Consider the following 72,089-nt stretch of genomic DNA (forward strand, 5'->3'; position numbering starts at 1 on the left):
GAAAGAAAAAATGATTGAGAAAACTGAACTGTCAACCCAGAAGTTCACAGGTTTTGAGAATTCGATTTATGAAAAAGGAGAATCTTCAAAGAGTGCTTCCAAAAGAATAGACAATGCCACAAATCAGAAATGGGTTGTAAAAGGTTCAGGTAAAAAGTCTGGTGATGATTCTGATTCCATAAAATCAGAGGAGCCACGTGTTGAGAAAAAGGTTGAAAAGAAAGTTCCGAAAGTAAACGATGTGAATTTTCCGCCACTGAATGCTAAAAATTACAAATCTAAAATCGGAAAAGTTGAAATTTCAAATCAATTTTATTCTGACAAGAAGAAAATTGATGTTGAAAAAACTTTTAACGGAAATGTAAAACGCATTTTTGGAAAAATGGTCAGTGGTAAGGCCCAAAGCATTAAGGATTTTTATGCTTTCAAAGGATGGGTTTACAAGTCGGTTGAAAGGAATGATGAAAACGATGAGGTTACACCCAAGGAAGGTCAGGCTTGGGTGGATATATTTTTTCAAGAATAAAAACCTGACTTGCCGGAGATCCCAAGATGGTATTGTGGATCATGAATCGGCATCTTTCTAAATTTGTTTGTGAAGTTTTTTTCAGGACTTGCCGGAACTCCCAGGTTTGTAAGCGAGGAGTAGGAATCGGCACCTTGAGAATTCAACCAAAAGATGGTAATTGGTTGAAAAACAGGTTTGAAATGTTTTATTGCAAAATCTACAAGTGGTTGTATGTTTGTGTTTGTTGTTGATCGTACAAGTGGTTAAATCAAGGTCATTAAATTGAACTTGACTTAACAATCATTCATGAAATTGGTAAACAATATGATGATTTTGCCCCAAATTTTATAAAAGATAAAAACAACTAAACTAATTTTCCGGAAAAACCATTCTGATTAAAACAAACTTAAGTGTTTTGAAATCATTATGGGAAAATAGTTTGTTGTGAGGGGGAGTTCTGATTGTTTAAGCCAAACGGATGGAGAATTGAGGTATTTCGATATCAGTTGTCATGTTCTGTACAGTTTATTTTCAATTTTCTTTAAGATGTATTTGAATTTTAGGGGGAGTAAGAATTTTTAGAAAATCCAAAAACATCAGAAAATTTGAAAAAGCCAAAACATGATAAACAGAAAAATGAGTTTTTGTTGCATAAAAGAGGAAATGATAGTACATCAGTGGACTATCACAGCACGCTAAAGATTTGTAAAGCCAAAATGTGATAAACAATCTTACTGTGGATGTGTCAGTAGATTTTCGCACATTTAGTAAATTGAAACGAGATATAAACCTAAATCAAACTTACTTAATTAGTGGGTAACTATTCTTGAATATATGGGTAACCCCTGAAATCTTGATTGAAGGTCCCGTGTTCTGAGATACTAGGTCTTTATGCTCAGTGGTATCTGGGGTATTATTCCGGGACTTCTGCTGTATGGAAATACTGACCTAGTCCTCGAATAATACTTTCTGCTAAAAGCTTTTAAACATAAGCTCGCCCTCAGCAATCTGATTAAACAATAAAATTGATAATCTTTGCTGTTGTAATAAAAGATCCTCTAAAGGGGACCCACCAAAAGTCGAGTCGTCATCTCTCTGCTGAACGGAAGTTCTGACCTGAGCTCTCACGGTTTCGCTGTAACACCCCGTGTTTTCCCAAAAGTCAAAGTCAAAGTCAAGAGTTGACTGTTATTGGAATTAAAGATCAATAAAGATTAATTTCATTTTAGTTTCATTTTGATTTTCATATTATTTGGAGTAAGTGTTGTATAATCAAACTAATCGGCCGATAATCGAACTGTGAATCAACGACCGACTGTGAATGATAGGAAGTAACAATGCAATAAAGCTAGTCAATCAATAATCAAGCTAATCAAATCAATCATCGAACTCAAGTGTGGATAATTTTAATGCTTTTATACGTGTGTGTGTGCCTTACGTGTTACTTGTGCATGCTTACTTCATGTTACAGTGTGTGGTGAATCAATCAAAATCAATCAAGAATCGAAGGATAATCAAACTCAATCGAAACCGACTTTGAAAATAGGTTGTAAGGATGCTTGTATGTTAGATATAGTAGTTGGGACTGAAAGTAATTTGAATAGAAACTCTATCCTACTCTACTCCTCCACTATCGAACTCGAAATATCAAAAATCGTCGCGAAACACTCAAAACCAGGCAAGCCGATCGAACAGGGCAACCTGATCGAACAGGCTAGCCGATCGAACAGGCTGTTCGATCGGGCAGCTGCTCGATCAGGGATGCTGTTCGATCAGCTAACCCCTTTCCACTTTTGGAAGCCTATAAATAGGGCTGTCCTTGTCAAGCTTTCCACTTTTGGAAAAGCTCTGACCGACCAGCCTTCTATTCTCGCCATTTCTCAGATTTCTCTCAAACCGGTAAGTATTTTACTCTAATCCTTGTACGTTTTTGTTCAATAATCGATTCTCCATCTTTCTATCTTTCAAAATCTGAATTCCAACCGTGAAATCACCAAGATCTAGGTGTTCTTGGGTGATGTCATCATGGTGTTCTTCAAGAACACTAAGTTTTGACATCATTCCACCATGAATAGCTTAGATCTAACCGATTTCCACATAAATAACCTAAAATCTACCAAAGATCTTAACATTTCACGGTGGAAAAGGATTGGAAGATGGGTTTCCATCTATCTTTCAACTCTTTTACACCCAAAAACGGTAAAAACGAGACTTGAACCGATTTATAAATCAATCTAAACAAACACATGGTTCAAGATTCGGGATCTACCGAGAGATATACCGATTTCGGGTTAAACGTTAAATGTAACATCCGCCAATTTTAGAGCTGTAGGTTGTAACGCCCCTCCCGTATATACGGGTATTGTTAGGTTTAATCTATTAACTCTATTACCACCCTTTCGAGGGTTAGGCTATGTTAATTGCGTAACTATGGTTTGGACATGTGGATTTCATCGTTACGAGTATGACAGTTAATTGAATATCAGTTGTTCACATGGATTAGATTTGATAAACTATTAACTCTACTATGCTATATCAAACCTGTATACTCGCCAGCAATTATTTGTTGATTGTATTTTAAATGCATACTGCAGGTTGAGGATCCAAGAAAAACAAGAAAAGACTAGGATGGCTTAGAAACCCATCAACTATTTAAATTTCCAAATCTATGTTATGTATTTGAACTTTTCTATATATTGTATGAAACTTATGATTATCAATGAAATAAACTTTAATTATTGTCACAATTAGTGTTATGATGTCTTTGAACAGTTTGTACGTCTCATCTCGATGTTTCCGCCATCGGTTGGGGTGTGACAGATTGGTATCAGAGCCATAACTATAGGGAATTAGGATTGCCTTGCTTTACCTAGTCTATAGTTTAAGAGCTTTCTCATTTACTTGCTGTTAAAGACATTATCCCTTTTCTCTCTTCTTTGCTTCTCTCTATTCTTTTGGACTTCTAATATACAAGCCTTTCCTAAGGCTAACACAATACACACTTGGAAGCTTTGAAGACACTCTTACAACACAATCGAAATGATTCATCAAGATAGGGGTGATTCCCACACTTGGTGATGATTTTCACTCAGCTATACTCTGGTTTTTGCACGAAACCTACCCTCAAGTTAGGAGTGATATCCAAACCTTGTTGGGAGTTTTCCATTTCATAATCTAGTGGACCCTCATCTTTGGATGAGTACCAACCACGTTAGGGTACGACGTCATCAAGTTAGAGGTGAAACTCGCATCTTGTTAACTAGTCCCATTCCTCGATTTTCAATCTCGCCAAAGTTTCGATTTTCTCAATCGATTAAGGACGTGTAGTAACTGGAAGGACAAACACCGTTAGTCGCTCCTCGATGAGAGTGTTTGTCTATTAGGCCAAAGCACGCTTCCTTAATTCGAAAAGGACTTCGATTCACTTTGGAATAGTCTATGTTACGTTCCGTGACACTCCATATTTATTGAAAAAAAAATCTCTTTTTATGCTATCTCAATTATCATGTGATTTATATTTGAGCGTTATCTTCAATTCAAATTTGGGAACACGAAGCACGTTATTATCGCAATCCAAAACAATTAATAACTACTCTCTTTCGTGAACAAACTAAATTTATATTGCTTTCATTATTCTATGTGAAACATCATTCTATGTGTAATACTATGTTAAACTATGTGAAACTATTTGGTGATTCATGTGAGAAACTATGTGCTATGTGATGCATACATGAAATCAATTTTCCTAAACAAAAACATTATGATTAAAAGTCTCATCCATTTCTTGTTTTGAATTTCTAGATGTCATCATCTCGTCAGTACTCTCACTCTCCCAGAAAATCCAAGTTCCTTTTTATCAGATGTACACTTTATTATCTTCGATCTTTTATGATGAAACTCTTCCTTGTCAATTTTGAATCATTTTTAGGATTTCACTTTTGCGCATACATCATACGATTATACATCATTAGCATGCATAATTTCACTTAATTTTAATTACACTTTCGTAACAACGAGTGAAGACATATCATCGAGATAGGAGTGATTTCCTTACCTTGACGACTAACTTCGCTTCTTTTCTCATCTTACAACGACCTCACCAACGGATTTGGGGTGATTCCCTTACCTAGGTGATCGTTACCAATACTTTCTTTAATAGATTATATTGCGTAAACACGATCATGTTTATACCTAAATCATTTATCATGTATTTCAAAATGCTTCATTTATTTAGACGTATCTCCTATTCTATAATCTATTTTCACATCGCTCGCATACACAAAAATTTTCAATGTTACCAAAAACACGTATTCCTCGATTTCAAAAATTTCACAAAATACTACTGTCACCCTAATCAGTTTAATAAATCTATTGCCCACAAAATTTCGTATTCCACGTAATTACTAAAACGCACTCATCTCGCATCATTATACTAAAGAATTCTAAATTTCCAATTGAGAATCAAACCAACTTTTCATACAGAATATTACAAATATTATCCGATCAGTTATCAAAACTCTTTTCAAGATCAACAAAAACATTTTATTAAGGACACCTTTCACGATCACCAGGTTCATATACCAAAATTCCTTTTCCTAAGGTTAAACCTTTTCACTAGAATCTGTAAACTTCGAAGTTAGTAATACAAAAAAAAAAAAAAAAAAAAACTTCTTAAAACGATGCAAACTTTTTAATTCGAAGAACTTTTCAAAACCTCGCTTGATACGTTAATTAAATTCAAAACACGTGGGCAAGGAAACTTTATAAGGACGACAAATTTTCAGCTATGAAATTTTTTTTTTTTTTTTTTTTTTTTAAACCATAATAGCACTTCCATTCTTTTACAAAGTATCCTTTCGCGTAATCAAAAGATGTTTTCCTTTATACTCTCAATTTTTACATAAAATTGTGTATATGATTATAACGCTATGTTTATACTTGTATCTACATTCAGACACATTCTCACGTCTGTTATGATCCTCGTATTTATATACTCATAACTACCACGACACGTTTCGTGTCTATACTTTGACTCATATTTACACACGTACTCCCCACAATACGTTCGTATGCTTACACTTGTACTCATATTTATACTCATAGTCGCAACAACATACTTGTACTTGTACTTATACGATCACGTTTACACTCATATATATATATATATATATATATACTCATACATTCCATTCGTACTTAAACATTCATGTTTTACACTTAATTTTCACATTTACAACCATACTCATGCATCTTATGTTTATACTCATATTTATACTCGTAATCACACTCGTACTTGTGTTCATACTCTCATTTATACGATTTATGTTATACTCGTACTTTTGTTGTACTCTCATTTATACGAATTTTGTCCATACTCACGTCATTCGTTTGTGCTCAAATTGTGCTCACATTTATGCTCATTTTAATACACGTTATGCTTATACTATGCTCATGCTTTTTACTCAAAATTTATACATTCGCACATGTACACGGGCGAAACCCGAAGGATTCGTTTACCTTAGTCTTATACTATTTGGAACGCGAACATGCTTACATGTTACATTTTTATACGCACACAATCTTATTTTCAAAATTTATATATACCTTGATTCATACGCAAATTAGTACAAGCTATGCGGATCATGCGACGATTGGTATAATCGCGGGTGCACACGGGATTATAGTAATAAGCGCATGAGAACCATAGAGTGTACTACTGTGTATGGTAAGACATGGAACGTAACATGACACGAATAACGAAACGGACGTAACATGGTCAAAACATGGTGGATACACCGCTGGTACATCCTATATATAAGTGTTTTCACCACGTTACCAAACTTTCGTGAAACGTGCCATGAGAAATTCAGTGTTTTGCACACCTTTTTGGACCTAATGCAAACTTTAAACAACTTACAAACGCATTATGTCCGATTATCCAAGACGAAACTCCATTCTTACTACGCAACTTTTGTATATCCAATACTTATGCCATTCTTATACTTGCATCCACTTAGAGTCAATCGTTCACTTCCATACTTCCACTATTCTCTATTATTCCATGTCTTTGATATGACTCCCATTCACAATCAAGTTTCATCTATTCTCTCCGTGGAATCCTTGGATGCCATCTTTTCAACAGTCTTCCTCTTAGATTTCGAGGACGAAATCTCCTAAAGTAGGGGAGACTGTAACATTTCGTATTTTCAAACTTTCCATTTTTGGAAAGTCTACTTGTACTTTCTACTTTTGTAAGTTGTACCTTTGTTGTACTTGATTCAAATTCCAAAATTGTACTCGAGACTTGAAATCATAATGAAATTGCATGATTTTATCCATATTTTGTGTTTGAATACTATGAATCATTGAAACTATGAAACTATGTTAAACACGTTGAAACTATGTTAAACACGTTGAAACTATGTTAAACACGTGAAAACAGAGGAATTCCATCTTAATTTCGACTCTTTAATTCATCGTTGCCAAGAGATTACCCTAAACCGTACAAAAATTGGGAATTTATACGCTAATTCGGTAAAAATATTGAAATTTGGGTTAAATTTGATTATTATATTATTTTATTATTATTTTAGATGATCAAAAATAATAATTTAAATTAAATAAATAATTATTTTCTAAATTTTTATTGATTTTTAAGCAATTCCGTTAGCAAATCTAACCCCATTGGTGAAAACCGGTTAAATAAGACTAACCAGGTTAAGTTTACTAAAGGGCAGCACTAACTGAGTCAGAAAACTCAGTTAGTGGCTAACCCAGTTAGTTAAAACTAACTGTATCAAAAAAGGGGATTTAAATCCCAAGGTATGCGTGACCCAGGACTCGAACTCGAGTTCCCCCATACACTAACACACATGCGTGACCAACTGATCTACAGCACAACTTGTGAGATGGTTGGACCTGAATTCTATATAAACACGCATTAATTGCGTGATTTAATTCAAATCAAAGAAACCGCCATGTCTGTTCATCATCTACAACCTTTCAGTTTATTTCCGGCTTGTGACCTTCCATTATCTCGTAACCGATCACCCACTCGTCTATAAAACCCGAGCCTCACCCATCTCGTTTTTCCTTTTCACCCGAACTCCGAGACAAAACCGAACCCGACTCGAAGCTATTCGCCGGAAACCAACTTCGTCGCCGGAGCAACCTCTCTTCGCCGGAACTCGCTGCCATCCTCGTCGCTGCCGCACCACCACCGTCCGGTAAACATCTCCCGATTCGTTTTCCCTTTTCGTTTTTCCGGCGATTATATGTAACTGTTATATCTATATTATTATTATTATATTATTATTATTATGGTAATATTATTATTATTATTAGTAATATTATTATTATTATTATTATTATTATTAGCTTTATTATTATTCCTGTTTTTAGAAATAATATCTGAAATATTATTCCTGTTTTATATATAATCAGAATATTTTTTTTTAAGTAAATCAGATTCATTTATGTAATATTTTTATTAAACAGATTATTTTATTATTTCAGTTTTATAAAATCAGATTTATTAAAAATCAGTTTTTGTTTATTTATTTATTTCAGAATTTATTTCTGAAATTTAATAAAATCAGATTTTGTTTATTTATTTATTTCAGAATTTATTTCTGAAATTTAATAAAATAAGATTTTATTCATTTATTTATTTCAGGATTTATTTCTGAAATTTAATAAAATCAGACTTTATTTATTTATTTATTTCGGAATTTATTTCTGAAATTTAATAAAATCAGATTTTATTTATTTATTTATTTTCAGAATCTATAAATCAGAATTATTTATGTATTTCAGAATTATTATCATAAAAATCAGATATATTGTTTTTATTAATTCAGAATATTTATTTTAAATGTTGTTTAAATTATAAATTAATTCTGAATTACTATTTAATTATTATTTGATCATATTTATTAATTTCAGGATTTATATTCTTTAAATCAGAACTATTGTTTATTTAATAAAAATCTAGAAATTTTATTTATTTTATTTTCAGATTTATTTATTTGTTTTATAAACTAGAAACTTTATAAATAAGTTATTTGTTTATAAGATTATTAACTAATGTTGTGGTAATTATTTTAGATTGTCAAAATAATTATTTATCTATTTAAATTCCTATTTATTTTATTGTTCCAACACTTTAGGAATTTTGTATTATTTATGTCTTATTATCTAAATTATTCTATAAATTCCCAAATAATTAATCAAATCCTCAAATTAATAGGGTAATTCTCTTGTGCACGATCTTCTTGGAAAATCCCTGATTCTATTATCTTTTTCCAAAATACGCAACGCAACCTAAGGTGAGTATACTTGACCCATTTTCTTTTCACACGTTTGGGTGTAGTATGCATTTCCTTATCAAAAACACAATGATAAACACTTTCATTGCACAATCTATCCATTTAAACATGAACATTTTTTTATGCAATGCACAAAATAATACATTATATATGAATACTTTGATACATCTTGATGCTTGTTAATACTCATATTCCCAAAAAAAAAAAAAAAAAAAAAATGGAAACTTATCATCAAGATAGGGGTGATTCCCAAACCTTGATGATTAGCTCCACTCACTTTCTAACTTCACCAACGAGCTAGAGGTGATTCTCTTACCTCGGAGGTAGTTACCAACTTTTATTCGTTCTCAATGAAATTTTATGATTGAACGTTCCTTTTCAAAAATTTTAGAATTTATTTCACGTGCATGCTAATACGATATACTGGATTCGTGTCACTTGGGTTAAACTTTATGTGATAAACTTGTCATTAACTTCGTAAGAAGCCACACCTTAACATACTCGATGGGTTGACCTGTGTATTCACATGCCAGGGATACGTTAATCTTGTTAACTAAGTATGGCATGTGGATTGTTCTAAATTTTTATGAAATACGTTAATCTTAGATTTCGAGGACGAAATCTCCTAAAGTAGGGGAGACTGTAACATCCGCCAATTTTAGAGCTGTAGGTTGTAACGCCCCTCCCGTATATACGGGTATTGTTAGGTTTAATCTATTAACTCTATTACCACCCTTTCGAGGGTTAGGCTATGTTAATTGCGTAACTATGGTTTGGACATGTGGATTTCATCGTTACGAGTATGACAGTTAATTGAATATCAGTTGTTCACATGGATTAGATTTGATAAACTATTAACTCTACTATGCTATATCAAACCTGTATACTCGCCAGCAATTATTTGTTGATTGTATTTTAAATGCATACTGCAGGTTGAGGATCCAAGAAAAACAAGAAAAGACTAGGATGGCTTAGAAACCCATCAACTATTTAAATTTCCAAATCTATGTTATGTATTTGAACTTTTCTATATATTGTATGAAACTTATGATTATCAATGAAATAAACTTTAATTATTGTCACAATTAGTGTTATGATGTCTTTGAACAGTTTGTACGTCTCATCTCGATGTTTCCGCCATCGGTTGGGGTGTGACATTAAACTTAGGTTCCAAACCGTCTCTGACCGAGTTTGGGTGATTCCTGCTCGAGTCAGTGGGCTAAGTGGGGACTTCAGTTTTGTGGTTCAACTCGTAGTCAAACTATCTCCAAATCACACCAAGTAACGGGAATAACCAAGTGTTAAGAGATAGGCTAACCAGGTCAGAATGCTGGCCGAACGGTTAGGCTGTCCGATCGGACAGCCCAACCGATCGAGCAACACCAGCCGATCGACCGGGCTAACCGATCGACTAGCACTTAGACCCACCAACTCACAAAAGTGTAGTATTGACGAGGTGCTGTTCGATCGACTACGCCACTCGATTGAACATTACTGCTCGAATCATGAGATACTATACTTCAACACTTAACCTTTTCGAAACATTGGAATGTCACCCGATCGAGCATGCCACCCGATCGAGTGACACTTTGCCAAACCTCAGCTGCTAACCGATCGGTTGGACCAACCGATCGAACGGACTGTTCGATCGGCCAACTTGAAAGGTAATACAAACCATCATACACAAACACATCCTTCACATCAAAGGAAGAAACAATCCACTTGAAAGAACCAGCCGATCGAGCCAGCCGGCCGATCGAACGGGACGTTCGAACGGACTTTAACCCAATCGAACAGCCCACTCGATCGAACAGCCGTCCGATCGAATGGTCTATCCGATCCAGTTTCCACTGTTTACTTTTCCGCATTACTCATGGTATTGTTATCGAACTATTCAGGCTAACCTATTCTCAGTGCTCCTTTCAATCCACAACCAACCACTGTGAGTATACTCGATCCCTTTTTGCTTTCAGCACTTTTGGGTGTTACATACGTAATCTATCAAATTCACAAACGACACAACTATTTGAACGCTAACCTACTTGCATGTATTACTTGACTAAATGATTGCTGTTTATTATGTTTACACGTGGAGTGCTATCTGCCTGCTTTAGCAACGTAGTACTATAGTTTGGACTCAGCACCCGTTCACACGGGGGTTGCTAAGGACAATTACTTGCATGGATTACGGTGGTAATCATGTATTGCGAACTGTCTCGGACAGTCAACTCGAAGTCGTTGGTATCGATGGTCCCATGTTGATAATTTACATGCATCGTTTGCCCTTGTGTACGTGCTTGGTTATGCGTAAACTTTTCGAACTTTTTATGCTATATCAAACTTGTGTACTCACCTTTACATTATATGTATTGACTTTTATTTTAACGTATGTGACAGGTGTTTAAGCTACTAGCGTGCTAGGGAAGCGAGGCAATAATAAGCTTCTAGGAGCCTGTGACCTTAGGACAGTGTCCACATACCTGCTCCAGGGCCATAATTCTCTGTAGATCTTGTACTGGCACCTGTAGTCAGTAAGATCTACAGTTAGCCGTCTAGAAGTCTTAAAACAATATTTAAATTCGGTTGTAATAATTAAGAATCTGAGTTGTCGGAACAGTTCCCATATTGTTTAGTTGATTTCTATGATAACTTGTTATTATTTGGGACACGGTATGGGACGTGTTATATAACTGAATTGTATGATAGTTGTTGTGGAAACTTCTGAACAATCTGTTTCGCTCAGTGCCGCGCCCCGATGATTCCGCCATCGGTTGGGGTGTGACAGATTGGTATCAGAGCCATAACTATAGGGAATTAGGTTAGACACGATCTAGTCCGGATCGCTGTCTTAGAGACCTAGACTATAGCTAGGAACCAAGAGACCAAGTTTATGTGCTTATTTTATGTTGTTTCCTTCTATTCTATCATTACATCCGAACTCCGAGCCAAATTTTGTAGTTTGGACGGGATTAGGAGTGAAACCCGCGAATTCCTGCCTAAATTACAAATTTTGCCGATTACTTTGTGCAAATTTCTATCAACAAACGGGGGAGAATTATACCAAATTAGGGCTGAAACCCGTAATTTGATGAAAACTTTCCTCTAAATTTTCTTAAAACAAGGAAGAAATTTCTGAGCTAGGGGTGAAACCCTAACCTTGGCAGTTATTCCGACTTTATTTTATCTCGCCAAGGCAATTGACGGACTCCAACGACCTGAACTCACGAGTATGGCCTAGAATGCGCATGCATAACGCCCAAGAATCGAGGCAGAAACATGTCCCCTAGAGTCGAAAGTGACGACAAGTCAACTGTGAATAGTTAAATTGCCATGGTTAGTCAAAGTCTAGTAGCCGCAGACAATCCATTTTCCGATTTTGAGTGTTGCTTTGTTGATTTTATATGATTTACCTGTTTACGTGTTTTAAGATTCGTTGATTGCTCCATTTGTTATCAATCTGCGTGACTTTTGTTGCTATCCTATCTCGATTCAAACCCCTGTTGATGTGATCTAAACGAAACCAGTGTGCTATGCTACGCTATGCGACTAAGTTAGACGATACAATGTGATGCTATCCGATATGCAAAGCGAACGACACTCGACTTGTGGCTATAGGTTTCTGCTTTCTGACAGCCTCTATGATAAAATTGCGTACGTGTTTAGGAAATTAAGTGCTCTATTTGCTTAATTGCTTATGTGCTCTAATTGCTTCTGTGCTTATGTGCCTCTATGATTATGTGCTTATGTGTTTATATGTGTTACGTGACGTGAGATGCGACGTGATTCTAAGCTTTAGTAAACTAAGACGTGCGAGATTCGAATTCGTTGTGTTGAGCCCTATGGCGATGTCTATTGCAGACCATGTCGTCATCATCAAGAACTCGCCAAAACCTTTCCCGTCAGGAAAAGAGAGACCGACGTCTCGCCAAACTCATCTCAAGGTCTGTAGCGAAAGCTGTCAGCGAGGTGTACGAAAACACCAGCAAGTCGTCGGAAGAATCCCGAACCCTCACTGAATCCAGCAAAGCTCCGTTCAGTTTCAAGCAATTTAAGGCATGTGGACCGAAGGAGTTCACCGGTGAAGAGGGCCCTACAGGCTTATTTCACTGGTTTGACTCTGTGGAAGTTACCCTTCGTCAAAGCGGATGCCCGGATCATCTTCGAACTCTCAATGCTACCGGTGTCTTCCAGTCGCGGGCATTGGACTGGTGGACAGCCGAAAGGAATAAGCGCGGGAACGACGCTGCCTACGAGCTGACGTGGGAGGAACTGAAGGCTATCATGCTGGACGAGTTCTGTCCTCCCCACGAACGCCAAAAGTTGGAGGATGAGTTCTGGACCATCAAGCAGAAGGAGGGCGACAACGCTGGTCTCACCGCCCGTTTCAAACAACTGAGCATTATCTGTCCAGACCAGGTCAAGACTCCCGAGATGACCATCAAGAAATACATCCGTGCTCTTCCGGATTGTGTTGCAGATTTTGTGTTCGCCGCCAAACCCGCATCAATCGAGGAAACCTACCTACTCGCTGCCGAGATTAACGACAAGCGAGTTAAGGCTGGTGTCTGGGATAAGCCATCCAAGTCGTTGCATCAAGTTACTACCGCATCAACCGACAACCCTACTGCTCAAGCCTCCAAGTCCTCGAGAAGAAGAAAGAAGAACAAGGGTTGCGCCGCCGCAACCAATGCTGCTCCTCTTCAGTCAGTACCGCCACAACAGCAGCAACCACAGCGCACTGCGCCAGTGATCAATGCGCCGCCGGCTAAGCGTGCGTACACCGGCCCCCACCCACTCTGTGCTACATGTTCTTATCATCACCCGGTGGGTGTGGCCTGCCGTTACTGTGCCCACTGCAACGTTTACGGACATTTCACTGCGAATTGCCGCTATGGTCCTCGTCAAACGCAAGCTCAAGCCGCTGTTAACCAAGCCCTGCTACCTGCTCCTCAAGCTCCTCAAGCTCCTCAAGCTGCACAGGCCCCGGCAAACAATATTCGGACCTGCTTTGTATGTGGTGACCCTAACCACTTCGCAAACCGGTGCCCGAACAGAGTGGTGAAACAAGAAGCCCAACAACCCCAACAACAACAACAGCAGCCTCAACAACAAGCCGCTCACGCCAGAACTTTCAACATCAACGCACGCCAGGCTCAAGCTGACAACAACGTGGTCAATGGTACGTTCCTCGTGAATGGTATATATGCATCATGTTTGTTTGATACTGGAGCCGATAACTGCTTTGTGTCATTTGAATTTGAGAAGCTTCTTAGACGTAAGCGCTCTTATCTTTCGTCACCCTTCGAAGTAGAAGTCGCTACCGGGAGAACCATTGCTGTCAATTCTGTGCTCCGTGATTGTACTCTCGAGCTCAACAATCATATATTCCCGATTAATCTCATTCCAATGCAGCTCGGAAGTTTCGATGTCATAGTAGGCATGGACTTTCTTCGTGAAAACCATGCTGAAGTTGTGTGTTCCGATAAGATGATTCGTTTTGTGCTAGCTAGTGGTGATACTCTATGTGTTTATGGTGAAACTACTGCAAAAGATCTCAAGCTCATGTCATGTCTTCAAGCTCGCAAATATCTCCGCAAGGAATATCGAGCCTTCTTGGCCAACATTGTTGTAGCAGAGACGGACAAGAAAAGGAAAGTTGAAGTCAAGGATGTTCCCGTTGTCCGAGAATTTCCTCAGGTGTTCCCTGATGATCTTCCTGGATTACCTCCAAGTCGTGATATCGACTTTCGAATCGACCTTATTCCAGGAGCCAACCCAGTGGCCAAAGCTCCGTATCGACTCGCTCCATCTGAGATGCGAGAACTCTCAAACCAACTCCAAGAGTTACTTGAAAAAGGCTTCATTCGCCCGAGCACTTCTCCATGGGGCGCACCAGTCCTTTTCGTCAAAAAGAAGGACGGGTCGTTCCGAATGTGCATCGATTACCGGGAATTGAACAAGCTGACCATCAAGAACCGATACCCCTTACCAAGAATCGATGATCTGTTTGACCAATTACAAGGTGCTCAGTGTTTCTCCAAGATTGATCTACGTTCAGGCTACCATCAGTTGCGGATTCAAGAGGAAGACATACCCAAAACCGCTTTTCGAACCCGATACGGCCACTACGAATTTGTTGTCATGCCTTTTGGTTTGACCAACGCACCCGCGGTCTTTATGGATCTGATGAATCGCGTGTGTAAACCGTTCTTAGACCGTTTCGTCATTGTATTTATCGACGATGTCCTGATCTATTCCAGATCGAGGGCCGAACATGCGCAGCATTTGCGATTGGTTCTCGAGTTGCTTCAGGGAAACCAACTCTACGCCAAGTTCTCCAAGTGTGAGTTCTGGTTGGAGGAAGTTCAATTTCTGGGTCACATTGTGAATAGTCGGGGTATACACGTTGATCCTGCAAAGATTGAGGCAGTCAAGGGATGGGTTACGCCAAAGAATCCGTCAGAAGTTCGCTCTTTTCTCGGATTAGCCGGTTACTACCGGCGATTCATCGAAGGGTTCTCAAAGATTGTTGTACCGCTTACCTCCCTTACTCATAAAGACAAGCCTTTTGTGTGGGGAACCGCGCAGGAGACTGCTTTCCAAACCCTCAAACACATGCTGTGCCATGCACCAGTTCTTACGCTGCCGGACGGAAGCGATGACTTCATTGTCTATTGTGATGCTTCAAACCTTGGACTTGGCTGTGTTCTCATGCAACGAGACAAGGTTATAGCTTACGCATCTCGACAGCTCAAAATCCACGAGAAGAACTATACCACCCATGACCTTGAGCTAGGCGCAGTTGTCTTTGCCTTAAAGATTTGGCGACACTACCTGTATGGTACAAGGTGTACGATCTTCACCGATCACAAGAGCCTACAACATATCTTTAACCAGAGAGAACTCAATATGCGTCAACGCCGATGGGTAGAACTTCTCAACGATTATGACTGTGAGATCCGTTATCACCCAGGCAAGGCGAATGTAGTTGCAGACGCCCTCAGCAGAAAGAATTACGTGATAGGTGTTCGAAACATCCAGGCTCAGTATAACCTCGAAGCTCTCATCCGCGAAGCGCAACACGCTTGCTTTAACGGGCGTACGTTGAAGAAAGAACGAATCTATCACGATGGAACTCAGCTCGTGAGCAAAGCCAACGGGATATTCTATTATCTGGACCGAATCTGGGTTCCGAGGAGGACAGATTTGCGAAAGATCATCATGAACGAAGCCCACAAATCCCGATATTCCATTCATCCCGGTGCGGACAAAATGTACCAGGACCTTCGCTACAAGTACTGGTGGCCTGGGATGAAAAGGGATATTGCTCTATATGTTGGTAGCTGTTTAACTTGTGCAAGAGTCAAGGCTGAACACCAAAGACCTTCAGGCTTACTCGAACAACCGCCGATACCCGTATGGAAGTGGGAAAGCATAGCTATGGATTTCATAACTAAGCTTCCGACCACGCCATCAGGTCACGACAGTATTTGGGTTATAGTCGACCGTCTAACCAAATCAGCCCACTTTCTGCCAATACGAGAAGACTATAAGGTGGCCAAGTTAGCCCAAATCTACACCGACGAGATCATTAAGAATCATGGTACGCCTCGAGACATCATTTCTGATCGCGATGCTCGGTTTACATCGAGATTGTGGGAAACTTTTCAAGCAGCTCTTGGTACGACGCTGAATTTGAGTACCGCATTCCACCCGCAAACCGACGGGCAGACTGAAAGAACGATTCGTACTATTGAAGACATGCTCCGTGCGTGTGTTATCGATTTTGGTGGTAGTTGGAGCAAACACCTACCGTTGGTCGAATTTTCGTACAATAATAGCTATCACTCCAGCATCGAAATGGCACCTTTCGAAGCCTTGTATGGGAGGAGATGTCGCTCGCCTATTGTATGGCACGAGGTCGGTCATTCACAATTGACTGGGCCCGAGATTCCGCAAGAAACGACTGACAAGATCCACCAGATAAGGGAAAACTTGGTGAAGGCCCGGGACAGACAAAAGATGTACGCCGATAAACGACGCAAGCCCCGCGAATTTGCAGTTGGCGACTACGTACTCCTAAAGGTATCACCTTGGAAGGGAGTAGTCCGATTCGGCAAAAGAGGGAAACTTGCGCCTCGATTTGTTGGACCTTTTAAGATTCTGGAAAGGATCGGTAAAGTTGCCTACAAACTCGAATTACCGGAGGAACTCAGCAATGTCCACCCGACTTTCCATATTTCAAACCTTCGAAAATGCGTAGCCGACCACGACGCAATAATACCACTCGACGATCTTCAGGTCAATGAGACGCTACACTTCGTGGAAAAGCCTGTCGAAATCATGGACCGACAGACCAAGCAACTCAGACGCTCTCGCATTCCTATTGTAAAAGTACGATGGGAAGGCAAACGAGGCGCGGAGTTCACTTGGGAACTCGAAAGTGACATGAAGGCCAAGTACCCGCAGTTGTTCAGATAGATCTGAAGCATCAAATTGGTAAAATCACACGGCGATGTACGGTTCTCGGCCTAATTTCGGGACGAAATTCCCTAAAGGAGGGGAGACTGTAACACCCCGTGTTTTCCCAAAAGTCAAAGTCAAAGTCAAGAGTTGACTGTTATTGGAATTAAAGATCAATAAAGATTAATTTCATTTTAGTTTCATTTTGATTTTCATATTATTTGGAGTAAGTGTTGTATAATCAAACTAATCGGCCGATAATCGAACTGTGAATCAACGACCGACTGTGAATGATAGGAAGTAACAATGCAATAAAGCTAGTCAATCAATAATCAAGCTAATCAAATCAATCATCGAACTCAAGTGTGGATAATTTTAATGCTTTTATACGTGTGTGTGTGCCTTACGTGTTACTTGTGCATGCTTACTTCATGTTACAGTGTGTGGTGAATCAATCAAAATCAATCAAGAATCGAAGGATAATCAAACTCAATCGAAACCGACTTTGAAAATAGGTTGTAAGGATGCTTGTATGTTAGATATAGTAGTTGGGACTGAAAGTAATTTGAATAGAAACTCTATCCTACTCTACTCCTCCACTATCGAACTCGAAATATCAAAAATCGTCGCGAAACACTCAAAACCAGGCAAGCCGATCGAACAGGGCAACCTGATCGAACAGGCTAGCCGATCGAACAGGCTGTTCGATCGGGCAGCTGCTCGATCAGGGATGCTGTTCGATCAGCTAACCCCTTTCCACTTTTGGAAGCCTATAAATAGGGATGTCCTTGTCAAGCTTTCCACTTTTGGAAAAGCTCTGACTGACCAGCCTTCTATTCTCGCCATTTCTCAGATTTCTCTCAAACCGGTAAGTATTTTACTCTAATCCTTGTACGTTTTTGTTCAATAATCGATTCTCCATCTTTCTATCTTTCAAAATCTGAATTCCAACCGTGAAATCACCAAGATCTAGGTGTTCTTGGGTGATGTCATCATGGTGTTCTTCAAGAACACTAAGTTTTGACATCATTCCACCATGAATAGCTTAGATCTAACCGATTTCCACATAAATAACCTAAAATCTACCAAAGATCTTAACATTTCACGGTGGAAAAGGATTGGAAGATGGGTTTCCATCTATCTTTCAACTCTTTTACACCCAAAAACGGTAAAAACGAGACTTGAACCGATTTATAAATCAATCTAAACAAACACATGGTTCAAGATTCGGGATCTACCGAGAGATATACCGATTTCGGGTTAAACGTTAAACTTAGGTTCCAAACCGTCTCTGACCGAGTTTGGGTGATTCCTGCTCGAGTCAGTGGGCTAAGTGGGGACTTCAGTTTTGTGGTTCAACTCGTAGTCAAACTATCTCCAAATCACACCAAGTAACGGGAATAACCAAGTGTTAAGAGATAGGCTAACCAGGTCAGAATGCTGGCCGAACGGTTAGGCTGTCCGATCGGACAGCCCAACCGATCGAGCAACACCAGCCGATCGACCGGGCTAACCGATCGACTAGCACTTAGACCCACCAACTCACAAAAGTGTAGTATTGACGAGGTGCTGTTCGATCGACTACGCCACTCGATTGAACATTACTGCTCGAATCATGAGATACTATACTTCAACACTTAACCTTTTCGAAACATTGGAATGTCACCCGATCGAGCATGCCACCCGATCGAGTGACACTTTGCCAAACCTCAGCTGCTAACCGATCGGTTGGACCAACCGATCGAACGGACTGTTCGATCGGCCAACTTGAAAGGTAATACAAACCATCATACACAAACACATCCTTCACATCAAAGGAAGAAACAATCCACTTGAAAGAACCAGCCGATCGAGCCAGCCGGCCGATCGAACGGGACGTTCGAACGGACTTTAACCCAATCGAACAGCCCACTCGATCGAACAGCCGTCCGATCGAATGGTCTATCCGATCCAGTTTCCACTGTTTACTTTTCCGCATTACTCATGGTATTGTTATCGAACTATTCAGGCTAACCTATTCTCAGTGCTCCTTTCAATCCACAACCAACCACTGTGAGTATACTCGATCCCTTTTTGCTTTCAGCACTTTTGGGTGTTACATACGTAATCTATCAAATTCACAAACGACACAACTATTTGAACGCTAACCTACTTGCATGTATTACTTGACTAAATGATTGCTGTTTATTATGTTTACACGTGGAGTGCTATCTGCCTGCTTTAGCAACGTAGTACTATAGTTTGGACTCAGCACCCGTTCACACGGGGGTTGCTAAGGACAATTACTTGCATGGATTACGGTGGTAATCATGTATTGCGAACTGTCTCGGACAGTCAACTCGAAGTCGTTGGTATCGATGGTCCCATGTTGATAATTTACATGCATCGTTTGCCCTTGTGTACGTGCTTGGTTATGCGTAAACTTTTCGAACTTTTTATGCTATATCAAACTTGTGTACTCACCTTTACATTATATGTATTGACTTTTATTTTAACGTATGTGACAGGTGTTTAAGCTACTAGCGTGCTAGGGAAGCGAGGCAATAATAAGCTTCTAGGAGCCTGTGACCTTAGGACAGTGTCCACATACCTGCTCCAGGGCCATAATTCTCTGTAGATCTTGTACTGGCACCTGTAGTCAGTAAGATCTACAGTTAGCCGTCTAGAAGTCTTAAAACAATATTTAAATTCGGTTGTAATAATTAAGAATCTGAGTTGTCGGAACAGTTCCCATATTGTTTAGTTGATTTCTATGATAACTTGTTATTATTTGGGACACGGTATGGGACGTGTTATATAACTGAATTGTATGATAGTTGTTGTGGAAACTTCTGAACAATCTGTTTCGCTCAGTGCCGCGCCCCGATGATTCCGCCATCGGTTGGGGTGTGACATTCGCATCTACCCCTTTACAGATATCAGCTGTGGTATACTCACCTGTAAGACTGAATATTTGGGATCTGGATACGGGAGTATATTCAAGTGGAGTGATACACAATTAAGTTTAAGTTTCTAAAACATTAATATCGTATCTCGAATCAATTGAAATCTGTGTGAAAATTTAAGTGGACAAACATACTGACAATCTAGGTAAATTGTTTAGAACTTAAAATGTAATCAAGCTTAACGGTGTTGATGATATGTTTCATAACTGATATGATCCTCTTGCACAAACTCACAAAAAATATTGTATGTAAATATTTCATTTCTGCATTTTATTATATTCAGAAAATTCAAAAAGATTTTTGGTGTGTTTTAGCATAAATTTTGAAAAATCAAAAAGATTTTCGACAACTGGTGTTGAAATGCTGATTTTCGAAATTCAAAGTGCTAAACTTGAAGAACTGGTTTGGAGAGTGTTTGTGTGTAGATGGTAAAATTGTTTTGATTAAAACCGATAATAAATTCTTGAATGCAAAATCATTATTGCTTTGGTTCAACTTAGTTTCTAAATTGTAGAAAAGTTTTAATCTTTGTAGAAACTTATGGTTAGGTAGAGATTGTGCAGGACTTAAGCCAGATATTGATCCTGAGAGAGAATGAAGCCAGGTATCGGTTTGAAACCTGATGGGAGCCTGTTAACAATCTTAGAACTAGTGAAAGTTTGAATTCCAGACTACGATCCCAGCTGTGTGAGAGGGGGAGTCTGAAGACACCGTGTCAACATTCAAGAGAGAAGAGTTTGTTGATGATGAAGATAGAGAACGAGGATTCTTGAATCGACAGATATTTCAGAGGCAGATTGTCGACTGTCGACTGATGAAGACTGTAGATTGACTTGTGCGAAGATTCTATGAAGACTCCGTCAACATCCGAGGGGGAGTCTGTTGGTGCACTTACGTCTGCTGACTACGTCTTCCATCGAGTCTTGAAGTTGAATAGATCGGACATGGCACGGAAACCTAGAAATACATGTTTGTATAGGGTTCGCTTATCAGTCACTAGGTTTGGTCCGCTTTTGTGTCATGTTTAGATTAGGGTCGCTTATGTGTACGCTGTTAGGACCGCTTTTCTGTCACGATGTAGGATCGCTTATACATACATGTACGTATAAGCGAACCAGCCTGTCTATATATAGGTCCGTAGGAGCGATCCATAAACACATAGTTGAAGGTGTTTGTTCCGGTATGCTACCGAAGTGCTGTCAAATCTTGTAATCGCGTTCAAAATCAATACAACAGCAAGTTTAAAGTGTATACAGCTTCAATAGCACCGAATTATTAGTTTCCGCCTCTTAATTCGGAAACGAACTTCTCTGAACGACTCAAACAGGGCCGAGAACGATCCTACAACTACTGTTTTGACTCCTACATTCCCTAGCAAAGTGACCAAGCCTATTACACTTATAGCTCTTAATCTTTGATTTATCCAACCTAACTTTTAAGTTCCTATGCAACCCTGGAAACTTCCTACAAGTCCTTTTGTAAAACTTGCTTGTTCTCACACTCAACAAGGCAAGTTGAAGTAGAATGTCCATTTCTTCAAGATCTGTGGGGTCAAAATGTTGAAGGTTATTTAATTTAAAGGATAAGTTGGCAGAGATTTGGTTTTCCCCATTTGTTGTGAAACCATAATTGGGTGAGTAAGAATCAGAGTTGAATGCTCCACCAGATGTTTTGTCAATGAATAATCATAACTCTGATCCTTACTACCACCAGATGATTCTTCCTAACCAAAAAGTGTTGTACTAATAAAAGAGTAGTCATCAGCCACTTTTCTTAACCATTGTAACTTCTTTTTCTAGTTGAGCTCTCTCTCATAAGTAAGGAGCCTACCATGAAGTTGAGTCAATCTCATCTCCTTGAAACCAACAGAGTTTCTAGTAACAAAGGCTATAGTGTCCCATTTTTCTGGTAATGATCTAAGGAACCTACTATTCAAGGTTGAATTAGCATATTCTACATTAACCAGTTTTAGCTCACTAATTAGACAACTATACCTCTCAAACTGTTGGGTTAATGACTCTCCCTTAACATGACAAAACGTTTCATACTGTTGGTTTAACACTTCTCTGTTGTTCTCAATGACATCTTCTGTACCACCGAATTTCTCTTTTAGTGCATCCCATAACTCTTTTGCACTGTTATAGTGTAATAGGCCAACATAGATATCATTGGGTAGTGATGTAGCAACTATACTGAATGCTTTAGCATCTAACTCAATTTTCTGAAAATCTGGCTCAGAGTAATTCTTTGGTTTCTTAGGTACTTGGACCTTGGGATCTTCTACACTCGGTACCATTGGAACATGTGGTCCGAAGATAATTTCTAGCAACCGATGTTTTGTTGTGCAAGGACATGACCCATCCTACGTTGCCAGATATTGTACTCAGATCTGACAAGCATAGGTGGTTTGTACATGGTGCCAGTGTTCTGAGGATTTTGTGTGTTTTGAGACATTTTGGTTGTTTTATAAAGCTTCGTTTAAATAACTTTGAACGTGATTAAACTTTTTACTCTGTTTTTCAACTTACTATGAACAAACGACATCAATGAATTAAGTTGATCTTTTATATCAAATTGATTATTAAATCAAATTTAATTGACCTATGCTCTGATACCAATTGTTAGGATCTGAGTTTCGATTGTTTGTGTTTGTTTAAGATGAAACAATGGAAGATGATAAAAAGATGAAATAATTTGCAGCAGAATGAAAGTAAACTTTATAACACAAACAATGAGAGATTTGCTTTCATCATGAACACTTTCAATTGAATGATCGATTTACATATTCATGAATATAATTATACCCCTCAGCCTTAGATCACTCAGTTTGTTTGTACAAAATGCAAGTGTGTAAATTCAGATATCTGGCCACGTGATAAAAATTCAGCTCAAAATTGCAAGAAGATAAAAATTCAAGTGTGTAAATGCAGTTTACTTGTGATGAGCATTGTATTTCCTGCTTAAAAGGTAAACAACATAAAAGTTCATATAAGTCCATTGAAGAGTCCAAAACAACCCAGTGCTTACAATTGTTGCATATGGACTTGTTTGGCCCTGTAAAAATCATGAGTTTGAGAAAGAAAAGATACTATCTGGTTATTGTTGATGATTTTTCAAGGTTTACATGTACTTACTTTTTACATTCTAAGGATGAGACTGCATGTATCTTACAAGACTTTGTGAAACAGGTTGAAAAGCAATTTGATATGCCAGTAAAAGTCTTTAGGAGTGATAATGGAACAGAGTTTAGAAACAAGGGTTTGGATGAGTTCTGTGTGTCAAAAGGGATTGTAAGGCAGTACATCATCCCATGAACACCAGAACAAAATGTAGTGGTTGAAAGGAAAAACAGAACTTTGATTGAAGCTGCCAGAACAATGCTTGCAGACTCAGGTTTACCCTTAACCTTTTGGGCAGAGGCTGTAAATACTGCTTGCTATGTGAAGAACAAAGTTTTAATCAACCCCAGGCATCAAAAGACTACCTATGAAACTATGTTCAAGATCAAACTACTGATCTCATATTTCAAAATCATTGCCTGCCCATGTTTCATTTTAAACTTAGAAGATTCCATTTCAAAATTTGCAGCCAAAGCGGATTGTGGTTATTTTCTGGGATACTCAACCACTGCCAAGGCCTACAAAGTGTTTAACACAAGGACTAGGTGTGTGGAAGAGACGTTGAATGTAAAGTTCAATGAACTTTCGTCATTAAAAATCCCAGCAAATCCTCCAGAACTGTTTGACCTTGATAAATTTACATTTGAAGATGTGTCTATCAAGACTAACCCTGCATGTACACCTCAATCTTTCTCACAAGACCATGGATTTGACATAGTGATTCCACAATATAAAGTCACTTCCACCGCCAGAGAAGCAGATGTTCAAAACAACTGTCAAAACTCTGCCATTGCTGCATCAACAGTTGTTGATCAAACCTTTGCCACTTCATCAAGTCCAACCTCTGTTGACAAAAGTTCATCATCTATGGATAAAAGCCAACATTGTGTCACACCCATTCCTCCTATTACTCCACCTCCATCTCCAGCAGATGTTGGCTCTTAAAAATTGCTAACAGATGTTAGCTCAGATGGTTCATGATGTGCTTAAAATACAACATATAAATTATATCAAATACGGCGTAAAATCAACCCTTTTCAGTACTAATGTTGGAAAAAGCCTGTTTCTTTGTTTCTTTTTAGTTAAAAGGGTTAAAAGAGCTTAAATGAACAAAGGGAGCAAAATAACAGCAAAAACCAATATAAAATGCAATGAAAAAGGATTGACGCAACTCGCCGAGCCCCCGACCACATCCAAACCAAAGAAATAACAAAATCAGAAGCTCTGTCACTGGGCCGTGCTCATCTAGCACGGGCCATGCCCAGTGGGAATTCTCTTCAGTAGAAAAAGACAATAACAAAAGACAAATCCAAAGCTCAACACGGGGCCGTGCTAAAGCAACACGGGGCGTGATCAACTCCAAGATTTCCAGAATCTGAAGTAGTACAGCAAGCACATTGGCCACGGGTCGTGCCGTTGACACACGGGGCCGTGTTATACAAGTCTGACACTGCAGTTAATGAAGAAGAGAGAGAGACTGATGGCCACGGGGCCGTGCTAGGCGGGCATGGGCCTTGGTGGACGACCTGTTTTCAGCTGTAAATAGGGATGCTTGGTTTCATTCCAACCCATCCCTTGGCAAACCACTTCTCTCTCACTTTCCACCACTACAATACCATCATCCACCACCATCATCCATTTTCCATCTTTTAGAGTGTGTGTAGTAGTCTCAGGATCCAAGATTGACAGTAAGAGTCTTTGTCAAACAAAGGCCCTGCTTGGCTAAACTCTTACATCACTTGGTGAAGACAAATCTTTTATGTATTTTCTTTTATGATTTCCAATCTTTGGCAACTTTTTAATTGGGTATGTATTAATAACTTTAATAACTAATTTTCTATATTGAAGGCAAATTTATCTAATCATCCTTCGTATGTTATTGATTCACATATTCGTGTCTTTACAGTCTATATAAAGCACGTTAATTGCCTGGAAGGGGGTTAGAAGGGTGGTTGGGTAAATTTTATGTCTCGTTTAGTGTATAGATCATGCGAGAACCTGGTTCAAGCTTAGTAACATCTCACGAGTCGGAGCGGGCATTACCCAACCCCGCGAGGACTGTATCCCTGCTGACTCAAACCAACGGGTTGAGGTTGATCGTTGTCGGGAAGGGGGCCCACCACTTTTTGCATTAATAACTTACTTAATTATCTTTCAATAATCCGACCAAGTGGGATTGTACCTTTGCTGACTCAAACCACTAGGTTGAGGGTAACGTTCGCCTCACGAGAGGGGCTTACTACTATAACTAAGATAATCTCTTAAAATGCCCAAAGTGCGAAAATCATCAAAAGGATACATGAAAGATAAGTCGGAACCAAGTGATTCTTTCTTGTCTATCTGTTTTTACTTCTATTTTATTTTTTCTTTTTATCTTTTTAAAAATATCTTCTCAAAGTTTGGTTTGATTAGACGTTGACGATAAGCCGGTATTAAAAGCTCTTGTGTCCTTGGACGACCTCGGTATCTTACCATCACTATACTACGTCCGCGATGGGTGCACTTGCCCTAGCGTGTGTGTAGAGTGATAGTGGAATATCGTGTTTTATAAATTTAAAACTTGAATCGGCGAGTAAAAAGAGCTAAAGAATATACTAAAAAATATATACACCCGCACGCACGTCAAGTTTTTGGCGCCGTTGCCGAGGACACAAGGATTTTAAGAAAGCTTAAAATTAGCGGCCTAATCAAATTCTAGCATTTTTTTTTGAATTGCGCGCTCGTTTTTAAAATTTTTCTGTTTACAGTAGTTTTAACACGGGGTCGTGTTACCGGGACATGCCCCCGTGCTGCAATTTTTTCCTAAAAACTTTTTAAACGCCCAGATAAAGAGAACTGCCCACGGGGTTCAGCACGAGGCCGTGGTCAATCTTCTGTTAAATTTTTAAATTTTGTTTCTAATCCCGAGGCTCGTTATTTTTCTGGGTAACTTCCAAAACAATGGATTACTACTCAGAAGACTACACCTACTACATTAAGGATGATTATGTGGAACCTTATTGTACCATTTGTGGAGAATCCAACTCGGTACAGCATTGTTACCTTTTCAAACCATCAACCTCATACACCACACAGTTCTTCATACACCACTTATGAAGAACCAAGGTTTGAGCTCCCAAAGTCAGACTTGGATTGGGACGCCAACCCGTTTGAAACTTACGACACACCACCAACTATCACTCCTAAAGCCGAAAGACTCATACAAGGTCTCAAAAATCTAGAACACTTAATTAAGAGATCTCGTGAAAAAGAAGAGGCTATTTGTACTAAAGAGGTTATAATCGAAATTTAAAAATAGAAGAACAAAATGAAAAACTCACGCATGAACCAACTCAAGAAGAAGGTAAGTCTAAAACTAACGATTCTAAACTAGATCAAACTTTTTAAGAAATTCACGTTTTACAACCTTCTTTTGAAAATCATTGTTTGGTTTCTTCACATGCTAAGTTTTTAAAAGAGTTGAACACTTCTACTAAAATCGAAGAATTAGTAAGTGTCATGTAAACAAATGATCAAACTTCGCTAATAAAAGATGAATATCATAAAATGAACATAAAACCGGTAGCATGTTTTTTTTTTCAAAACATCTTTGTTAGTAATGTGCTAATTGATAAAGATCTTTGCGTTAACGTAATGCCAAACTATATTTTCGAAAAATTGGGTACTAGTGATTTTTCTCCTCTTAAAATTCCTATTTTTCTCTCAAATCGCAAAACAATTAATACCACGGGAATGGTCGGGGATGTCCTAATTCAAACAAGCCATGCGGTAGTCCCAACCGACTTTGTCATCTTAGATGATGCCCCCCTCGTGTTGGGACAACCATTTCTAAAATCCCATCAAGCCTTGACCCAACGGAAGCAAAACAACCTACCACTTCGATTAGGGGCCGACAAATGGTACATTAATCTTGCCCAATCAATGAAATATCCAATTCATGATGACGACCCCCTAATTGAAGATGAAGCACAACCACCCGATATGGAAGAAGAAGAATTCTTCGTCGAAGAGGAAGTCACCATAGAACAAACCTTTTTAGCCATCAACCATAATAAAGAAGGAAATAAGTGGTCTCTTGAACACCCACCACTACTTGAACTCAAGGAACTACCTAAAGGTCTAGAATATGCATTTTTAGACGAACATGGTAAGCTCCCCGTCATCATTTCTTCTAAACTAACACTTTTTTAAAAAAGATAAATTAATAAAGCTTTTAAAAAACATAAAAATGCAAGCGCGTGGAGGCTCATGGATATCAAGGCCATCAACCCATCCATGTGCACCCACAAAATTTTGATGGAAGATGACTATAAAACGGTAATACAACCACAACGTAGGGTAAATACAAACGTACACGAAGTGGTTAAAAAGGAAGTCATCAAACTACTAGACGCTGGACTTATCTATCCCATTTTCGATAGTCCATGAGTATGTCCCGTCCAAGTAGTTCCAAAGAAAAGAGGTATGGCGGTAATAACAAATGATAAAAATGAACTTATACCAAAGAGAACTGCCACCGGGTGGACGGTTTGTATCGACTATCGTAAGTTGAATGAAGAAACAAGGAAAGACAAGTTTCTTTTACCATTCATTGACCAAATGTTAGAAAGACTATCTGGTCATAAATTCTATTGTTTTCGAGATGGTTTCACCAATTATTTTCAAATTTCAATAGCACCAGAGGACCAAGAAAAAACAACTTTTGCATATGCCTATGGAACTTTTGCTTATCAACGCATGCCTTTTGGTCTATGCAATGCCCCAGCTATGTTTCAACGTTGCATGGTGGCCATCTTCCACGATATGCTAGAAAAAACTATGGATGTTTTAATGGATGAGTTTTCTATCTTTGGAGATACATATGACCAATGCCTCGATAACCATAAACGAATGCTATCCCGATGTGAGGAAACTAACCTCATCCTTAATTGGGAAAAATGTCATTTCATGGTAACGGAGGAAATAGTACTCCGTCATAAAATCTGAAACGAAAGAATGGAAGTAGATCAGGCAAAAATATATACTATTTCCCGATTACCTCCACCTTCCTCCGTTCGAGCCATTTCAAGTTTCTTAGGACATGCTGGATTTTATAGGCGATTTATCAAAGACTTCTTCAAAAATCTTTAGACCTCTAACAAAATTACTTGAAAAGATGCACCATTTGTCTTTAACGAGGAATGCAACAAAGCATTTCTAACCTTAAAAGAAATATTAGTCAATGCACCTATCATGATAGTGCTCGATTGGAAATTACCTTTTGAAATCATGTGCGATGCAAGTGACTTTGCAGTTGGAGCCGTCTTAGGACAATGAAAAGAAAACCATTTTCACCCAATAAAGTAAAACTCTTAGTGATGCTCAAGAAAACTATACAACAACCGAAAAATAGTTACTAGCCGTAGTATTTGCTTTTGATAAATTTTGTTCCTATCTTGTTCTTTCTAAAACAATAGTCTATACGGATCATGCCGCCATTCGACACCTCTTCAAGAAACAAGATGCCAAACCACATTTGATCCGGTGGATTCTTCTCCTCCAAGAATTCGAGGTTGAAATAAAAGATAAACGAGGAGCAGAAAATACCGCCGCTGATCATCTATCACGCTTAGAAGATCTTGCTTTACAGTCGACTCGGCAAGAACTCATCAACGAAAAGTTCCCCACCGAATCGTTGGAAATGGTGGAATATCAATAAGAACCATGGTACCCCACTATGCTAACTACCTCACTCACTAGTGGCATCTTAGTCAAAGGTTGGTCACATCAACAAAGAACAAAATTCTTTGCTGATGTAAAACACTGCTTTTGGGAAGACCCGTATCTTTTTAAAATGTGTGCCAATCAACTTATTCGAAGATATGTCCATGGTCAAGAAGCAAGAAAAATTCTTCGCCATTGTCATGAAGGATCGTATGGAGGACATCATGGAGTCACAAGCACCGCACGAAAGGTACTCGATTCAGGATTTTATTGGCCAACGATCCATAAGGATGCATACCACTTCATTAAAACTTGTGATGCATGCCAACGAACAGGTAATATCTCAACAAGAAATGAAATGCCCCAAAAGGGTATTCTTATTTGTGAATTTTTTGATGTTTGGGGTATGGATTTTATGGGACCTTTCCCACCATCAAAAGGTAACAAATACATTCTTGTAGCAGTTGATTACGTGTCCAAATGGGCCGAGGCCGAGGCTCTTCCAACCCACGATGGTAGAGTTGTGATAAAATTCTTAAAACAACTATTTTCTCGTTTTGGTGCTCCAAAAGCACTAATTAGTGATACAGGCACCCATTTTTGCAATCATCAATTACACAAAATTTTAACAAATATGGGGTCTATCACCGTCTCTCAACCGCTTACCATCCTCAAACCAACGGTCAAGCCGAAGTAACAAATCGAGGGCTAAAAAGAATGCTAGAAAGAACCGTAGGTCAAAACAAGAAAGATTGGGCAGATAAACTAGACGATGCTTTATGGGCCCTCCAAACCGCCTACAAAACACCAATAGGCACCACCCCATATAAGCTCTTCTATGGGAAAAAATGACACCTCCAAGTAGAAATTGCTCACAAGGCCTACTGAGCGTTAAAAAATGTAAACCTAGACCAAGAACTAGTCGGTAAAAATCGATTCTATCAATTTAACGAATTAGACGAATTAAGAAATCAAGCATATTCTAATTCCAAAATTTATAAGGAACACATGAAAAACATACATGATAAAATAATCAAACCTAAAGAATTTCGGGAGGGGGATCAAGTCCTATTGTTTAATTCAAGGCTTCGATTATTTCCGGGTAAGCTTAAGTTAAGGTGGACGGGACCTTTTTCCATCACCCAAATCTTTCCACAAGAAGCGGTAGAAATTAAGCCTCCAAACGGTGAACCTTTCAAGGTAAACGGACAAAGGCTTAAGCTCTACCGAGGCTTCGTTGAGGATGAAGAAATAGAAATGGATCTTCAAGAGGTAGATGCATGATCGGTAAAATGATTAAATGTTTATTGTATATATGCATATTTTTCCTTTTAATCATCTTGTTGGAACAATTGGAAAAGCATCATCCATGAGGACTTGACGAAAATCAGGTAAGTACCAAAAGAACCACGGAGAAACGGTCACATACACATGCACGAATAACAAAATAAGGTTACTGGTAGTCTGAACACGGGGTCGTGCCCACCTGATACGCCCCTATGCCCAAACGCCCAGATAAAAAAACTTAAATAAGACACGGCACGGGGCCGTGTTGTTTCTGTGCGGGGCCGTAGCCGACTAACTGATAGGATATAAAACCAACAGTCTTCACTTTTTCAAACACAACACGACCCGTTTCTCTGGAGACACTGGTTCCTACCGAGTTCTCGCCGGTTTTCAACGTTCGATCACTCTAATCCGAATAAAAGGTATGATTCTAACATCGTGGTAGTTAGTTTAGCGATTTGCATGTAGTTTAACACCAAAAATCCGAGTTTAATCTTGGTTTCTTGAACTAGACCCATGCCAATCTCGAATTTTTGTTTTGATCTTTTTAGTGGTAGTCAGTATTAGTATTTTTGAAGGTAAATATCTGAACATTGTTGAGGAAATCGAATCATTCAAACTGTTTCAACCAAACCCTTGTTTTTGACAGAAAATCTCAAAATCGGAAGGGTAAATGGGTGTTTTATGTAAAAATGATAGTTGGGGTTTGTTTTTCAGGGTAAACCGCTGCTAGTGAACCAAAAATTTTGAACTTTTCGAAGCCAGCTCGAAAACCATAATTTTTGGAGAAACAGACAGTTCGAAACGGGGTCGTGCTGTTGTAGCATAGGGACGTGCCCAACTTGAACCTTAGACATGGGGTCGTGTCCAGCCAACACGTGGCCGTGTCCAGACCATCTGATGTCATATTTGTGCATATTTTTCAAATGTATCAGTCGTTTTAGTCGTTTTACTGGTTCTTTCTTGCAGGATGGCACTACACAAATTTCTCTAGTTCAAGATAGCTGAATTGGAGTACCAAACTCGGTACGAAATCTTTAAAGCAAGGCATGAGGAACCTCCGAGGCAGGTTTGCTACGACACACTCGAGACGGTTGGACAAAGGGAGAGATACGATGCACTTGTAACTGGTCCTCTTCGTGTATTCTTAGAAACTCGGCTCCAGTCCATACATCAATACAATATGGAGTTCTTGGGCACCCTAACATTCAAAAGGACTGAGCTGGATCTCTTCGAAAATGATGTCGTTCAGTTTAGGTGTGGAGGAGAATGGTATAGCTTACCTGTTGCCCAATTCGGTATCAACATTGGCCTATATACCAAAGAGGATGCAACAGAACCAGAGTTTACCGAAGCCATTAGAGAACTACCGGACAACCTCCGCCAAGCTGCATGGGCAACCTTTGGGGATGGACCATACAACCCAAGTTCGACTAAGAGCACAAAGATAAGGGACCCTCTCATACGCTACATTCATCGGGTCCTTAGTGGTTCCTTGTGCCAAAGGAAGGATAATGGTTGGGTGGTCAACTTACGAGAGCTTACTTGCCTACACTGTCTCGTAACTGGCCAACCCATCGATGTCGCCGAAATGTTGCTACGTAATATGGTTGCCAACGCCACCGCGGACACCCGAACGCCGATCTTCTTTGGAGGATGGATCGCCAGGTTACCCAAGAAGCATGAATCTCATCATTGATTGCTCTGATGGTACTATGCGCTTCAAGGATGCAAGTGGTCATGCTTGGAACCCAAACGACCCGGATGCAATCTTGGCAAACGAAGATAACCCAAACCGTCCTCGTCCCGGACAATTCCCGGTGTCCTCATCTCAAGGAGGGGGGTGATTTTCCTAACCTCGTTAATTTGTATAACATTATGCAGGAAACCCTCCAAGTCTCCAAGAATACCTATAGCTTAGGCCAAAGCTCAAGCTCCCAAATTGGTAGCATGGAACCCAAGATCCTTACCATGCAAAATGACATTACCTACATCCGGGATCATATGGTGATCAAGGCGGAGGAAGAGGAGGACGAGAGACGGGATATGGATTTAGAATAGGCGGCAGTGGTAGCGGGCAATGAGGTTGTCGTGCAGGTTAAATCTCCTACTCTTTTGAAAACTTTGGTATTTCCTCGGGCTGTGTCCCGTTCAAGACAATTTACTTTCCGTAGACAATTTTTAGTTTCTGCATTTTAGTTTATGTTTTGATGATTTGGTGATGGTTAAAACTTAAACGTTCCTAATCTAGGTTTTATCATGGTTTTGTTGTATTATGTTGTGTTGTGGTAGTATTGTAGAACGCATGTACCATGGGAGGCTTAGATACACTAAGCATAGTGGTCCATAAGCCCAGAAACCAGAAGCCAACGTCAAAAACCTGCATTTTTAACTGAAATAGAGAAACAGCACGGGGCCGTGTTCACCCAACACGCCCCCGTGCCCAGTCCACTGATGTCAAATGTTTTTCTCCAGAAAGTGACAGTGCTCACTAGGCACGACCCTGTGCTCACTTCACTGTAAGTTTTCTGAAAACCCAGTTACTGGCACTTTGGCCACGAGCCGTGTTAATTCAACACACCCCCGTGTCTAGTGCCTAGTAACTGTAAAATTTTGTTATTTTTCTACACTTTTTATACATTCAACCAAAATAAATCCTTTTTGGGACACATTGAGGGCAATGTGTAATTTAAGTGTGTGTGTGGGGGGAGGGGTTAAAACCTTGAATCGTTTGTCCTAAAACAAGTCTTACAAAAAAAAAAAAACTCGCCTTGGAATCGCTAAACACCCCAAACTTTTTAAAAAAAGTTATTTTCTTTCTTTTACTTACCTTGGTTTAGTTGGGTAAATAAGTTCCAAAAATGATGTTTTTATTAATTTACACCTAAAAACGTCATGATAAAAAGAACCAATTAAGAAAATTATAAAAATGGGCCTAACAAATCTTTGTAAAATTGACTTGTTTATATATAAGTTCTTACACTACAACCCCTTTTCCCACAAAAAAGTGAGTTTTGAGGCTTTATCGAGCATAAATACACATATATACTAATTTCTCAAATTTTCGTTTCTTGTGTGAATAGCCCGTTTGGTTCTTTCAAATCTAGAACTTGCCAAAGCAATACATCCCAAGTCCTTACCGACACTAATCCAAGTAAGTAAATGATAGAGGTATTAGGACTAAACCCGGTTTCATCCAAAACCTTTATTTTTCCTTGTTTTTCCCAAAAATATCCCCTTAGATAATTCCTGTTGAGCCTTAAAACCCTTCGTTTCTTAAACCCGCAAAAACATATCTTTTTGCAAAAATAACCACCCATCACCCCAAAAGTCCACCCTTTTTACTTTTACATACTTTATTTTCCCTAAATGCGGCACTTTTGAAAAATTACAAAATAAGTGACTTAGTTATCTAAAAAAAAACTATAGATACTTGGAATAAATAAGCAAAAATAATATTGCTTATAAAAATGTAGTTTTTAACTAAGTCATAAGAAAATAAAATTTTCAAAAGAAAAAGCCGACATTTTACTATTTTAGCCACTTTTAAATAAAACACACATACCCAAGCCAAAGCCTACCCTTTAAAAAGTCCTCTCAATACCTACAAGGATTAAAATGTCAAAAAGGAGGAGGTTTGATTGCTTGTCAAGCTTATAGTAGGAGTAATCTATAAACCGGGTACAAGCGTTTTCACTTAAACATTTTCGGCCGAGTGTTAGGTCGCACACTCATAATGAAGTCACACACTCCTGTTGGACCATAAGGCTTATTGGGCCGCACACACAACTGATGTTAGGAAATTTATGTTACTGCTTACAGAATTTAGTTATATTATCATGTCTTGCTTCATGTTATGAAATACATGCTACTTGTGTGCTACGTATTGAATACGCGTATACGTGATGTTATTTGAATACAAACCTAATTAGATAATGGTAACTATAATAGGACGTGATTGACCAACTACTTAAACAAGTAAACTATCTACCGAGCAAACCGAGGTGAGTTCACAACTTTTTCTAAAAGCATGCGTTCCCGGTGGTTGGGAAACGGAACGAAAAACACTATCTCCTTGTGTGGGATACAAACAACAATATCTCCTTGTGTGGGATACGAACTACATTATCTCCTTGTGTGGGATACGGGTAAAACTATCTCCTTGTGTGGGATACAGGTACATTCTCCCCTTATGTGGGACACTCAATTAATTACTATTTATATTAGATTCAATAAGTGTACTAAACGAAACTCTATCACGAAAGTCCATACTTATGATACCGATTACTCGTCGGTGCTTGGCGAACAAGTTATTAGTTGATAGCACTATTTAGGTCTCACCAACCTCACACCGTGCCTGGAGAGGATCGGTCGTGAACTAATAGACTCAGGCAAAAACGTGAACGATGATAGACATTAACAAAATGGGGCAAACAAACATGAGATCGCATAGTATTCGGTATAACGCAGTTTAGTAGCTTACGTATGCGGTAGCTCCCCATGGCATGATATAAATGAGTAACTTAACTACTTAAACACGTTTTATGGAATTAAAACTAGACAACTCGTGAACTCGCCAACTTTATGTTGATACCCTACCGCATGATTTGCAGGTACACATTGACTCAGGAGCTTTGTAGCTTGGGAAGTGCAGTGGTCGCCTTAAGCCGTGTTGAGTTCTTTTAATAATTATGAACTGCGAACTTATATTTGAACCATTTTACTTATGCTTCCGCGGTTCTCCAAAAGTGTTGTTTTGAATTTAAAAACTTTGGACTTAAACTTTAATTGTCACAAATCCTATTGGTTTGGTGAAACTATTCTACTAAAATTGTTCAATATGATTGGTGGCTTGATCCTGGTCAGTCATAGGCCTCGCAGTAGTACTCCCCATGTGGAATTTGAGGGTGTAGCACTAGTCGTCCGTGCACCCTCCATCTCAACCTGGTGGATTATTTTGTCACACGTTGGAAAAAACAGCGTCGTGGTAGTATATATGGAGGATCGTTTATTGGCCTAATAGCCCAGAGTGTTGGTCGGTACTTTGGTTAGGAGATAACATCCCACGGTCGCCAGATGGACCAGACACATGATGAAATGGGGTGGCTGATGACTAGCATGGGTGAAATATATAAGTATATGTGTATATCGATTCTACCCCGTCCATCTCCATGAGTTTATCCGGACCAGGGCCTGTTCTTTACGCAGCAGCCCGACCCGTCCATGCCATCCTTTACCCAACGCATCTCGTCCATGCAGGTGTGTTATCTTATTTTTGTTTCATTTATCTACAAGCAATTTAATGTTACGTAATGGGTATTTTGTTTAAATTCTTATAGGCTTATGGCCCGTCCTATACTCGGCCCAACCTTTCCATGCCACATTTTCCATAGTTCGGCCAGACCATGCCGCTATTTCCTCTGTCCGACCTTTCCATGCACGTATGTTATTTTGGTTTTATTTCATTTTCTACGAACAATTTTAATGTTATGTAATGAGTATTTTGTTTAATTTTTTATAGGCTTCAGGCACGTCCTATACGTGGCACAACCCGTCACCCTCTACTAGGCGTGGCCCGAACCAGTGGCGAAGCTTGAAAATTTCCAGTCGGGGTCGGAAGTCACCAGACCTAAAAATTCTATATGAGTAAATTTTTTTTTTATAAAACTGGGTGGTCGAAAACATATATACCTAAAAAATCTATACGAAACGCATATACATAACACTACTGAGCGAAAAGTTCGGGCGTCGGGCGCCCCATGGCCCCTTGAAAGCTATGCCCCTGGCCCGAAATTTACGGAGGAGGAGCTCGCTGAGTCTGATGAGGATTGATGACGATAGTGGTTTATGTTATTAATATATGATGCAGTACTGTACGAGCAATTGAATTTAATTTTAAGTATTTGTAATATTTGTTTAATTTGGATATGTTTAGTTTGTTTGGATTGCTTAATTTCACTACGTCTTTTATAAATTTATAACAAAAAACCAACATCATTTTAAAACAAAAAAAAAAACCAACTTAATTAATTTAAAAAAAATAAAGTTAAAAAAGATACTAAAAACAATATGCTGCTCTTGCAAAAAAAAAAAAAAAAAAAAAAAAAAATCCTCAAGAGAAAGTATGGCCCTATATGATTTCTCTAGTCCACTAATCATTAGCTGACCATCTTCTGAAAAGTTTGTACTTCAAGTACACATACAGGAAGTGTATTGCTCAATACGCTTGAACTCAGAGAAACTGTATTGCTCTATACGCTTCCTATAGGGTTTAAAGATTGTAAAAATAAAATGAATGGATGTGTGAATAACCAAGTGCTTAATAAAAGGACATACATGATCCCGACTTTCTATAAGCAGAAGAATTAAGTGGACGAAAATTCATAAAAGGACATACATGATCCTGACAATTCTTGTCATTGATAAGCTAATAATGCATGTGACAACCTTGTGACATTATTAGGGGACCGGGGGTGGTTCCTTTTTTACACGTGATATACTTCTTCCACGTGTGAAACAAACAAACAAATCATCGCCACTCAAACAAATTAGCGTGTGATAATTGGATTGCGTGATAAAATTCACTCGTGATGGGCATTCCGTGATAATTGGATGTGAGAGTGTGTGAGGGTTTATTGTTTGGTGTTGTGAGTGATGGGCATTTCCACTAAAAAAGGTTATGAGTGATAGAATAATGGTTGATAACATGACGGAACTTGATTGGATGTTGTGAGTGATGGAATTTTTGCAAGTGATAACCACCCCCTCCCCCTTAACATGGTGTTTGGTTTTGCGGTTTTGTTTTTGAGAGATTATTGATGCCCAAATAAAAAGAACATTCAATATACATATTTCTTAAATTAAAATTATTGATGTTAAGCAAGTGTTATATTTGATAAACAGTATTCTAAACCTTTTATTAATACTTTTTCTCCAATAATTATTAACCAACCACACTTTCTCAGTAATTATTAAACAACTTCTAGTGGTGCCACCTCGGTTTGAGGTTTGGCTTGTCGTTAATGAAAGTTACTTTTCAAAAAAAAAAAAAAAAAAAAAAAAAAGAAAAACACTTTCATATTGATGGCAAGCACTAGAAGTTGGACCATGTAAAAAGAGTATCACTAATCTATCATTAAACAATTCCTAGTTTCCCACGAACCATTGCTAACCACAGTATTTCGGTAAGACTTGATCTGCCCTTTGGTCTCTGGTTTATTTCTCTCCATTAGTTACCACTATAAACATAAAAAACTCCTAACAATTTCTGCTATATATCATATTCCTTCTTCTTTAGAAACATGAAATTATTTCATCCTTATCCGTATTTACTCATTTTCCTTTCGATAACATCAGTTTCAGTTTCAAAATTCGCCAAGACAGGTTGCAACGATACATGTGGGAACAACGTGACGATTCCATACCCTTTTGGAATTGGTGCGGATTGTTCTGCCAATGAATGGTACATCATTGAGTGCAAATCCTCGACGCCATATCTATCTGCACTCAACCACCTGGAATTCTTGGGGGTTGACTTAAATAATCAAACAGTCATTGTTAGTACGCCAAGAATCTCTGATTGCCAAAACCCAGTTCAGAATATGAGTCAGATCATGAGCATCGATCTTCATGGGAGCCCCTTCCTGTTCTGCAGTTATAACAATAGATTTCTTTTTAATGGATGTGGTAATGCGGTTATGATGGAAAACGGGAGTGTGCTCACCGGGTGTTCCACTTCTTGTCTGAATGAGACTGTTAGTGAAAGAAACAATGAGTGTTTTGGCATTAGTTGTTGCCAAACAACAATTCCTCATTTTATTAAGTCATACAGCATAAAACTCACGGGTCTGGGGAGAGATGGAGGTTGTGGGTATGCCTTCTTGGTGGATGTCGATTCGTATCTAAAAGGAAGCTTTTCTATCCAATCTGTTGCAGCTAATGATGCTTTGATTCCAATGTCCCTTATGTGGACGCTTCCACATAACACCACTCTAAATTGCTGTCAAGGAGCGGCGGATCATATGAATGTGGAACTGGATATGGGTAACAATACTTTTGTGCAGACGCCGAGATGTTCCCGTCATATGGGCTACAAGGGAAATCCTTACTTATTTGATGGATGTGAAGGTATTGTAGCATCTATTTAATTCTGTTTTTATTAACTTGTTTTGCCGGCTTTTAATTACTTCTATGTATGATGTGTGTCTAGTAATTGAAGACTGTGCAAGCTGCCCTGGTCATGCCTCATGTGACTATGATATAATATATGGTGGCGATGGCTCAAATCCTAAAGTAATAAATTTCAGTTGTGGACCAAACCTGTCTGCAACAAGTTTTGGCAGCAAATCATCCACGGGTGTTATTCTAGGTAATTTAACTTCGATCTCTTTGCTCGTGATGATCAGTATATGCACACTTATCTTAAGTTCTTTAGCTGGTTCAAAGTCTTTGTTAATTTGTATAGAATGTTTTGCATCACAAGTTTAATATATGATGACCAATCGAAGACTTTATCATGAGATAAATGAAAAGTTCAGTCTCTTGATCTGTTTTGGATGCAAAGTTAATTTGTATGATATTTTGTGTGGCAAATTTCTGACAGTGCAAAATTAGAATACATAATTAAGTTGGTTTTGACTTTAAAACTTCAACCTTAGATCTCTTATAAGGTAGAAATGGCTACTTGATTTGAGATCTTCTACATCTCGACTAGTCGTTGCTGGATTATGTATATATTGTATGTGCGTCCAAAATATGAAATAGGCGACCCTTTAGAGTTGTAGCATTCAAGGACAACTTCTATGTTCATAAACAAAGCAGAGAACAAAGAAGGCAGCAGAGCATGAACAATTGTCTTATTTTCAAAGGTTAAATTAGTTACTAACTTGCCATATTGTATTGTCCTTGATTCAGGTGTTAGCATAACTGTGGGTGTACTTTTTCTTGTGGCAACTAGCTATGCATTGTATAAGTGGTTCAAGAAAACAAAAGAAAGGAGACAAAGAAAGAGATTCTTTAAACGAAATGGCGGTTTACTTTTAAAGCAACAAGAAGAAGCTGACCCGTCTTTAGTTGGTAAAACCATACTTTTCACATCACACGAGCTAGAGAAGGCGACAGACAACTTCAATGAGAATAGAATTCTGGGACGTGGAGGACAAGGTACAGTGTATAAAGGGATGTTAGTGGATGGTAGGATTGTAGCAATCAAGAAATCAAAGGTTGTTGATGAGAGTCAATTACAACAATTCATTAATGAGGTGGTTATTCTATCCCAAGTCAATCATAGAAACGTGGTCAAACTATTTGGATGCTGCTTAGAGACAGACGTCCCTTTGCTTGTTTCTGAATTCATTCCAAATGGCACCTTGTACGATCGACTTCACAAGGGAATAGACGGATTCCCAATTTCTTTGAACATGAGATTACAGATAGCTACAGAGGTTTCAGGAGCACTTGCTTACTTGCATTCAGCAACTTCCATTCCAATATACCATAGAGACATTAAAACCACTAATATACTTTTGGATGAGAAATACAGGGCAAAAGTTTCAGACTTTGGAACTTCTAGGTTTGTTTCAGTAGAGCAAACCCATTTGACTACCTTAGTAAAAGGTACGTTTGGCTACCTTGATCCTGAGTATTTCCAATCTAGTCAATTTACTGAAAAAAGTGATGTATATAGTTTTGGAGTTGTTTTAGTTGAACTCTTAACCGGAGAAAGTCCAATTTCCCAAAATAGATTTGGTGAACATAGAAGTTTGGCTACACACTTTATGTTGGCTATGGAAGAAGAGCGTGTTATGTCTATTTTTGATGCAACGGTGATTAAAGAGGGTACTAGGGATGAACTTCTGGTTGTAGCTAACTTGGCAATGCGATGCTTAAATCTCAATGGAAGGTATAGGCCAACAATGAAACTATACGAATGTCGCACATTCCCTCAACCGATAAAACTAATATCCGGCCCATGGTATATGGGGAGGATTTATCGTTTATAACATGCTGAAACATCATCAACGATCTTGAGTTTCAATGATAGTACAGCCAATGAAGCAAAACATTAAGTCATTCATTGTTTAGTAAACTTACGTTGACATATAGTAGCACAGTATATATGTAATATAATGAATTTCACGTTGTCGTAAATGGGTGACGTCCCATCACACTATCTTTTTTCCTTTAGCAACTATTGTCATGCAATTTTTTCCCCTTAAAAGTAGATACGTGATCCCAAATACTGTTAGAGCAGACGGGGCGGAAGCGTTATGGTGAGCCATAACGCGTTGAACTACCACGGCACACCGCCGCCGGTGGTCTGATCACGCGTGGTATCTTCAACGCGTTGTTCACATCAACCGTTGAAAAGTTTGAAATTTCGACCGTTGCACATATATGACCGTTTTGGGAGGGAGTGATAGAATTCCATCACTAGTGATTCCACCCCTCCTACATTTCTATCACTAGTGATGGAAATTTGATTGATGACATGGCATTACTTGATTGGATAGTGGGAGTGATGGAATTCCATCACTAGTGAACCACCCCTAGTGGCCTTATTGATCCCCTTTGAGGTTCATTAATGAATTAGTCTTTCTTTCACAAGCTAAATTAGGCTGTAGTCAAACTTATATTTCAAGTAGAGTTCTCAATTCATGATGTGATATATTTAAAACTACGGTGTTGGCGGTAGGTCTTTATAGATTACATTTTTCGTCTATGCTTTGTAGCTTTGCTACTGGAACCTTACTTAATTTAATTTATTTACTCAAACGAAAACTAAACTCAAAGAAGAATTGCTAAAGTTGACGATTTAAATATTCAGGTCTCAATTCATCATAGAGGAAGATACGTAGGATGTGTTTCTACAATCTTCACAAAAACATCCAATTGCCAGAAGCAAATGTTTGGAATCAACTGAGATCAATCATAGACATGTGCACATTGCATGACTTTATTCTACTGAATGAAATTATTATGAGTAAATCCATAAGTCGTTGATTAAGAAAAAATATAAAAGTTCATCTTCTACAAAACATTGCATGATTTTAACCTATCCTAGGCATAACAATGGCAATACTTGATAAGATACATGCAACAGTAATTCATGTTAAAAAAAACAATAACTCATGTTCAAAAAAAAAAAAAAAACAATAACTCATGTAATGTAGGTTGGGTCATCGGTACCTCAAGTAACAGTTACAAAGAAATGTGATGTCATGAATCAAACACTATCGCTACAATGAATAAGCATTTTCGCTAGGACTACCAACAATTCGTACCTCATTAGTGAAGTACAAATACGAAAGTGAACCAATTCATCCAAACATCACGAATTCCTAGAAGTCACCGAAAAAAGAAGCTAAAACGTGAATCTGAATCAGAATGACTAGAGATAGGGAAGATGTTATTTCAATCGGGCTGGTGTGGGTGTACAACGAGCTTAAAACTTGATTTTTATATCTTAATGCTGTTTTTTTACATAAGAACTTCAAGTTTATATAATGTTAGAAATCAATTTGAGCGTACTTTAACAATGATGATATAGTTTACATGCTCTCTCATCAAGTTGGTTATGGTGGGTTACGACAATGGCTATGAGCTGTGGACAATGTTTTAATAACCGGACCGGACGTCGAACTGGTCTTCTTACCGGTCCATTGGTCGGAGCAGTCAGACCGGTTTATATATATATATATATATATATATATATATATATATATATATATATATATATATATATATATAGGGGAAGGTTCAAATGAAAACCACTAGTTATTGTGAAAACTCGAAAACTAATTAAAAAAGCCAAAAAAACATACAAAATTTTTTTTTTTATTTTTTTTTTCAAACCAAATTTCGCAGGTTTTATTATATAAAAAAAGTTCCAAAAAAAAAATTGTGTAGTGCACATGTGTATGTGTACTACAATTTTTTTTTTTCAAAAAAAGTTTTTTTTATATGTAAAAACCAGCGATTTTTATAAAAAAAAAATTTGTGTGTTTTTTAGGCTTTTTTTAGTTAGTTTTCGAGTTTTCACAATAAAAGTGCTTTTCATTTGAACCATCCCCATATATATATATATATATATATATATATATATATATATATATATATATATATATATATATATATATATATATACTATAATAAGCATATAGGAAGGATAGAATGGTAATTTGGCAATGTGTTGAAAACACTCTCAATGCACAATCAAGAAACACAAATAATTTACCCTTTTAACTGGTTCATCTTCACCGTCCATTTCTCTCACTTTTCACACGGATCGTGATCTTCAGCCGTCCACTTCAGTTCACACGGATCAACATTTCCTTCCCTTCTCTCTCACAACTCACCCCTCACAAAACTTCATCAGACCTTCTCTCTCTATCGGCGACTCAAGAATATCATGCCAGATCTCTCACCAGATGCCGTTTCATGACCAGATCTAGCTGATTTATCGGGTTGCTTTGGACTTTACCTCTGATGGCGTTGTGTTCAAGTACGGCTCTAAGCCTATTCAGGTATGGACCTGTAACGTATTTGATTAAACGTTATTACTCTTGATCCGTGTTAGTGTTAGGAATTGGAATTATGCCTGATATCATGTAATTTGAAATTTTAGTTATTAGGTATTTTGGAAATCTAGAAATTAGGTGATCGAGAGTAAATCTATATTTGATCTTCCTAGCCTCCATTGTTGAAATCTATTGGATCTTGAGCTTTAATGCCTTTTCATGGTTTTAAAAGATTAAGTATTGTTGCACGAGAATCAGCAATAGAATGCACCACCTGAACCATGGGCATTAAGAGAACGATGAATCTTGGCATATGGTGAGGCTCTCACTACTAACCTTGATTTTTATAGCATTTTGTTTAATGAGTTTGATACTCATTCTAATAGAAATCTATGTGTTTTTAATTAGTTGGGAAGCTTTATTTACAGAAGCTGGACCTGCACTTGAAGTCTTAAGTGATATTCTTAATGCCATTGATACCGGACTGGACGTTAGTTTCTATACAAGAAACCCGTAAAACGCTACTAACTGATGTCGAATAACAGAAAACAAGGATAGCTGGTTGAACAGGGTGATGATCGGCTGAAAGGAGGTAGGGTAAATCTGGTTAGCTAGGCTGCACAAATCAGAACTTTCTATAGGGATTGATGATGGGTTGTCTTATATGAGTTGTTTGAAGAAGAACTGATCAGCCTGCAGCCCTACATGAACTTCAGAATGTGATTCAACATCAACAACAGATGGTATTTTGGCTCGCAATAAAAAGATGAACTTTATGTCTTCTAGGTATATACACACAAAACCCTAATCTTTTTTCATACTTTGCATACTGATCTGTATGTTTTTATAGCAAGTTCTGCATAAAGAATCATACACAGTTAGATTTTAAGTTCAGGGACTAAGTTCTTAATTCAAATAGTATGTGGCGAGACGATGGTGACTGATAGCGCCACGGTAAACCCATCTCCACTGCTCGCAGCTGATGTTATGTGAGTTGGACACTGCCGCTGCTTCGTGTTTGAAATCAATGTAGGATGTGTTGTTAAATCTGTTTTTGGGTCTGGTGTTTGAGTCGAACAGACTCGATCTAACTTTTCCCGAGCTTAAGATTGAGCTGCAACGTTCTTGATAAATCATGAATGGTGAGGTAAATCTGCAAACCCTAATTGTTTCTGGTCATTTAGATGCTTGATAGTATGTTCATCAGTGCTTAGGTTTCCTTGATAATACCGGCAAGGACATGTGACCTTCGTTCATGGCGATTTCAGGTGACGATGATGGCAAGTGTGCATAAAATGAAAGGATGGTGATTGTGAGAACCGATGGCGAAGGCAGGTATAAACCGGATTGGGACAAAAAAAACTGGTTTTAACCTGTTTTTTTACAATCGATTCGTGTTATAAACTGGTTTCAAAGATCGAGAATACGAGCCGGTATCCAAACCGTCGGGTTGAAACTGGTTTTTATTTCAAATCGGATTGGGTTTTTTTTCCAAACCGCCGCATAGCAAACATGGAGTTTGAGAAGATTAACAAAGGCGGGGTTATGGTAACTCAAGCAATAGATAAGGTACACAAAATATGTATTGGTTCATAAGGATATTTATGGTAATTTGACTTGCTGTGTGGTGGCTTTTTATTGAAGACCTATTCGTCACATCGTATTTTTAATGGACAGTTATTGGATTCCAAAGTATTTCACCATGTACCTTTTAGATACGTTATGCTAGAAACTAATGACAAGTATAAAAAAATTATATAAATATTAAATACATTGTACTTTTTGTACGAAAAGCGATGCACTTTGCGTTCTGTTTGAAACTTTATTGGCTTGGCGCGTGTTGTTTTATTTGAATCAATTGGAAGCTTGTGGTTCTACTTGATTTGGTTGCAATATGTTTTTTCTTTTCCGTTTTATTTCTATTTTTTGTGATATTTTTATTTGGAGGTTAGAATGATTGTAGCATATTGATGAGATTGTATGTTTTATTTCATCTACTTTTGATATGTTTTATGTTTAAAGAATCTTTTTTTTTTTGGTGATTATTAGCACCAAGGATGAGGGGCAGCAGCCGTTCACCTTCAAAATTGGCCAAGGCCAAGTTATTAAAGGTAATTTGTTTCTGTTGGTATTATTATTGGTTAAGTCACTTAAGCTATAGTCCTCAAATCTGAACGTGATTGGGCATCATGTTATTTCTAATTCAAATTTTTGTTTAGAACTGAGGAGTGTCTTGAACGAAGAAAGATTGATGATTTTGATGTGAAATAAAACGAGATAAGGAGCTTTTTACAAACATTTTATGTTTGCAGTTGTAAGAAGTTGATGAATTTTCAGTCTGGTGATTGTTTTTTGATATTTCCTTCCACTTTTTGTTGTGATTTTATATTGGATGAGTCTGTAGTCATGTTTCAGTTACGTGAACCAGTATATGGATTTTTGAGTTCATGTGCAGTCTTTGTTTAAAAAGGCGCACCTGATGCACAAGGCGATCATGTACTTTTGGGCGGATTCCTACAGCTGATGCTTTGGCTATTAGGAATGTGAACGTTGGAAACGGAAGTTGCCCTCTATGCAGGACAGTTCAGGAGACTGCGGCCCATCTGTTCGCTACCTATCTTGTTTTGAGGACATCATTTGGGCTTGGGTTAAAATCCCGCATCCAGTTGCGGCTGAGACTCTAGACCAAGTCATCCAGTTTGGGGCGAATTTAGTCATGCCGACTTTGAGGAAAAAGGTAATAAATGCGATCTTTTTCATGACTATCTGGAAGATTTGGATACATCGCAACGAGAAAATTTTCAAATGTAAAGCAGTGTCGGTAGATAATATCACAGAGGAGATCAAAGAAGAGAGCTTCTGGTGGATGGCGAAACGATCGAGAATGGTGGGCATCTCGATGGAGAACCGGGGAGATTTTGACGTAGGGTTGCAATTTTAATGTATCTGGTAGTTTAGTATATGCTTTCTTCTATGTTTGTTTTTCTTCTATTTGGTTGCGGCTTTCACAACTGCTTGCTGTGTTAGCTTGTTCAACTTGTATTTGTAGTTTTGGTTTATAAAATTTTGAAAATGAAGTTTGCAGCATTTGAAATTGGTATCCTGTGTAGGTATCTTTACTGTTAAGTTCAAAACTACATGGTAACTTGGCCTTTCTACAAAGTCAGTATGTGTTGTGCCAGTTCCCTTTTAGGCTCTTTGATGAATTTTATTTGAGTACACTAACTGCTTTTATAGCAAAAAATTAATTCTAAATGAAAAGAAACTTTTCAGTGTACTTCATCTTTTGTACCAAGTCAGAAGGTTTATACCCCTTCTGATTTAACATTGTATATATTTTAAGAATTGTTTATATTTACTCAAATTATTTTTGGTGATAATTACATTTGATCAACTATGACCACTAAAACATGAAATTCATAACTAAATAAAAATATATGTTTTCTTCGTGTAAATTTAAGATAGATACGTTTTCATATGTGTATAAAAATGTAGAGTGGGGATCCTACGAAAAGTGTGTTTTTCCTAGAAAGTCTAGGAAGCGATCTGGTCCATCCAATGGGTGTGTTTAAGGGTTGAGATTAAATCAATGGCAATCTTGTAATATTTGAGTTTAATTAATTGATTGTTTTAAATGAGTAGGGGCAATTTTGTCAATGACCGGATTTTAAATCAATCAAAAAAACTGTCAGGCAATCACAACTCCTATTTTCACGCGAATTTCCCCCTCTCTCTCTCTAACCCACATTTGGAAACCCCCAAAATCATACCAAATATACCTAAAATCATGGATGAAGATAAGAGATTTTCCTTGTTCTATATACGTAAGATCAAGCTGTCATTGTACTACGTGTTTTACAAAGCGATTACGGGTGTTAACACACTGACTTCAGAGTGTTAAAACACACTGACTTCAACCTCTCTGACTGGTAAAACACATCACCAAGAACACGCTGACTTCGGAGTGTTAAAACACACTGACTTCAGAGTGTTAAAACAAACTGACTTCAACCTCTCTTACTGGTAAATCATTAAAACACATCACCAAGAACCTGATTATATATTGACTTCAGAGTGTTAAAACACACTGACTTCAACCTCTCTGACTGGTAAAACACATCACCAAGAAGAACATGCTGATAGTTTTCCAGATAAACACATTGACTTACAGATTTGAATTCGAAAACAACAAAAATTCCGAAAAATCATGGATTGTTAGTTAATGAAAAATAAATTCCAAAAATAAAATTAAAATGTGAAATTACATAGTTCCTTTTTAGTTAAAATAACTCAATGCCACATGTCCAATTCTCATTACTTCCTAGACTTTCTAGGAAAAATACACTTTCTACCCAACTCCTACTCTAAAAATGTATGTCTTCATTGAAGTCACATTTTTATATTATAAAATCTAAAAAATAAACTTAAATTTTTAATTTTAATTTGGTCCGCCTAATGATTTAGACACATCATATAACCTCATCACACACGTTCATCTTACACAATAAGCTTTAAAAGTTTGTACATGAATAAAATTATGTAAAATGACCATTTTACTATTTACTATATAATATAGTATAGATATATGACAATTGGATGTTTAAATTTTTAATTACGTGGTTGTTTTAATTCAAATCATATATTAGTTTAAATTACTATGTTTATGATTGATATGTTCTTATTCGCGTGTTTCTTATTATTTAATCGACCTCTGTAAGGCTTATGATTTAGATAGACCACACTGATGCTACAAATAATAAAACAAATAGAGATACAATACAATATATCACGAGAGAATTGATAAACGTATCTTTGTTATTATTTATTCAAGCCCTGTAAGGCTTATTACAAGTTTGGTTGAACGTTTCCTGCCGCATCGCGCGGGTAAACGACTGGTATATATATATGTATATATATATATTATATATATATATATATATATATATATATATAGGGAGAGGATCATGAGAATACTAGATATAAATGAGAAAACTAGAAAACTAACTAAAATCCACTAAAAAGAAGGGGGAGAGAGACTTTTAATGAAGCAGAGGGGACTTTTAATGAAGGAGGGGTAAAATTGGAAAAAAATATATAACTTTTCAAACATTTCCCATTTATCCATACGTTATCATTTTAAAACAAAAATGGCACCATAAGATCACAAATTTTCTTATGTTTCATTCAAGTATATTCGAGCATATTTTTTATGACATAAAAAAAGATTTATGGTGTCGTCTTGTTTTCAACACTATTATTATAGTAGTGCACATGTGCAATATAACATGTACTACAATTGCATTACATGCTTAAAATTAGTTTTTTGGGTCTAGTTTAGCTTTTAGGGTTAGTTTTTTTGGAAGTTTAGGATTAGGATTATGTTTTTGGGTGTGGGGGGAAGGGGGGTTTTGGTTTTTTTTTTTTTTTTGGGGGGGGGGGGGGTGGGGTGGGGGGTTTAGATTTTTTTCGGGTTTATTTTTAGGGTTTAGTTTTAGGTTTTTGAGGGGGGGGGGTTTAGGTTTTTGGGGGGTGTCGGTGGGGGGTGGGTTAAGTGGTTTAGGCTTTCCGTACTAGTGCACATGTGCAGTACAACAATTTTTTTTTTTTTTTGAAAATGTTTTTCCATACATAAAAAGTAGCGATTTTTCTTTAAAAATTGTAAAAAAAAATTGGTATTTTTTGGTATTTTTTTAGGTTTTTTTAGTTAGTTTTTTGGTTTTCTCATTTAAACTAGTTTTCTCATTTAAACTAGTTTTCTCATGATCCATCCCCTATATATATATATATATATATATATATATATATATATATATATATATATATATATATATAGGATAAGGATCCGTTAGGAACCACCATTTATTGCGAGAACCGCGAGAACCAGTGTGAACACATGGCATTTTTGTAATTATCTTATGTTTATACCAAAACACGCGTTCTTTTTTTTTTCTCCTTATGTCACTGTTATCTCCATTCTAGGGTTTCAGAAGTTCACCAGAAGTTCACCAGTTCATGGTCTTCACACTCATCTGAGATGCATCCACGGCGGTTTCACGGTGGCGAAGAGCCATGTACGGTGGTTTTCACGGCACATAGATAGTCGGCGTTCACGTATTTCACAGTGATTGCAGTTTACACGGTGTTTACAGCGACGTATGGCGTCTCCTGATTCATCACTTGTATATCCTCGTCTATCTGATGATCCTCTTCATTCATTGTCTGAATATCATCCTCATACAACATCGGATGCCGACTTTGGTGGTCCATCTGCTGTCAATCCCGTTGATAGTCACAGGTTTATGTCTAAAACGGTTGTAAGTCAACATACCATTCATGGCTTTGAAATTCAGACTCTTGAATCTATGTCTAGACAATGTTGTCTTATAATCAATGTATCTAATTGTTCATTATCTTTTGACACTACTTCCACTGGTACAACACCTACAAATACAGAACATCAAGAGTTGCAATTCATTCATTTGTGACTAAAGGTATTATGTTACTGCAAATTATGTATATACTTTGTAAATGATATTATATTAAATGATATGCACATGTGCATTATATTTACTGTAAATGATGTTGTATTAAATTATATGCACATGTGCATTATGTTGATTGTAAATGATATTGTATTAACTTATATGCACATGTGCATTATGTTGAAAATTAAAATATGTCGTTGATGTGCATTATTTTGAAAATTAAACTATGTCGTTGATGTATATTTTATGAACAAGTTCCTTATGGATGACTATCCAATTATGTACAGGATGGCAGCAAACAAATGGGCTTGGGTGGCGGACAACTATAACAAAAGGGAGGTGACTGTGTGGGATTGGCAATGGAATAACAATCCGACAACCGGGGAGGCATGGGTGGAGTTTATGTAGCTTTTGGCGCTGCTGAGAGACACCATAATGAAGACGGGTCAATATGGGTGGGGTTTGCACTCGGAAAAATAAGTCGTCTTTCAATGTTAAAACCGTTAGAGAGGATTTGTGTGTCCATAAGCGACATACTTAGTTGATACAGCTATTGCATCTTCTTCCATTTTTTGTTTCTGCAACTGTCATATGGCTTCTGTTTGAGAGGATAGGCTACCATCTTCTTCCATTTTTTGTGCCACTTTCTAATACTTACTCTGGCCATATTGTTCTTGTGATCCAATTTGTCTTCTTTTGTTAACAGGTGAGTTGATCACCTTGGTATCTATAGCTCCATATCCAGGCTGACCAATTGTTTCCTGACAAATTAAAATTTCAATATTCTTGTTTGATTTACCTTTAATTTTGATAGGTCTCCTCCAAAGTTTCATGATATTACATTGTCCCAATAAATTTGTGATGTTATTGCTTTCCTTGTGATGTACCAGATCTAGGCCTGCTTGTAATTAATGGAAATGACTACTGGGAGAGACTTGAAAAGATTTATGAGTTTGGTGTTTGAGCACGTCGGGAGACTTTTCTGTTCGGAGTTTGAAGTCTATGATACAAACATATAATAAGGAGGTTCCCGAGCAGGTATTTGTTTGGAATAATTGGACACCTAAAAAAGTTGGTTTGGTCGGGTGGATAGCCTTAGTCGAGAGACTCCCAACGAAGGTGGCACTTAATGCAACAGTCATCCAAACACAGTCAAACTGCTACGTTTTCTGCAGCGATTCCCCAGAAACATGTGAACATATTTCCGTTTCATGTCAGTTCGCTCAAACAGTTTGGTCCGTAATTACTCACTGGTGCAAAGGCCCGGCTGCATTTATTTTCAGTCTCAAAGATTTGCTGGAACATCATAATATTGTCCAAGGGTCTTCAAAAAAGAAAAAGGCGATTTATGCGGTGTCCCTTATCTACCTCTGGAGCGTTTGGCGAATGAGGAACAAGATGTTTTTAATCAAAGTCAATTGTCGGTGCAGAAGGTAGTCGAGGAGATCAAGAACATTAGTTAGTTATGGGTAAAAATAGATCGAAGGAGGTGAGTTTAACTTGGGCGGCCTGGAACAATTTTGATGTATTTCCAGTATAGTATTTTGTTTGTTTTTTTTTTTTCTGTATGAGTTTTCCTTCTATTGGTGGATGTAATTGTGGTGTAGTACCTTGCTAAATGTTATGAATAATTTTATATAAGTAACATCTACAAATTTAGATCAACAAGAGTTGCAATTCATATGCTTTGAGATTAAAGGCATTATACATTTATGTGTTTCGAAGTTTACACTCACATGATTCATTTTTATATCCTTAAAATGTTTTTTTATAGTTTACTTTTACATGCTTCATTATTCTCTCATCAAGTAAATCACATTTATTTACAATCATACCATAATAATGCACATGTGCATTATTTTGCCAATACACCATAATTCATGTTTAATTATTAATCCTTTTCTTTTTTTTATCATTAAACATTAAACAAACAATTGGTTTATTACATAAGTTACTTATATTTTCATACATCATGTAATCCTGCACATGTGCATTATGTTGCCAACCATCTTCTTGCACATGTGCATTATGTTGCCAACCATCACAAATAAACTGTTAACCATCAGTACATAATGTTATGCACATATGCTTCACATTACCAATGCCCCGTAATCATCACCGAATAAATGTTGAACAAGTGCGTAAACACGCCATATACCTTATTAATTAGAATGTTATATGTTTTACTTTTTATGCATACATGAACAATTACAAGTGTTGTACATTCTACACTACAAGAACAACTACAGCTATTGTGCATTCTACACCTAATGGCACGCTATATTAGATACCCTATGTTGAATATGTTGAATCTGAATACAACCATATGATCATCAGTATCAACCGTCACCGTTACCGTTGATCTTGCCAACTTCTTGTTCTTTACCACACGCACTTCGTCACCTCCTTTTTTATGTTTCATCACGTAACCTCCTTTTTTGAGGTTTCATCACGAGTTCGCTTAGATGCCCGCCTTTTTTGTGTGTATTTATTCTTGCGCACCTGCGTGCATTATGTTGCCAACCATCTGTAATCATAAAAAAAAATAATAATAAACTGTTAACCAATAATACATAATTATGCACATGTGCATCACATTATTAACACCCAATAATCATCAATAATAAACATTAAACAAATAACTGTTATTTTTGACATTCATTACTTTTATTTTCATATATTACATAATCATGCACATGTGCATTATGTTGATACCAATTCATGATCATTATAAATAAACTGTTAACCATCAGTACATAATGTTACGCACACGTGCATCACATTACCAACGCCCCGTAATCATCACCGAATAAATGTTGAACACGTACGTAAACACGCCATATACCTTATTAATTAGAATGTTATATGCTTTACTTTTTATGTATACATGAACAATTACAAGTGTTGTATATTCTACACTACAGGAACAATTACAACTATTGTACATTCTACACCTAATGGCACGCTATATTAGATACCTTATGTTGAATCTGAATACAACTATATGGTAATCAGTATCAACTGTTGCAGTTACCGTTGATCTTGCCAACTTCTTGTTCTTATCCGCACGCACTCCGTCACCTCCTTTTTTGTGTTTCATCACGTAACCTTCTTTTTTTTGAGGTTTCATCACGAGTTCGCTTACTTTCCTGCCTTTTTTGTGTTTATTTCTTCTTGCGCACCTGCACGATATATTTAATGTGTTTACATAAATGATATCATTTAACATGAATTTAATAAAGGGATGCACATGTGCATAAACTCCCATCTGGATCATCAAACATTAATCAACCTTTTTTACCTTTTTGTTTAACCGTCGCGTAATCATATTCCATTCCATCCAGCATTTTAATTGACCTTTCATCCCTTGGTTTCAAAAAAAGAAATAAACATAACTTATCAATGAATATGTGCATTAACATTAATTTTATCATCACCATATACAATATGCACATGTGCATCAACATAAATGACCTTATTAATATATTCTGGCAAATTATGCACATGTGCATAGTGCATAATTATGCACATGTACATCAGCATGAATGATCTTAATAACCCATTCTGTCAAAGTATACAAATGTACATAACTATGCACATTTGCATCCATATGCATACCCTTATTAACTTAATCTAGCAAACCATACATATGTGCATAACTATGCACATGTGCATTAACATGACTCACCTTATCAGCAAGCTTGATTCAATAATAAACCTTAACCTGTACCAAATCAAAATTCGTAAGCTTGCTTCAATAATAAACCTTAACCTGTACCAAATCAAAATTCGTATTATCACTAACCATATATAACATTAATCATTAACAAATCTATTATGGTAAGATATGCACATGTGCATAACTATACATATGTACACCTAATACCGACGGCGATTGATTCCCGATTCCCGGCGATACCGTCGTAGTGACACACTCATTGAACAATCTATTCTTATAATCACGTTGGCACGTTGCCCTAATTACGAACGGATTAAAAATCCACAATGTTGCCCTAATTATTATGTTTCTAATATAGATTATACGACTAATTTTGTACAAATTTGGGGAACTAACCTCGATTATATGACGAAATATGAAATATCTGCTGGTAAAATCTCAAATCTGAGATAAAATCTCAATCCAGATGCTTCGATATGGTGAACTGATGATGGTGAACTGATGATGGCGAACTGATGATGTATTCGAGACAATTATGTAACCGATTGTAATCGACGATGATGATGGCGAACTGAAGATGTATTCGAGAAGATTATGTAATCGATTGTAATCAACGAATTGTTGAGATAATCAGGTTAAGAAATGTGGAAAGATTTGGATCTGATCGAGTTCTGAGTGTAGAGTTCTTGAGTTCTGAGTGTAGAGTTCTGAGTGTGGACGTGAAAGTGGTTATTAAGTGCAATTTAATTTATGTTTGAAGTCCGATAGTGGAGGAAGATATTTTAAAAGTTGTTTGGTATTTACAAAATTGCCCCCTGTTCACATTGGTTCTCGCGGTTCTCGCAATAAAGGTGGTTCTCGCATGAACCCTACCCTATATATATATATATATATATATATATATATATATATATATATATATATATATATCTTGATAAGATATCTTGTATAAACTAATACTAGCGAAACTGTACACATGTGTATACACTAACAGCTGTGTATTTTATATATATATATAGGGGAAGGTTCAAATGAAAACCACTAGTTATTGTGAAAACTCGAAAACTAATTAAAAAAAGCCAAAAAAACAAACAAAAAAATTTTTTTTTTTATTTTTTTTTTTTGCAATCAAAATTTCGCAAGTTTTTTAATATAAAAAAAATTTTCAAAAAAAAAAAAAAATTTGTGTAGTGCACATGTGTAATACTGCATATATGTATGTGTACTACATATGTGTATTATTACACATGTGCACTACACAAATTTTTTTTTTTTTTTGAAAAATTTTTTTTTATATATATAAAAACTAGCGATTTTTATAAAAAAAAATTGAAAAAAAAAATTTTGTGTGTTTTTTAGGCTTTTTTTAGTTAGTTTTCGAGTTTTCACATTAAAAGTGGTTTTCATTTGAACCATCCCCTATATATATATATATATATATATATATATATATATATATATATATATATATATATATATATATATATATATATATGGTAGGGTTCTAGAGTGAACACTAGGTTGAGAGTGAACTGTGTGAACTAATCTGAGCCATTAGATTACATCATATAAAGATTTTTAAACAATGGCAAGATTGTAATTATAATATTGTAATCTCCCTTTAAATTAATTGGCATAAGGATATTTGCGTCTTTTGTAAATTGCATTTATTAAACAATATAATCAAAATCCCTAAAATCTCGCTAGTTTCCGTATATACAAGATACACAGCTGTTAGTGTATACACATGTGTACAGTCTCGCGAGTATTAGTTTATACAAGATATACACATTTTAGTTTATACACATGTGTACAGTCTCGCTAACTATCAGTTTATACAAGATACACAACTGTTAGTTATACACATGTGTACAGTCTCGCTAACTATCAGGTTATATAACATATAAAACTGTTAGTTTATACACATGTGTACAATCTTTTATACATCTGTGTATTATATTAAAAAATGGTTACATGTGTGTGTATTAAAAACATATAGTATATTATGTATGCGCACGAGTAGATTTATATAAAAACCATGAAATTAATGAAAACGAAACATATCACATGTATGCAAAAATAAATAACTTCATCGCATATTAAAAAAAAACAAAGAGTTACTGCCCAAAAATAATTACAATTTCAATATCAAAGAAAATTTTCAATATTTATTGAAAATTATAAAAGTTAAAAACAATATATTATGATATATATATATATATATATATATTGTAACAACCCTCGACAAAACTATTATTTAATATATTATCTTATTCAATAGGAAAACCTAACTGAGACACCCAAGTAATTCTGCACAAACCCTGAAAGTTTCAGAACAATCGGAATCAGGATCAGGGCCCCTAAAACTCAGGGGGGGTAACTCCTAGTTAGTATTATCTAAACAGTTTTCGATAGAAATCGAATTTTCTCGAACCGTCGACTCACCCAAGCTACTGAGACGCGTGGCTACCTCATATCAAAAGTGACCTCTCGCGCCACGCGCCAGGACCAGGTTTCCCTGTCGTGACACGCGAGGGAGACTATTTTTCAGCTATAAATAGGAGAGGTTGGGACTTAAAATTCTGCGTTTGAACGACGAAGAAATTCGTCTGAGGCACGGAGTTATGCTCTGTTTACCACAATTAACACACACAAAACTCGAATCGCTGGCGCAATCAGGGTAATAACTCGATCGCTATTACGATTTAGTTTCCGGGATTAATATATCCAAGGAATGCCTAAGTGCCGCCCACATTGGGCTATGCTTTATCGTTTGTCGGTAATCCGATAAATGAGCCGAAGCATTGTACTTTGTCGTTGTCGATAATTCGATATACGAGTTGAAGTACTATACTTTGTCGTTTGTCACTTTGATAAATGAGTTGAAGTATTGCACTTGGACATTCATTGTAAAAATTAATCTCGGGGAATTATCGTAATCGTTGTATTGATCACTAACCCTGTTTTGTGTGCATTATTGTGAAATTAGGTTAACAGAGATAAAATCATATTCTGTCAATACTAAATCCGCAATGTGAGTTCATTTCTCTTTTCTCACCGTTTGTGAGTCCATACTCTTTTATCACAGTTTTATCACCTTTTCGTAAAACAATTATATTGCAAATTGCTTTCTTAAATCCTAAATGGTTACCAGTTATACTTACAGTGATTAAGTTATTATATTTTATAATAACTACTGGTATGGGAGGTATTATACATTATTTGATTCTCATTGCTATTACCTAGAAAGTTAGCATAACCATAATTATTATATATAAATCTAAATGGCAGATACCATAACGAAGTCAAAGTATACTGTATTCTATTTGTAGTCAAGTTATTATATCATATTATTACAATTAGTGAATTAATATGTTTTGATAAGTTATAATAATTGACATAAAATGTCATTATTCTGAATTACATGATTTGGTGCTAGAAATAATATATTTGACCAAGTAATAAGACATCATTATGTCCAAAGTCACTAGCTGAAAGAATGATCAGCAGTGATATGTCCAAAGACACTAGTTGAAAGAATGATCAACAGTGTTATAATTAGAGTCACTAGTTGAAAGAATGATCAACAGTGATAATGACCAGAAGCACTAGTTGAAAGAATGATCAACAGTGCCATGAATAGAATCGCTAGTTGAAAGAATGATCAACAGCGATATGACCAAAGACCTTATTTGAAAGAATGATCAATAGTGTTATGAACAAGTGATATGGTCAGAGTCACTAGTTGAAAGAATGATCAACAGTGATATGACCCAGTCATAGGAATTGCCTAATGATAGATAAATTGAATAACAGTAAAGTATAGTTATTTGATTAATTCACTATTGGATGAAAGTAAACCAATGAGTGATATTATTGCTGTTATATTGGAATTGCTGTTATGTGACAAAATACTGATTGAGCAAGGTAAATGCAAATAAATATAAAACCTTAATACTGTAAGGTATAACCATATATTTGTATAAAAATGGAATGAATTCACTCAGCATTCCCGCTGACAAAACCTTTTTTAAACATGTTTCATGTAATTACCATAGATTGGAATAAAGGCTGGATACGGCACTAAAAGGCATCAAGAAATGGCTTATTAAAGAAATATTGTTTTATAAAATAAAATTTATCTTTATTAAAGCTACCATTTTAAAATAGGGAATTATCCCATCTATTTAAATCAAATCCGGTGTTTTCTAAACTCTGATGTTTTTCCTAACTCACGGTCCTGATGAAAATTCCGCTGCAATGTTTTTCAAAAATAATCACCGGTACCACGGGACTGCTCACGGCACCCGATTCCATCCAGGGTGGGTCGGGGGTCGTGACAGAAGGTGGTATCACATCCACTGATCGAGCCATTATTCTGAGCCTATAAGTGTTGTATTTAAACTTAAATAAAAGAGTTAGGAGATTGCTATTAACTGGTAGCACATCTGATAATATTCAAAGGTTGAATAAGAAAAGATGCCTTAGTATAAGTTAAGCCACTTGTTTAAGCTAATTAGGTGTTCTTTAATACCTAAACAATAAAGTCAGGAAACTAATACAAATTAACTTATGTGTTGTACATGAATATGTATATGTCAATATGCACATATAATATCCTGGAGGTATTATTTTGTTTTAATTATTATGTGATATTAATAAGTGAAAATATTTGCAATCCAGATGCCGAATGAAGTATCGCATAATCCAGAAGTTCATGCTAATAATGAAAATCCTTTGGATAAAAAATGCTATAGAAAATCTAATAGCTCAAGGAATAGCTAATGCTTTACCTTTAATAATTAAAGCTGTTAAAAATCCCATAGAACCCACCAAAGCTATGAGCAGTAAGCATACCCGTGACGATAGTTTTAACCATAGTGTCAATAATGATAATAATGATATTACCAAAACCCCATTTCCCAAGAAGAAGAAGACGATGACTCTCGGGTGTACCTACAAAGAATTTCTAGCCTGTAAACCAACCGAGTTCGCAGGCAGTGAAGGTGCCACGGCTGCTCTACGATGGTTGGAAAAGACGGAAGCTGTTCTTACGATCAGCAAATGTGCTGAAAAAGATAAGGTGATGTATGCATCTAATCTCTTTAAGGAAGAAGCCTTAGAATGGTGGAATACAATTCTTCAGGCAAAAGGAAGGACCATGGCTTATGCCATAAACTGGGAAGAATTCAAGGAAGTAGTAGAAAGAAAATTTTGTCCTCCTTATGAAAAGGAACGAATAACTAACAAGTTCCTAAATCATAAAATGATAGATGTGAATTGTCGTGAATATACGACAATATTCTTCGAATATGCAAGAATGGTACCAACTCTGGCTTCGCCAGAATCTGTACTAATTTCTCGTTATATTTGGGGATTAGTTAGTGAAATCCGAGACATAGTTAAGGCCGTTAGACCACAGACTATTGAGGAAGCAGTTGAACTAGCTAACATGCTGACAGATGGACTAATCCGCACAAGAGAAGAAAACAAGAAGAAAGAATTAGCCCAGAAAATTTTCCAAGAATTCAAGAAGAAAGAAACTGAACCGTCACTAGAACAATCCATCTGCAGAAACTGTAACAAAACACATTCAGGACGATGTCGTTTTAGGAAAACACCCTACTGTGACTTCTGCAAGATGACCGGGCACATAGAGGAAGAATGTAGAAGGAAAACTAACATCTGTTACAATTGCGGGAAACCGGACACATCAAACCGTATTGCCCAAAACTAACCAAAGCGTCTAACACCAAGGCTAGAACAACAGACGGAGCTAAGACGAACGCACGAGCATACGTACTTACTACACAAGAAGTAGAGATGATTCCAGACGAGTCACTGATATATATCTAAGTTAAGTTATCATTTGACCCTAGTACAAATAAAAGTTCATAAATAAATACATTCCGTCAAATATTTCCTCTATTTCAGATCCATACCAAACTTGTTTGGTTTTCACTTTCGTTGAATCATTTATTTGGTCACGATCACCTTGTGGTGACGTTTTCACAAATTTGAAGCTTGTGCTAATCTCGTTACACCTCTTACATACGGGTTTAATTATTCATTTATATTGAATCCGCTTTGATTTATCCTATCAAAACAATCTTAACACAATCGTGTGCTAAGATAATGATACACAAATTCATTTCATATTTCCGTGTATCTATCGAGCACTTCGCAATCTTTATTACTTTATCATCTTTGATCATTTCAATTTCAATCCAAAATCCTAATATATTTATTTGAAACATTCGGATTTACTTCATTTGATTTACATCATGGTGAAACTCGTTTCATTCACCGCTACTATTTCAATCACTATGACACCTTGTGGCGTCATAATAAATTTGTAGCTTGAGCTATTTTCACTCCTAATATACGAATTTTAATTTGTGGTTCATATTCTTAACCAATCTTAATACAACTATGTGTTAAGATAAAAGTACACAAATTCGTATCATATTCCGGTGTACTTCTTAAATGTTTCTTCTATCATCGAAAATTTTATAAATATTTCATTTTGTCTTTTCATCATCAATTGAAACTCCTAATTGAAATGAATATCCAAGTTTTCTTCATTTAAACTTTCAGTTGATCATACGGTGAAATTGTTCGAGCACCGTAATTATTGAAATTATTCCGATCATTACGACACCTTGCGGAGTCGTTACAAACTTGTAGCTTGGGCTAATCCTAATCATAAGAATCATTCAAAACCACGTATATCTTCCGTTTGACTCATCATTTGAAAATAGTCTTGATACAATTGTGTATTAAGACAATGATACACTAAACTTTATTGTATTCCAGTGTATCCTTGCAATGACAACACACTGATTTTTCTCTTGATATGATTCGATAATTAACAATCATCTTCAAGCTATTATTTCATTCTGACCTTATTGATTTTGAGTCTTCCCCAGTTACCAATTAAAGTAAGTTTTCTTTTGACCATGAATTTTAAAAAGTCATTTCACTAAACAGATATCTATTTGATCATATATCTGTTGACTTGAACCTAGTCCTATTCGAAACTATATCATTTCATCTCATTCAGTTATCATCAATTTCTTGAAATAATTCAGTTCAACCATTAAGTCCTATTTATGGGTATTCACAAAATTTGTATTCACTTCCGTGTCATTTGTTGATTAAATTATGACATAAATCTAACAGAAATATCATAACCCAAATCTCGAGGACGAGATTTTTATTAAGGTGGGGAGGATGTAACAACCCTCGACAAAACTATTATTTATTATATTATCTTATTCAATAGGAAAACCTAACTGAGACACCCAAGTAATTCTGCACAAACCCTGAAAGTTTCAGAACAATCGGAATCAGGATTAGGGCCCCTAAAACTCAGGGGGGGTAATTCCTAGTTAGTATTATCTAAACAGTTTTCGATAGAAATCGAATTTTCTCGAACCGTCGACTCACCCAAGCTACTGAGACGCGTGGCTACCTCATATCAAAAGTGACCTCTCGCGCCACGCGCCAGGACCAGGTTTCCCTGTCGTGACACGCGAGGGAGACTATTTTTCAACTATAAATAGGAGAGGTTGGGACTTTAAATTCTGCGTTTGAACGACGAAGAAATTCGTCTGAGGCACGGAGTTATGCTCTGTTTACCACAATTAACACACACAAAACTCGAATCGCTGGCGCAATCAGGGTAATAACTCGATCGCTATTACGATTTAGTTTCCGGGATTAATATATCCAAGGAATGCCTAAGTGCCGCCCACATTGGGCTATGCTTTATCGTTTGTCGGTAATCCGATAAATGAGCCGAAGCATTGTACTTTGTCGTTGTCGATAATTCGATATACGAGTTGAAGTACTATACTTTGTCGTTTGTCACTTTGATAAATGAGTTGAAGTATTGCACTTGGACATTCATTGTAAAAATTAATCTCGGGGAATTATCGTAATCGTTGTATTGATCACTAACCCTGTTTTGTGTGCATTATTGTGAAATTAGGTTAACAGAGATAAAATCATATTCTGTCAATACTAAATCCGCAATGTGAGTTCATTTCTCTTTTCTCACCGTTTGTGAGTCCATACTCTTTTATCACAGTTTTATCACCTTTTCGTAAAACAATTATATTGCAAATTGCTTTCTTAAATCCTAAATGGTTACCAGTTATACTTACAGTGATTAAGTTATTATATTTTATAATAACTACTGGTATGGGAGGTATTATACATTATTTGATTCTCATTGCTATTACCCAGAAAGTTAGCATAACCATAATTATTATATATAAATCTAAATGGCAGATACCATAACGAAGTCAAAGTATACTGTATTCTATTTGTAGTCAAGTTATTATATCATATTATTACAATTAGTGAATTAATATGTTTTGATAAGTTATAATAATTGACATAAAATGTCATTATTCTGAATTACATGATTTGGTGCTAGAAATAATATATTTGACCAAGTAATAAGACATCATTATGTCCAAAGTCACTAGCCGAAAGAATGATCAGCAGTGATATGTCCAAAGACACTAGTTGAAAGAATGATCAACAGTGTTATAATTAGAGTCATTAGTTGAAAGAATGATCAACAGTGATAATGACCAGAAGCACTAGTTGAAAGAATGATCAACAGTGCCATGAATAGAATCGCTAGTTGAAAGAATGATCAACAGCGATATGACCAAAGACCTTATTTGAAAGAATGATCAATAGTGTTATGAACAAGTGATATGGTCAGAGTCACTAGTTGAAAGAATGATCAACAGTGATATGACCCAGTCATAGGAATTGCCTAATGATAGATAAATTGAATAACAGTAAAGTATAGTTATTTGATTAATTCACTATTGGATGAAAGTAAACCAATGAGTGATATTATTGCTGTTATATTGGAATTGCTGTTATGTGACAAAATACTGATTGAGCAAGGTAAATGCAAATAAATATAAAACCTTAATACTGTAAGGTATAACCATATATTTGTATAAAAATGGAATGAATTCACTCAGCATTCCCGCTGACAAAACCTTTTTCAAACATGTTTCAGGTAATTACCATAGATTGGAATAAAGGCTGGATACGGCACTAAAAGGCATCAAGAAATGGCTTATTAAAGAAATATTGTTTTATAAAATAAAATTTATCTTTATTAAAGCTACCATTTTAAAATAGGGAATTATCCCATCTATTTAAATCAAATCCGGTGTTTTCTAAACTCTGATGTTTTTCGTAACTCACGGTCCTGATGAAAATTCCGCTGCAATGTTTTTCAAAAATAATCACCGGTACCACGGGACTGCTCACGGCACCCAATTCCATCCAGGGTGGGTCGGGGGTCGTGACATATATATATATATATATATATATATATATATATATATATATATATATATATATATATATATAAAAGAAATGAGAGATAGAGAGAGAGGGAGTTAAGAGAGGAGAAAATTAAGGGATTTTAATTAAACATAGTTGGTTAATGTCAATCTAAAAAATGATCAAGGGTCAAGATTAGTTCACACAGTTCACTCTCAAGAAGTTGTTCACTCTTGAACCTAATCCTATATTTATTTATATATAGAAAAAGTATATCGTACATTACGGCTTAACGTACTTCACGTACGACAACATGCATGATTAATGTTTTCAATATGCGTGATTATTGTGTTTCAACATGCGTGATTTTTGGATTTTTGAGTTATAACGTGCGTGAATTTAAAATGAACGTGCGTAATTACCTGTCGTACGTAATGTACGTTAAGCCGTAATGTACGTTAACCTTCCTCTATATATATAGGGGATGGATCATGAGAAAACTAGTTTAAATGAGAAAACCAAAAAACTAACTAAAAAAGCCCAAAAAACATACCAATTTTTTTTTTTAATTTCTATAAAAAAATCGCAGGTTTTTATACATGGAAAAAAATTTAAAAAAAAAAAAAAATTTTGTTGTATTGCACATGTGCACTATTACGGATATAGTGCACATGTGTAGTACATGTGTAGTACACATATAATCACATATATTGCACATGTGCAATACAGCAAAAAAAAAAAAATTTGAAACTTCAGTGCTCTCTTGCTTCGTAAAATCTTCAGTTTAAAACTTTTCAACAAGAAGACAAATCTGATCAACGTTAATCGTGCACTCATTGAATCCACTATTTAACTAGACTAGAACTAGGAGATAACAACTCAATCGTGCACTCATTGAATCCACTATTTAACTTATGTATCTGTATATCCAATGTGGATGTAAACAGATTTACTCGGTAATCATGTTCAGATGTAAAATGAAGATCGTTTTACGAAGATTTTTCAATGCCGAAAACCTCGATTAGAGAGTAAAAAAACGCGAAAGGTTCACAATGGTGTAAAACTAAAATGGAATATACCGGGCAAGGATTCGAGTTACAGGAAAAAGGGCCAAACCAACCACCCAAGAATGGAATCGTCAAGAGAAAACACTTGATAACCTCCTGAAAGCAGCTTTTCTTGCCACCAGACCTTTCTCCATCAAATAGGAATCTGATGTCGTCACTAAACACATTCCTTAAATTGTAGCCATTTTTTGAGTGTTTATTTTTTGGTGTCTAATCCGCATATATATAACCATTGCTCTTGATTTTTTTGACTGTATATCTCTTTAATGTCAACAGAGAGTAAAAAAGGCGTAAGGTGGGGGGGATAGTGCACGGTCCTCCCAACCGCCAGAGTGATCCCACTCCGGGAGCCGCTACCCGACCAAGCTAGCTCCGCGGTGAAATCCCCTTGCCGAGTTCTTACCCTGGGCGACATATGCCACTCCCAAGACTAGAACCCGGTACCTCTAGGAAGAGGTGGGTGTCGGCGGCCAATTGGGCTACCCCAGTTGGTTAAAAAGGCGTAAGGTGCACAATGGTGCAAAATTAAAATGGGATATACCGGGCAAGGATTCGAGTTACAGGAACAAGGGCCAAACCAACCAACCAAGAATGGAATCGTCGAGCAAAAACACTTGACAACTCCTGGAAGCAGCTTTTCTTGCCACCGGACCATTCTACATCAATTAGGAATCTGATGCCGTCACTAAACACATTCCTGAATTTGTAGCCATTTTTTGTGTGTTTATTTTTTGGTGTCTAATCCGCATATATATCATCATTGCTCTTAATTTTCTTGACTGTATATCTCTTAAATGTCAACATATACACGTGTGATTTAGTTTACAAAGATTTTTCAATGCCGAGAACCTCGATCAGAGAGAAAAAAAGGCGTAAGGTTCACAATGGTGTAAAACTAAAATGGAATATACCGGGCTAGGATTCGAGTTACAGTAACAAGGGCCAAACCAACCACCCAAGAATGGAATCGTCGAGCGAAAACACTTGACAACCTCCTGGAAGCAGCTTTTCTTGCCACCAGACCTTTTTACATCAATTAGGAATTTGATGCCGTCACTAAACACATTCCTGAATTTGTAGCCATTTTTTGAGTGTTTATTTTTTGGTGTCTAATCCGCATATATATCACCATTGCTCTTGATTTTCTTGACTGTATATCTCTTAAATGTCAACATATACACGTGTGATTTAGTTTACGAAGATTTTTCAATGCCGAGAACCTCGATCAGAGAATAAAAAAGGTGTCAGATTCACAATGGTGTTAAAGTAAAATGGGATATACCGGGCAAGGATTCGAGTTACAGGGACAAGTGCCACACCAACCACCCAAGAATGGAATCATCGGGCGAAAACACTTGACAACCTCCTTGAATCAGCTTTTCTTGCCACCAGACCTTTCTCCATCAATTAGGAATCTGATGTCGTCACTAAACACATTCCGTAAATTGTAGCCATTTTTTGAGTGTTTATTTTTTGGTGTCTAATCTGTATTTCTATCACCATTGCTCTTGATTTTCTTGACTGTATATCTCTTAAATGTCATCATATACACGTGTGATTTAGTTTACGAAGATTTTTCAATGCCGAGAACCTCGATCAGAGAGTAAAAAGGCGTAAACAATGGTGTAAAACTAAAATGAGTTATACCGGGCTAGGATTCGAGTTACAGGAACAAGGGCCAAACCAACCACCCAAGAATGGAGTTGTCAAGCGAAAATACTTGACAACCTCCTGGAAGCAGCTTTTCTTACCACCAGACCTTTCTCCATCCATTAGGAATCTAATGCCGTCACTAAACACATTCCTTAAATTGTAGCCATTTTTTGAGTGTTTATTTTTTGGTGTCTAATCCGCATATATATCAACATTGCTCTTGATTTTCTTGACTGTATATCTCTTAACTGTCAACATATACACGTGTGATTAAGTTTCGGAAGATTTTTCAATGCTGAGAACCTCGATCAGAGAGTAAAAAAGGCGTGAGGTTCACAATGGTGTAAAACTAAAATGGGATATACCGGGCTAGGATTCGAGTTACAGGAACAAGGGCCAAACCAACCACCCAAGAATCGAATCGTCGAGCGAAAACACTTGACAACCTCCTGGAAGCAGCTTTTCTTGCCACCAGACCTTTTTACATCAATTAGGAATCTGATGCTATCACTAAACACATTCCTGAATTTCTAGCCATTTTTTTAGTGTTTATTTTTTGGTGTCTAATCCGCATATATATCACAATTGCTCTTGATTTTCTTGACTGTATATCTCTTAAATGTTAACATATACACGTCTGATTTAGTTTACGAAGATTTTTCAATGCCGAGAACCTCGATCAGAGAGTAAAAAAGGCGTAAGATTCACAATGGTGTTAAACTAAAATGGGATATACCGGGCAAGGATTCGAGTTACAGGGATAAGTGCCAAACCAACCACCCAAGAATGGAATCGTCGGGCGAAAACACTTGACAACCTCCTTCAATCAGCTTTTCTTGCCACCAGACCTTTCTCCATCAATTAGGAATCTGATGCCGTCACTAAACACATTCCTTAAATTGTAGCCATTTTTTGAGTGTTTATTTTTTTGTGTCTAATATGTATATCTATCACCATTGCTCTTGATTTTCTTGACTGTATATCTCTTAAATGTCAACATATACACGTGTGATTTAGTTTACAAAGATTTTTCAATGCCGAGAACCTCGATCGGAGAGTAAAAAAGGCGTAAACAAGGGTGTAAAACTAAAATGGGATATACCGGGCTAGGATTCGAGTTACAGGAACAAGGGCCAAACCAACCACCCAAGAATGGAGTCGTCAAGCGAAAACACTTGAACACCTCCTGGAAGCAGCTTTTCTTACCACCAGACCTATCTCCATTCATTAGGAATCTGATGCCATCACTAAACACATTCCTTAAATTGTAGCCATTTTTTGGTGTCTAATCCGCATATATATCACCATTGCTCTTGATTTTCTTGATTGTATATCTCTTAAATGTCAACATATACACGTGTGATTTAGTTTACGAAAAGTTTTCGAAGCCGAGTACCTCGATCCGAGAGTAAAAAAGGCGTAAGGTTCACAATGGTGTAATACTAAAATGAGATATACCGGGCTAGGATTCGAGTTACAGGAACAAGGGCCAAACCAACCACCCAAGAATGGAATCGTCGAGCGAAAACACTTGACAACCTCCTGGAAGCAGCTTTTCTTACCAACAGACCTTTCTCCATCAATTAGGAATCTGATGCCGTCACTAAACACATTCCTTAAATTGTAGCCATTTTTTGAGTGTTTATTTTTTTGTGTCTAATCTGTATATCTATCACCATTGCTCTTAATTTTCTTGACTGTATATCTCTTAAATGTCAACATATATACACGTGTGATTTAGTTTACGAAGATTTTTCAATGCCGAGAACCTCGATCGGAGAGTAAAAAAAGGCGTAAACAAAGGTGTAAAACTAAAATGGGATATACCGGGCTAGGATTCGAGTTACAGGAACAAGAGCCAAACCAACCACCCAAGAATGGAGTCGTCAAGCGAAAACACTTGACAACCTCCTGGAAGCAGCTTTTCTTACCACCAGACCTATCTCCATTCATTAGGAATCTGATGCCATCACTAAACACATTCCTTAAATTGTAGCCATTTTTTGGTGTCTAATCCGCATATATATCACCATTGCTCTAGATTTTCTTGATTGTATATCTCTTAAATGTCAACATATACACGTGCGATTTAGTTTACGAAAAGTTTTCGATGCCGAGTACCTCGATCCGAGAGTAAAAAAGGCGTAAGGTTCACAATGGTGTAATACTAAAATGAGATATACCGGGCTAGGATTCGAGTTACAGGAACATGGGCCAAACCAACCACCCAAGAATGGAATCATCGAGCGAAAACACTTGACAACCTCCTGGAAGCAGCTTTTCTTACCACCAGACCTTTTTACATCAATTAGGAATCTGATGCCGTCACTAAACACATTCCTGAATTTGTAGCCATTTTTTGAGTGTTTATTTCTTGGTGTCTAATCCGCATATATATCAACATTGCTCTTGGTTTTCTTGACTGTATATCTCTTAAATGTCAACATATACACGTGTGATTTAGTTTGCGAAGATTTTTCAATGCCGAGAACCTCGATCAGAGAGTAAAAAAGGTGTAAGATTCACAATGGTGTTAAACTAAAATGGGATATACCGGGAAAGGATTCGAATTACAGGGACAATTGCCAAACCAACCACCCAAGAATGGAATCGTCGAGCGAAAACACTTGACAACCTCCTTGAATCAGCTTTTCTTGCCACCAGACCCTTCTCCATCAATTAGGAATCTGATGCCGTCACTAAACACATTCCTTAAATTGTAGCACTTTTTGAGTGTTTATTTTTTCGTGTCTAATCCGCATATATATCACCATTGCTCTTGATTTTCTTGACTGTATATCTCTTAAATGTCAACATATACACGTGTGATTTAGTTTACAAAGATTTTTCAATGTCGAGAACCTCGATCAGAGAGTAAAAAAGGCGTAAGGTTCACAATGGTGTAAAACTAAAATGGGATATACCGGGCTAGGATTCGAGTTACAGGAACAAGGGCCAAACCAACCACCCAAGAATGGAAACGTCGAGCGAAAACACTTGACAACCTCCTGGAAGCAGCTTTTCTTGCCACCAGACCTTTTTACATCAATTAGGAATATGCCGTCACTAAACACAATCCTGAATTGGTAGCCATTTTTTGAGTGTTTATTTTTTGGTGTCTAATCCGCATATATATCACCATTGCTCTTGATTTTCTTGACTGTATATCTCTTAAATATCAACATATACACGTGTGATTTAGTTTACGAAGATTTTTCAATCCCGAGAACCTCGATCAGAGAGTAAAAAAGGCATAAGATTCACAGTGGTGTTAAACTAAAATGGGATATACCGGGCAAGTATTCGAGTTACAGGGACAAGTGCCAAACCAACCACCCAAGAATGGAATCGTCGGGCGAAAACACTTGACAACCTCCTTGAATCAGCTTTTCTTGCCACCAGACCTTTCTCCATCAATTAGGAATCTGATGTCGTTACTAACCACATTCCTTAAATTGTAGCCATTTTTTGAGTGTTTATTTTTTGCTGTCTAATCTGTATATATATCTATCTATCACCATTGCTCTTGATTTTCTTGATTGTATATCTCTTAAATGTCAACATATACACGTGTGATTTAGTTTACGAAGATTTTTCAACGCCGAGAACCTCGATTAGAGAGTAAAAAAGGCGTTAGGTTCACAATGGTGTTAAATTAAATGGGATATACCGGGCAAGGATTGGAGTTACAGGGACAAGTTCCAAACCAACCACCCGAGAATGGAATCGTCGAGCGAAAACACTTGACAACCTCCTTGAATCAGCTTGTCTTGCCACCAGACCTTTCTCCATCAATTAGGAATCTGATGCCGTCACTAAACACATTCCTTAAATTGTAGCCATTTTTTGAGTGTTTATTTTTTGGTGTCTAATCTGTATATCTATCACCATTGCTCTTGATTTTCTTTATTGTATATCTTTTAAATGTCAACATATACACGTGTGATTTAGTTTACGAAGATTTTTCAATGCCGAGAACCTCGATCAGAGAGTAAAAAAGGGGTAAACAATGGTGTAAAACTAAAATGGGATATACCGGGCTAGGATTCGAGTTACAGGAACAAGGGGCCAAACCAACCACCCAAGAATGGAGTCGTTAAGCGAAAACACTAGACAACCTCCTAGAAGCAGCTTTTCTTACCAGCAGACCTTTCTCCATCCATTAGGAATCGGATGCCGTCACTAAACACATTCCTTAAATTGTAGCCATTTTTTGAGTGTATATTTTTTGGTGTCTAATCCGCATATATATCACCGTTGCTCTTGATTGTCTTGACTGTATATCTCTTAAATGTCAACATATACACTTGTGATTTAGTTTACGAAGATTTTTCAACGCTGAGAACCTTAATCAGAGAGTAAAAAAGGCGTAAGGTTCACAATGGTGTAAAACTAAAATGAGTTATTCTGGGCTAGGATTCGAGTTACATGAACAAGGGCCAAACCAACCACCCAAGAATGGAATCGTCGAGCGAAAACATTTGACAACCTCCTGGAAGCAGCTTTTCTTGCCACCAGACCTTTCTCCATCAATTAGGAATCTGATGTCGTCACTAAACACATTCCTTAAATTGTAGCCATTTTGTGAGTATTCATTTCTTGGTGTCTAATCCGCATATATATCACCACTGCTCTTGATTTTCTTGACTGTATATCTCTTAAATGTCAACATATACACGTGTGATTAAGTTTCCGAAAAATTTTCAATGCCGAGAACCTCGATCAGAGAGTAAAAAAGGCGTGAGGTTCACAATGGTGTAAAACTAAAATGGGATATACCGAGCTAGGATTCGAGTTACAGGAACAAGGGACAAACCAACCACCCAAGAATGGAATCGTCGAGCGAAAACACTTGACAACCTCCTGGAAGCAGCTTTTCTTGCCACCAGACCTTTCTCCATCAAATAGCAATCTGATGCCGTCACTAAACACATTCCTTAAATTGTAGCCATTTTTTGAGTATTTATTTTTTGGTGTCTAATCCGCATATATATCACCATTGCTCTTGATTTTCTTGACTGTATATATCTCTTAAATGTCAACATATACATGTGTGATTTAGTTTACGAAGATTTTTCAATGCCGAGAACCTCGATCAGAGAGTACAAAAGGTGTAAGATTCACAATGGTGTAAAACTAAAATGGGATATACCGGGCTAGGATTCGAGTTACAGGAACAAGGACCAAACCAACCACCCAAGAATGGAATCGTCGAGCGAAAACACTTGACAACCTCCTGGAAGCAGCTTTTCTTGCCACCAGACCTTTCTCCATCAATTAGGAATCTGATGCCGTCACGAAACACATTCCTTAAATTGTAGCCATTTTTTGAGTGTTTATTTTTTGGTGTCTAATCCGCATATATATCACCATTACTCTTGATTTTCTTGACTATATATCTCTTAAATTTCAACATATACACTTGTGATTTAGTTTACGAAGATTTTTCAATGCTGTGAACCTCGATTAGAGAGTAAAAAAGGCGTAAGGTTCACAATGGGGTAAAACTTAAATGGGATATACCGGGCTAGGATTCGAGTTACAGGAACAAGGGCCAAACCAACCACCCAATAATGGAATCGTCGAGAGAAAACGCTTGACAACCTCTTAGAATCAGCTTTTCTTGCCACCAGACCTTTCTCTATCAATTAGGAATCTGATGCCGTCACTAAACACATTCCTTAAATTGTAGCCATTTTTGAGTGAATATTTTTTGGTGTCTAATCCGCATATATATCACCATTGCTCTTGATTTTCTTGACAGTATATCTCTTAAATGTCAACATATACACGTCTGATTTTGTTTACGAAGAGTTTTCAACGCCGAGAACCTTAATCAGAGAGTAAAAAAGGCGTAAGGTTCACAATGGTGGAAAACTAAAATGAGATATTCCGGGCTAGGATTCGAGTTATATGAACAAGGGCCAAACCAACCACCCAAGAATGGAATCGTCGAGCGAAAACATTTGACAACCTCCTGGAAGTAGCTTTTCTTGCCACCGGACCTTTCTCCATCAATTAGGAATCTGATGTCGTCATTAAACACATTCCTTAAATTGTAGCCATTTTGTGAGTGTTTATTTTTTGGTGTCTAATCCGCATATATATCACCACTGCTCTTGATTTTCTTGACTGTATATCTCTTAAATCTCAACATATACACTTGTGATTTAGTTTACGAAGATTTTTCAATGCTGTGAACCTCGATTAGAGAGTAAAAAAAGGCGTAAGGTTCACAATGGGGTAAAATTTAAATGGGATATACCGGGCTAGGATTCGAGTTACAGGAACAAGGGCCAAACCAACCACCCAAGAATGGAATCGTCGAGCGAAAACGCTTGACAACCTCTTGGAATAAGCTTTTCTTGCCACCAGACCTTTCTCCATCAATTAGGAATCTGATGCCGTCACTAAACACATTCCATAAATTGTAGCCATTTTTTGAGTGTTTATTTTTTGGTGTCTAATCCGCATATATATCACCATTACTCTTGATTTTCGTGACTGTATATCTCTTAAATCTCAACATATACACTTGTGATTTAGTTTACGAAGATTTTTCAATGCTGTGAACCTCGATTAGAGAGTAAAAAAGGCGTAAGGTTCACAATGGGTTAAAACTTAAATGGGATATACCGGGCTAGGATTCGAGTTACAGGAACAAGGCCAAACCAACCACCCAAGAATGGAATCGTCGAGCGAAAACGCTTGACAACCTCTTGGAATCAGCTTTTCTTGCCACCAGACCTTTCTCCATCAATTTGGAATCTGATGCCGTCACTAAACACATTCCTTAAATTGTAGCCATTTTTTGAGTGTTTATATCTCTTAAATCTCAACATATACACGTGTGATTTAGTTTACGAAGATTTTTCTATGCCGAGAACCTCGATCAGAGAGTAAAAAAGGTGTAAGGTTCACAATGGTGTAAAACTAAAATGGGAAATATCGGGCAAGGATTCGAGTTACAGGAACAAGGGCCAAACCAACCACCCAAGAATGGAATCATCGAGC

At 37.1% G+C, this 72,089-nt stretch overlaps 1 protein-coding gene and 1 long non-coding RNA gene across 9 annotated transcripts; both read left to right on the forward strand.

Moving 5' to 3' along the window:
* The first annotated feature begins 37,459 nt into the window (after positions 1-37,459).
* On the forward strand, positions 37,460-40,537 carry LOC110895392 (wall-associated receptor kinase-like 8). Of its 3 annotated transcripts, none has more exons than XM_035983276.1 (4): positions 37,465-37,536; positions 37,709-38,479; positions 38,562-38,720; positions 39,266-40,537. In XM_035983276.1, the coding sequence occupies exons 2-4, from the start codon at positions 37,954-37,956 to the stop codon at positions 40,351-40,353; spliced, it is 1,773 nt and encodes a 590-aa protein (XP_035839169.1). In that variant the 5' UTR covers positions 37,465-37,536; positions 37,709-37,953; the 3' UTR covers positions 40,354-40,537. The 3 variants fall into 3 exon arrangements, with proteins under 3 accessions (XP_021998397.1, XP_035839169.1, XP_021998398.1); XM_022142706.2 differs by having other exon boundaries at positions 37,491-38,479; positions 39,266-39,967; positions 40,055-40,537; XM_022142705.2 differs by having other exon boundaries at positions 37,460-38,479.
* Positions 40,538-42,678: 2,141 nt separating this feature from the next.
* Positions 42,679-45,970, forward strand: LOC110895394. Of its 6 annotated transcripts, XR_004879367.1 has the most exons (8): positions 42,687-42,876; positions 42,978-43,186; positions 43,279-43,656; positions 43,721-44,017; positions 44,139-44,439; positions 44,920-44,981; positions 45,090-45,211; positions 45,326-45,967. It is a non-coding gene; the product is annotated as an uncharacterized LOC110895394 (long non-coding RNA). The 6 variants fall into 6 exon arrangements; XR_002567095.2 differs by having other exon boundaries at positions 43,279-44,017; XR_002567096.2 differs by having other exon boundaries at positions 42,689-42,876; positions 45,090-45,967.
* Positions 45,971-72,089: the final 26,119 nt, after the last annotated feature.

Source organism: Helianthus annuus, chromosome 14 (genome assembly GCF_002127325.2).
Source record: "Helianthus annuus cultivar XRQ/B chromosome 14, HanXRQr2.0-SUNRISE, whole genome shotgun sequence".
In the NCBI taxonomy this organism is placed as follows: Eukaryota; Viridiplantae; Streptophyta; class Magnoliopsida; order Asterales; family Asteraceae; genus Helianthus; species Helianthus annuus.

Bases quoted from the DNA above. Each gene is read 5' to 3' on its own strand.
- LOC110895392 (XM_022142705.2), top strand. From the start codon at position 37,654: ATGAAATTATTTCATCCTTATCCGTATTTACTCATTTTCCTTTCGATA. The intron at 38,480-38,561 runs GTATTGTAGCAT...ATGTGTGTCTAG, and splicing joins CTTATTTGATGGATGTGAAG to TAATTGAAGACTGTGCAAGC. The intron at 38,721-39,265 runs GTAATTTAACTT...TCCTTGATTCAG, and splicing joins ATCCACGGGTGTTATTCTAG to GTGTTAGCATAACTGTGGGT.